We start from the raw sequence: 72,089 nt of genomic DNA, 5'->3' as shown, positions 1-72,089 counted from the left end.
GGTGAACCACTTGAACTGACGGTTCCTTCCTCTGGGCGACTTCCCTCTCCTGCCCTTCAGCTTGTGCGGGGCTTCCTGCCCTCCCTCTACACAAGCCAGGTGCCCCTTACCTAGGGTCTTGGACTTCTTTTGTCTGCTTCCCTTCAAACTGTTCTCTGCTCCAGCACCAATCCTTTCTGCTCCAACTCCTCCCCTGTCTGATTGAAGCAGGGGTTTTTATCAGGTGACTGATTGCAGGTGCTCGAATTCACTTCAGGTGCTCTAATTGGCTTCAAGTGCTCTAATTAATCTATAGCAAACTTTCTTCCCTCTACAGGGAATAAGGCTCCCTTCTAACCCTCTCCTGCTGCCCTCTGGCCATGCTGTGTCACACAGCCTAAGAGCTGCACAGTCCTTGGGAGTCTCTGAAGTTTATAGGATGCAGTGGTGGTCAGTACCTTCATTGCCTTCTGCTCAAGTTCTCCACCTCCTTCCTTGCGTGGCCCCAGCCCCCATAATACCCAAGTGTTTGACAATCCTTAACAGCTTAACATCCCCACAATGTAGGGAAACAGTATTGTTAATCTTATTTAAGAGAAGCAGAACTGAAGTAGGGATTTTCAAAAAACCCAAGGAAGTTAAGCATCCAACTCCCAGGAAAGAACAGCGAAGGGGGCACCTAACCTTCTTCGGCCTTGAAAATCCCAGACTGAGAGGAGGTATGAGTTATATGTAGTCCCAGAGGTTGTCTATGGCACAGTGCAAACTGGGCACAGCTACTGAGAGACTTAATTTATTTTTGAATGATCATTTGTATGAAAAACCAGACCTCAACATATCAGAGAGGGGATGGATACCCCACATGTACTGTGTATCCCATCGAAAGAGATCACATCCAGCACACTCATGAATCATTGTGTCCATAAATCAGTTACAGACCAAGAGCCAAAATCTCCATTAAAATCTGTGGAGCCAGCTGGTGTAAATCAGCATAGCCCCATTTAGAGTAAATGGATCATATCTTCAGCCAGTGTAAATCAATGTACACTGGCTGCATTCTAGCTAGTAGACCATATCCTCAGCTATAAACCTGCACAGATTGATTGAGGTCGATGGATCAGATCCCCAGCTGATACAATTCAGTGTGCTTTCTGAATATTTCCCAACAGCTGAGTATTTGACCCTAAGAATTTTTGGTAAAAAAATATTCCATGAGTATTTCAAACACTGAAAATAAAATCATAAAGATCACAGTCTTCTCAGGAGGATTAAAAAATCAAATACATTGAAAAAATTATGTAACAAAAATAATTCTTAACTGGCATGAGGATGTTATTATAGAATGTTCCATTAAATTAATAGGAATAATCTAATATTTTATGGGTTATCCTTTCTCTCTAATACAAATACACAGTTAATTTGTATTTCCCATATGACCAGTCAGCAGTATGATTTAAAAAGAAAAAATCATTTTTTATTTTCACCAAGAATTTGTGGTATTGGATTGTTTGTTGGTTTTAACACAAAGTTTCCATTTGTATTTCTATTTTTACAGTTTCAATTAAAGTTTATTTTGTCTAATGGAAACAGTTTTTGTTAAAAAGTGGGATTTTTTTAAATTGACAATTGGGAAATAAATTTTTTCATACATACTTTCCAGACCCCCTCTAGTTGTTTGTTCCCATCATATAATAAATGAATCTTAATGACCAGAGATGGGCCTTCAGTGGAACCTCAGATCTGAAGAACCCATTGTGGGGGGGGTTGTAATCTGATTCATACTGAGGCTCCAACCTGTAAAATAAAGTAGAGGAACAGGCTATCTGCCTACCTGAGAAAGAAAATGAATCAATCAGAGCAGCTTCTCTGCCTATGGAGAATCCTTCCCAGTGTTGACACCGTAATTAGGTGAGAGATTAAAATCTTTTTATTTAAAAAGCAAATTTTGCCCACTCTCTGCAATCTTCACTGGTAGTCAGATGATTCTGAACACTGGAGATTCCAGGCATGAACCAGTGGGGCTTCTTTGTGGAAATGTCCATGTGTTAGACGAGCATGAGATGCATCAAGCTGAATATTGATTCCTTTTGAAGTGTGTTTGAAATGCGCTGCTGTATGTATGTCCAGACGTGTATACGTGTGTGTGTGTGTGTGTGTGTGTGTGTGTGTGTGTGTGTGTGTGTGTGTGTGTGTGTGTGTGTGTGAAAGAGAGGTGAGTATATATTTAGAAGGAATGTGGAATAACACAATTTAATATATTTGTTTTCTCTCAAATACAACTCCAAAAGAGTGCTGACACTGATTGCTTTCTCAGGGCCACATCGGATTAATAACATGTCCTAGTGACCAATTCTGAATTAATTGACAAGATACATCTCCCTGGCCCTTGGGCAAAATCCAGAGGATTGCACTCCGGTTTTAGTCAAGGCTTACTCTTTTCAAATTGTTTTGGAATTTTGCCTGTGTGTGTGAAATCTGAATAAAGATGCCAGGTTTCCCTTTCCATGATCTTGAGGCTGCTAGTCAGATCTTACTTATTAATTTCAACTGAGCCAGGATTTCAGCCATAGAATTTCAGTCTAGAAAGAACCATTTGGATTCATTAGACTGACCTCCTGTATGACACAGGCCAGACAATTTCAGATAGCCATGCAGTCTCCTTTGCCCCGTGCATCCCTTAGTGTGTTTACAAAATAAAACCAACTCCATCTATTCCTACTTCTGGAAGAAAAAAAATTCTCTCCTCCTCTACATTTGCTGCTGCGTTTGCATAATTAAACAGTGGGAGACAAGCTTTTAAACTCCCTTTTCTAGCCTGTGGGGATCTCATGGCTAAAAGAGAGAAAGTGGCACTTCCCCTTAAGGGCGTTACCAGCAAAAGCAGTTTGTTATCTCTAAGTCTGTGCTGGAGAAGCAATATTTCCTTGAGAGCCCTGGGGACTGGAGACCTCTATCGGTTAAGCAGGTGCAGAATGGGCAGGAGCACCAACAGACTCTCTGAATGGAAAGCCCTCCAGAACTGAATGTGGAATTCAGTCTTCATGGCCACTCCAGTCTATCGGCTAGGCACAGAATTCTAAAAGCAGAGTCAGTAAATGCTAATTATAGCAGCATTGTCTAGTGGCATACCTGCTAGACATTAGTAACTGGCAAAACAACAACAACAAAAAAACAACCCTGATCAGGTTAGGCATCTAGCTCCCAAGGAAAGTCAATGGGAGTTAGCTGCCTAACTCACTCGTGTATGTCTACACTGCAAGCTACATTTTGGAAGGCATCGACCCGGTCATGTAAGATCAGGCTAAGGCACTAAAAAGAGCTGTGTAGCCAATGCCTTGACATTAGGCTTCAGAGCTCCAGCCCACACCACAATGTCAATACCCCAATTTTTAGCATGCAACCTGCTAGCCTGAGTCTGCGGCCCCAGGCTGGGACTCTTATCCCAGATGCAGTGTAGACATGCCCTTAGGTGCTTCTTGAAATCCCACTGGGATCTAGATCCACCAAAGCATTTAGGCACTTAACTGACCCTTTGGGTGCCTAACTCCAAAATTTTGTTCCCTGCTCAGTTGCTGCCTAACTGATCAGGTCCAAGTCCCTGCTCCAGTAAATAGTTAATTGTTCTTTACAACGTGGAACAACTCTGTCAGGTCAGACAGAGAGAGCCATTGCCCAGGGGTTAATGTATTCAACTAGACTGAGACACTGAGCTGCAGCTCCCATGAGATGCTGCAGGAGGACGTCTGACTCCCAATGTTTCAGTTTTGGAGTGTTTGGTTTATCAGTGCAAAAAAAAAATGGAAAGGTTCCATGAAAAGCAGCCGCCTTTCATATTTCTGTATGAAAAACAGTTTGGATGGGAAAATTGTTGGCCAGACGTATTTGCCGACAGTTATGTAGCTGGTATGCTGTGGCCACGCTTTCTGTACTGATCTGCATTGCCTCTGTTTCTTTTTGATCCTTCTGTCTGTTTGGTGTGTCCTCTTACTGTCTTATGTCTTGCACTTACACTGAAGGGTCTTTGGGGAAGGGACTGTCCCTTTGTTATGTGTTTGCACCTTGACTCCTCGAGTTATGATTGGACCTCTAGACTTAGCAGTGCTGTGCTGACCATGTCCACTCAGGCAGCTCTTTGCCTCTCCTAGTTGGTGTTAAGTCCCATAAATTTTCCCTTCTCTGAGTCATGCTTGACAGTGGGATTCTTTATACCACACCCTTGTGCGTGTCCCTCCTGCTACCCAACAACACGCCAACCCTGGCAGACACCCTGGCTTCATTCTGGATAGTCCCATCTGCTTTTCTGGCTAACTTCAGAGATAATGGGTTTGTTGATCTCGCTGATGAATCTTGGTATTGGTTACAAATGTGTTCTGTGTAACACCCAGTATTTTTCAAAGACATGTAGACAGCTGTCTGTGTCTTGGTGGAATCCCAAATGATATTAAAAAGAACCCAGCCCCCAAGATATTGCCGCTGTACACCAAAGTAAATGATAGAATATCAGGGTTGGCAGGGACCTCAGGGGGTCTTCTAGTCCAACCCCCTGCTCAAAGCAAGACCAATCCCCACACAGATTTTTGCCCGAGATCCTTAAATGCCCCCCCCATTATCAAATAATTACTAATAGCAAATTAATAAGCATTACCTAGAAGCTAGGTCAGTGGTGGGCAAGCTGCAGCCCACATGTGTGTGTGTGAGTAATCTGATTGCAGGCTGTGAGGCATTTTGATGATGTTGACCTTCTGCAGTGGCCAGGGTTCACCATTCCTGGCCTATGATTATGAGAATGGCATATCATAGAATATCAGGGTTGGAAGGGACCTCAGGAGGTCGTCTAGTCCAACTCCCTGCTCAAAGCAAGACCAATCTCCAACTTCCCCCCCAATCCATAAATGGTCCCCTCAAAGACTGAACTCACAATGCTGGGTTTAGCAGGCCAATGCTGAAACAACTGAGCTATCCCTCCTCCCCACCCCATAGATTTGATTTGAATCTATAAAGAATTAAACTATATTATTAGTAGTAGTTATTGTCCCATCACCGTGACATCTGTTCAACCATTCCTGGCTATGATGATGGGCACAGCATATGAATCTATATAGACTCAAACTATATTATTGTTAAGAGCAGCAAAGAGGCCTGTGGCACCTTATAGACTAACAGACGTATTGGAGCATGAGCTTTCGTGGGTGAATACCCACTTCGTCGGATGCGGATTATTATTATTAGTTATTGTCCCATCTCCATGACATCTGTTCAACAGGCGTTCAAGTTCTCTATAGATGTAATCAAACCTTCCGCTCTGTGCTTCACAGGCCAGCAAGAAAGGAAATGTAGACACACTAATCTGCACAAACTGTTGAGATGGTGCCAAATTATTATGAATTGCTGTGATTGATATGAATGAATGTGGGAAGCTTGGGCTTGGTACATCTGACTTTGCTAGAGGATTCTGGGAGCAGGATTCTCTTAGCATTAGATAAAGGATGTGAAAAATTACTGGAGGTGCTGAAACTGCATTTGAATGGTTAATAATGGCTTGATTTGCGTGCATGTTTCAACATCGAACTTTGGAATATCAGCCAGGGGTCCAGTTCACAAAGTAAAGAAGATGTAAAATCATGTGATCACTGGGCTTGGTACAGGGTGACCTGAGTCAAAATGACAACTCTGGATGGCATCATGCTAAGAGCATAAGTCAGGGGTTGGCAACCTTTCAGAAGTGGTGTGCCGAGTCTTCATTTATTCACTTTAATTTAAGGTTTCACGTGCCGGTAATACATTTTAATGTTTTTTAGAAGGTCTCTCTCTATAAGTCTATATATTATTTACTAAACTATTGTTGGATTGTAAAATAAACAAGGTTTGCAAAATGTTTAAGAAGCTTCATTTAAAATTAAATTAAAATGTTGATCTTATGCAACCAGCCTGCTCAGCCCGCTGCTGGTCTGAGATTCTGTTCACCTAGGCTGGCAGTGGGCTGAGTCGGGCTGGCGGCCGGGACCCCAGACCACCAGTGGGCTGAGCAGCTCAGCCCATTGCTGCTCAGTGTTTCCATCTGCCGGCTGCTGCCAGCTGGGATCCTGGCTGCCGGACCTGCTCAGCCCACTGCCGGTCTGGGGTCCCGGTCCTGCCCACATACAGTGGGTACCTACCTTCTCCCTGGTTGTGACCTATTGTCTTCCTCGCTCTGCACTGAGCTGAGGGCAGGAGTGCACAGAGCACAGGGCTAGGGGTGAAGGGTCTGGCCAGGAGCTAGAATGAAGGAGGGGGCTCAGGATTGGAGCACTTACCAGGGCAGCTCCCATTTGGTGTGAGGTGTGCAGGTGGGAATATGTGCGGGGTTTGCAGGAGCTTCCGTTTGGTGCTCAGGTTGGGGGTGGGGATGTGGAGAGTTCAAGAGTTAGGATGTGGGGGGTGCATGGGGGTGGGGGAACTGGGTATGTGGGGGGTGCAAGAGTCAGGACAGAGGGCTGGGGGCATGTGAGGGGGGTGCAGATGTCAGGGCGGGGGGGCTGGGTATGTGTGGGCGTGCCAGAGTCAGGGCTGGGGTCATGGGGGGAGTGAAGGAGTCAAGCAGAGGGCTGGTTGTGTATGAGGGGGATACAGGGCTCAGGGCTGGGGTTGTGGGGTGTGTGTGGGATCAGGGCTCAGGGCAGGGGCCTGGGGGGTGTGCAGGGCTGTGGGGCAGAGGGCAGAGGGCTGGGTGTGTGTGAGGGGGGGGTCAGGGCAGAGGGCTGGAGTATGTGTGTGGGGGGGTCAGGGCAGGGGGATGGAGGGGATATGACCCTATTCCACCCACCCCAAAGCTCTGCCCCCACTTCTTCTCTGCCTCTGTTGGGAGCAGCGACCATGCTGACTCTGCTCCTTCCCAACCGACTCCCTCGCAGGGGCCATCAGCTGATCGGCCAGCAGGGAGGGAGTGACAGAGAGGCGGAGGAGGGGCAGGAACCCAGCACACTACGGGAAGAGGCAGGGGAGCCAGCAGGACCAAGCTTCTGCCCCCTGCCCCTTGCCCCCTGCTCCCACAGGAGGGGCGGGGGGGAGCGGAGGGCGGAGAAGAGCTGGCCAGGCCAGGCTGGGCAGGATTTTTAATGGCACGCTGCTGCCTGCTGGCTCCGGCAGGCAGCAGCATGCCATTAAAAATCAGCTTGCGTGCCGTCTTTGGCACGCGTGCCATAGGTTGCCGACCCCTGTGTAAGTGAATGCTTGATGAGAGGGTAAACATTGATTGAGCTTTGGTCTGTGTTTGTTCTACAACCTCCACTTCCAAAATATGAGAAAAAAACTGTGATGAATGCCCACAGGGCATATTTCTGGAACATTTGACTCCTTTGAAAACAAAAGGTATAAATGGTAAGCAAAGTCAATTAGTTAAGGTAAGTTCCCCAGTTAACATCTGAAGGCGCTGTGAGATAGAGGGCCCGGGGTGAGCTAGACCCCACTTTGAGGGACCATTGTGGGATCCTAGAACCAGAAGGGCTCAGGGTAACCTAGATTCTCCTTCAGGGGACACTTGACAGACCAAGTACCTGAGAGGGAAAAGAAGAGACGAGAAAAGGTCTCCATCTAGAATTGGTAGATATACCTGCTTTGTTTGATAATCAGGATACTGTGTCAGGCCAACATAGTTACCGAGGGTTTATGCTTGGGGAATTGAGGCTTATAGTGAAAAATGTGTAAGCATATTGCTTTCTGAATTCTCATTGGTGCCAGTAACATCCACCTAGCTGTGGGTCATTAAAGATCCATTTCAACACAGGCTTGGGACACAGAGCCGCTAGTGAGAAACCCTTGCTCCGGCCCCCCATGGTCTCCTGTCCTTCAGTCCAATGCTCCAAATATTGTATTAATAATAACACTACTCAGCTCTTCTATAGCACTTTAATCAGTAGATCTCAAAGTGCTTTATAAAGAAGGTCTGTCATCACATCCATTTTAAAGCTGGGAAAACTGAGGGACAGAGAGAGAAAGTGGTTTGCCCATCGTTATACAGCAGGCCAGTGGCAGAGTTGAGAACAGGACTGAGATCTCTTGAATGCTAGACCAGTGCTCTAGTTACTAAGCCAAATTCCCTTCCGAAGCAACAATGGCATTATGAGGAAGTCTGGGATAAGAAGTGAGTCTTGTGGTGTGCCCTCGAGTTGATTAAACCTAGATACTAATGGACCAGGAGCACGAGGCTGCGGTAGGTTGACTGGCTCTGTAAGTCACTGGTGCACCTCCAAAGTTTCTACTTCTGCCTCTGGATTGACTCTAGCCCTAGTGTCAGAGCCAAAATGGAATGGGATGAGGTGGACGAGGCTTTCTTCCGGCAACTAGAAGAAGTTACTAGATCACAGGCTGTGCTTCTCATGGGAGACTTTAATCACCCTGATATCTTCTGGGAGAGCAATACAGCGGTGCACAGACAATCCAGGAAGTTTTTGAAAAGTGTAGGGGACAATTTCCTGGTGCAAGTGCTGGAGGAACCAACTAGGGGCAAAGCTCTTCTAGACCTGCTGCTCACAAACCGTGAAGAATTAGTAAGGGAAGCAAAAGTGGATGGGAACCTGGGAGGCAGTGACCATGAGATGGTCGAGTTCAGGATCCTGACGCAAGGAAGAAAGGAGAGCAGCAGAATATGGACCCTGGACTTCAGAAAAGTAGGCTTTTACTCCCTCAGGGAACTGATGGGCAGAATCCCCTGGGAAAATAACATGAGAGGGAAAGGAATCCAGGAGAGCTGTCTGTATTTTAAAGAATCCTTATTGAGCTTGCAGGAAAAAAACATCCCGATGCGTAGAAAGAATAGTAAATATGGCAGGTGACCAGCTTGGCTTAAAAGTGAAATCCTTGCTGATCTTAAACACAAAAAAGAAGCTTACAAGAAGTGGAAGATTGTACAAATGACCAGGGAGGAGTATAAATATATTGCTCAGGCATGCAGGAGTGAAATCAGGAAGGCCAAATCCCACTTGGAGTTGGAGCTAGCAAGAGATGTTAAGAGTAACAAGAAGGGTTTCTTCAGGTATGTTAGCAACCAGAAGAAAGTCAAGGAAAGTGTGTGCCCTTTACTGAATGAGGGACACAACCTAGAGTCAGAGGATGTGGAAAAAGCCAATGTACTCAATGACTTTTTTGCCTCTGTCGTCACAAACAAGGTCAGCTCCCAGACTGCTGCACTGGGCAGTACAGTATGGGGAGAAGGTGACCAGCCCTCTGTGGAGAAAGAAGTGGTTCGGGACTATTTAGAAAAACTGGACGAGCACAAGTCCATCGGGCCGGATACGCTGCATCTGAGGGTGCTGAAGGAGTTGGCAGATGTGATTGCAGAGCCATTGGCCATTATCTTTGAAAACTCATGGCGATCAGGGGAGGTCCTGGATGACTGGAAAAAGGCTAATGTAGTGCCCATCTTTAAAAAAGGGAAGAAGGAGGATCCAGAGAACTACAGGACAGTCAGCCTCACCTCAGTCCCTGGAAAAATCATGGAGCAGGTTCTCAAGGAATGAATTCTGAAGCACTTAGAGGAGAGGAAAGTGATAAGGAACAGTCAGCATGGATTCACCAAGGGCACGTCATGTCTGACTAACCTAATTGCCTTCTATGAGGAGATAACTGGGTCTGTGGATGAGGGGAAAGCAGTGGACATGTTATTCCTTGACTTTAGCAAAGCTTTTGATACGGTCTCCCACAGTATTCTTACCAGCAAGTTAAAGAAGTATGGGCTGGATGAATGGACGATAAGGTGGATAGAAAGCTGGCTAGATCGTCGGGCTCAGCAGGTAGCTATCAACGGCTCCATGTCTAGTTGGCAGCCGGTTTCAAGTGGAGTGCCCCAAGGGTCTGTACTGGGGCTGGTTTTCTTCAATATCTTCATTAATGATCTGGAGGATGATGTGGACTGCACTCTCAGCAAGTTTACAGATGACACTAAACATGGAGGAGTGGTAGAGACACTGGAGGGTAGGGATAGGATACAGAGGGACCTAGACAAATTAGAAGATTGGTCCAAAAGAAATCTGATGAGGTTCAACAAGGACAAGTGCAGAGTCCTGCATTTAGGACGGAAGAATCCCATTCACTCTTACAGACTAGGGACCGAATGGCTAGAAGGCAGTTCTGCAGAAAAGGACCTAGGGGTTACAGTGGGTGAGAAGCTGGATATGTGTCAACAGTGTGCCCTTGTTGCCAAGAAGGCTAACAGCATTTTAGGCTGTATAAGTAGGAGCATTGCCAGCAGATCGATGGACGTGATCATTCCTCTCTATTCAACATTGGTGAGGCCTCATCTGGAGGACTGTGTCCAGTTTTGGGCCCCACACTACAAGAAGTGTGTGGAGAAATTGGAAAGAGTCCAGTGGAGGGCAACAAAAATGATCAGGAGGCTGGAGCACATGACCTATGAGGAGAGGCTGAGAACTGGGATTGTTTAGTCTGCAGAAGAGAAGAATGAGGGGTGATTTGATAGCTGCTTTCAACAACCTGAAAGGAGTTTCCAAAGAGGATGGATCTAGACAGTGCTCAGTGGTACACGATGACAGAAAAAGGAGTAATGGTCTGAAGTTGCAGTTGGGAAGGTTTAGGTTGGATATTAGGAAAAACTTTTTCACTAGGAGAGTGGTGAAGCACTGGAATGGGTTACCTAGGAAGGTGGTGGAATCTCCTTCCTTAGAGGTTTTTATGTCAGGCTTGATGAAGCCCTGGCTGGGATGATTTAGTTGGGGATTGGTCCTGCTTTGAGCAGGGGGTTGGACTAGATGACCTCCTGAGGTCCCTTCCAACCCTGATATTCTATGATTCTATGAATTTAGTGGGGGCGGGGGAGGGGGCATTCTGTCTGGTACCTGGGGTGTTAGTTACATTTATGAGAGCTGTGCAGAAATCCAAGGGTTTTTTTACATGGGAAATTCTGCATTTTGCAAATGTTTCCATTCCAAAATGAAATAGAAAATAAAATTTGACATTTTCCAAGCAACAAAATTGTGAAAAATTATTAATTTTTGGTCAATCAAAATGTTTCATTTGGATGAAACTGAAATATTTCATTCAGATTTCAACTATATCCTATCAAGTTGTATCAGATACTAAAACTGAAATGAAAAGTCATTCTGCAAAGGAGAATTGAAACATTCTATTTTTCCCATATCACAATGCTCTGTTTTGATTAAGAAACAAAAACTAGAAATGTCATTGAAATTGATGCCTTTCATGTAATATTTCAGTTCAGATGAAACAGCATTTCCAATCAGGTCTAATGTTTGTTTATTTTATTCAATTTCAAATAGGGGAACAAACATAAATAAGATCTAAAGTCAAGTTTTTTAAAAGTTGTAGATACCTAAAAAGCTAATGAAATCAAGAGGAGTGAGGAAACTAGATGTTCTAGAAAATCCCACTCACCTTTTCCCCAGCTTCCTATCTCATAGATCCTCTTTGCAGCATGCCCTAAAATTCAGCGGGGCTGCTTTGAAGACTTCGCTACTAAATAGATCTTTTGTGGATGTTAAGACCAGAAGGGACCACTGTGACCACCCAGCCTGACCTCTGGCATAACACAGGCCAGATCATTGCATCCATGATAACATGAGGCTGAGCTACTATTATTATTTATTGTAGTGTGAAGTAGCCCAAGTCATGGAACAGGACCCCGCTGTGCGAGGTGTAGAAAATATCTTTTAGAAAGATGTCAGATCTTGATGTAAAGACTCCAAAAAAAGGAAGAATTTACTACACCCCTTGGTGAATTGCTCTAATATTTAATTACACACACTGTTTAAACTTGTGCCTTATTTCTACCCTGAATGTATCTAGCTTCAACTTATAGCCATTGGATCTTATTATTCCTTTGTCTGCTGAAGAGCCCTCTACTATCAGAAACTATCTTCCCAGCAGCCCAAGAACATGTCACCTCTTACCCTTCTCTAGGATAAGCTAAACAGGTTATGTTTCCTGGCTCTTCTCTGACCCCTCTTCATGTTTCACTGTCCTTTTTGAGGTATGAAGGCCACAAATGTATACAATATCCCAGTAAAATCTTTCCAATGACCTTTTTACATTGAACCCAGTAGCTTCATCATCATCAAAAGAAGAAAAGGAGAAGAAGGAAGATGATGAAATGGTAGCAGAGGGGAAAGAAGTATCATGTGTCCCTTGGATTGACATAACTCAGCTATGAGTGATTCCTGGCTGAAAATTGAAAATAAGCCAAATGCAAGCTTCAGGTCTAAGACTAGTTCCAGCACAAGGGACTGTGCCTGCTAGTCAAAAGGAGTGCCACGAATTCTGCCCTGCTTTTCACCCCATGCCATGCCAAAGAAGTTTCACTTTAAATGGAGTGAGAACCATCCTTTTCTACTCCTAGCTCTTCCTTAGTTCCATTTGTTTAGAAGGCAAGCCAGCTCAGATTCTGGGGCCTACCTCTGAGAAAGGGACCATTGCCCCAGTTGGCTAAGGTCTTCTTTGTGGCTCAAACTGGAGTTTTTCAGCTGTCTTCCCCCTGCCCAGGAAGACTCATCGGTGGAAGCCACAGTCCTCTGAGGACTAAGGTATTAGACCAGAGTGGCCCTTTTGGCAGGTGTCAAGCTCTAGGCAGAGCCCTGGCAGGGAGCATTCCTTGTGGTGCAGATAAACAAGGGCCATTATTCTTAGAGCTGGGTGGGAACTGGAATTTCCATCCCTTGGGAGAGGTATTTCCAAAAAATTCCATTGCAAAAGAACCAAAATAGATTTTCGTTAAAGTTTCAAACCACACTGTCCAAGGCTCCCTAGCTCCGAAGCAGCCCATCTCCAGGATACCAAGATGCTGGGAAACTTAGAAGTCCAGAAAGGACTTGGGAGCCTGGGCTCCTCTGAAGCCCACCAGGCTCCTGCCAAGGAGGCTGGAAGCCTAGGGAGGAGTGAGGGGACAAGCTGGCAGGAACCCAGGCTGGCCATCCAGACTTCCTGTTTTCCAGTGAAAACTACTGTGGAATCAACATGTTTCTGTGGAAGGTTTCGATTGCTGTCAAATCAGCGCTTTACAATTGAACACTCTTCTCTCAGAAAATCTGCAACCAGCTCTCATCCTTCTATCTTGGCTCTTCAGGGTGGGTGAGAAACAGAAGGGGGTGGGAGGTGTGAGACTCTCATTTTTGTCCTCTCAAAGTTGGGGGCCATTCCCCCTGCTTTGCCCTGAGGCCCACCCCCACTTGGCCTCCTTCCGCGGAGGCCCCATGCATGTGTGCTCTACAGGAGATCAGACTAGATGATCAGAATGGTCCCTTCTGGTCTTGGAATCTATGTATTATCTCTGGGAATGTGATATCTCTCTGAAAAGTATCCTCATGTTCAGCCAGGGCCGCCCAGAGAATTCCGGGGGCCCGGGGTCTTCGGCGGCGGGGGGCCCCGCTCAGGGGCGGCTCTAGACCCCAGCGCGCCGAAGACCTGGGGGGCGGCATTTGGCTCCGGTTGAGCTCCCGCAGGCATGCCTGCGGCAGGTCGACCGGAGCCCGGGACGAGTGACTGCGGCGGGTGCCGTGGTCCCGCGGCTCCGCTTGACCTGCCGCAGTCATGCCTGCGGGAGGTCCAGCCGAGCCGCGGGACGAGCGCCCCCTCCGCAGTCATGCCTGCGGCAGGTCCACTCGTCCCGGGCTCCGCTTGACCTGCCGCAGTCATGCCTGCGGGAGCTCAACCGGAACCGCAGGGGCCCCAGAAAACACTCGTGGGGGCCCCTCCAGGACGCGGGGCCTGGGGCAAATTGCCCCTCTTGCCCCCCCCTCTGGGCGGCCCTGTGTTCAGCAGAACTTGCTGGGTTATATTGAGGAATCACTAGCTGAGATTCTACAGATGGGATACCCTAAAGGTCCCCACTGGCCTTAAAATGTTTGATTCTGTGAAAAATTCACTCAATTCAATAGTCCAGATTCCCCTGTAACTTAAACCAATGTAAAACAAAAGTCATTCAGATGAGGTAAAGATTCAAGCCCATGTGAAACTCATCTAAGTTAGAAATGTATATCATGGGATTGCTTCAGATAAAAGAAAGACACATACATACAAATTAGATAATCAGAATCAGTAAGTAATAACCTTTCCAATGATATCTCACAAGACCCATATTGCATAAAACATGTCTTAGTTATGCCAAATTCATATTATAACAATATCTCCATGAAGAATACGGGGTGTAGTGTCAAACAGCCCATATGGCCCTGCATCAGGGGACAGCAGGAGGGTGCGGTTGGTGGTCAGGAGAGCAATGGGTACCTAACCAGTTACAAGGAGAACAGGGGAATGACAATATTTTTTGGTAAAAAAAAAAGGCCCAAAAATTAGGAGGAAGACCAAAAATACCAGGGAGACTCAGTAAGATTTGATTCTTTAATTCATTTTTGCGTCAAATTTTAGTGGTAAGTATTTTTATGTGTATAGTGTATTTCTGTCTGGGACGAGGGAGGCCCGTGTGACAATATCTAGGCTGAGATTTGCAAAGTTGCCTAGTGCTTTTCGGTGGTCATTTCCTATTCATATTAATTCATTCCTTTCTTTTTATTTGGGTGAGGGAGGAAAATCAGATCTTATGAGCTATGAAAATTTTGGTCATACATCTTATGTTTGCATTTCATATATCTGTATTGATATCTATATCATTATTGATATAAATATAGATATTTTAATGTTGCCTTGACCCTGCAAAGATGTATGAACAGGAAGGAAATTTCACATGGCAGGACACTGAGACTCCCATCCCTCCACAGACTTTCATTTTTTGTTTACCCAGTTACAGATCTGCAGAGAATCAAAGTTCTCTACTCACTGTGGCAGCAACATTTTTCACCTACTATTCGGAGGCATAAATGAAAATGAGGATCCTAAAAAAATGGAGAATGAATGTCATTGGCTTCAGTGGGAGTGGAAGAGACCCAGAACCACTCAAAAGATGGTAAGCGCCTTGCAGAATTTGGACATTAATGTTCATGTATGGATGAATGAACCAGAGTGATTTACTGAAATGTGAGTTTGGAAAAAAGCCCAATTTTCATCAAGAATGTTTCTTACAGTATGAAGTTTTGTATAAAAGAAAGGTGTATTAAATGTATGAAAGAAGAATGCTCAAAAGGTAGCAGAGTAACAGGAAGAGAAAGAGAGAGAGAGAAAGAAAGAAAGAAGTATGAAGTAAGGTTAAAAAGGGGTAACTCTGTTCTCAAGGACTTGGACTCAAATAAGAAACTATACCAGTTCATCTCTATTTTATTATATGCTAAAATTTATACTTTCACATTCTATGCCTGTTTCGTTTCTCTAAGCTACTAGTTTAAGAATAGTGTTTCTCTAAGCTACTAGTTTAAGAATAGATTTTCTTAGGGACTCATTGACCTCCTTGTTTCTCAGGCTGTAGATGACAGGGTTGATCATGGGAGTCAGGACTGTGTAGAAGACAGAGAATATTTTGTGTAGGACCTTGGGCACGTTGGCTGTTGGAATTACATAGACAGTTAATACGGTCACATACAAAACTGCAAGCACAATGAGGTGAGAGGAGCAGGTGGAAAAGGCCTTTTGCCTCCCGATGCTGGAAGGGATTCTCAGGATGGTGCTTATGATACAAATGTAGGATGTCAGAGTCAGAAGAAAGGGCACAAATGTCCCTATTACAGAGATAATAAATGTCAACAGTTCCAGAGTCTGGGTGTCGACACAGGACAGCTTTATCACGGGTGAAAAATCGCAAAAGAAGTGGTCAATTTCTTTGGAATCACAGAACGTTAATTGGAAAAAGAAAATATTTACTATGGTGCAGAGCAGAAAGCTACTTATCCAGGACCCTGCCACAAGCTGCCAACAAACCCTGCCATTCATCAGAGCAGCATACCGGAGTGGATTGCATATCGCTAAATACCGATCATAAGACATTGCCGTGAGCAGCAGATTTTCTGTATTTGACAGGATACCAAAGGAATATAATTGCACAATGCAGCCCTTAACAGAAATGGTTCTGTCCCCAGTCAGGAGACTGGCCAGCAGCCTGGGCAGGATGGCAGAAGTGTAGCAGATCTCCAGGCAGGACAAGTTCCCCAGTAAAAAGTACATGGGGATGTGAAGGTGCTGATTAGTCACAACTAGCACAACGAAGAGGATGTTTCCGGTGACAGTCACAATGTAGATCACTAGAAACAGCAGAAAGAGAAGGGGCTGCAGTTCAGGGTCATTCCCGAATCCTAAGAGGATGAATTCCACGATGGGCGTTTGGTTTCTTACTTCTGCTTTCTCCATAATATGTATCTAGAATCAGAAAACTATTAAATATTGATGGAGTACACACAGTCAGGTTGTGCTGTTGGTTATACTGGCAGAAACCTGGAGTAGGTAACCTCATACCACTGCATCTCTCCACTGGAAAAATGAAGTTGACAAAAAAACCAGAGGAAGACTCCTATCCTTAAGAGGTTGAGCTTCCAAAATAGGTGAAACAAGAGCATGGAACCCTATTGAATTACAGGAATCTCCCATCTAACTCCCTTAAGCTCTCTTCAACTTTAAATACTTTTAGGCTGGGATTTTGAAATATCTTTATCATATCAATGTCACATCAACAAATCTAGAAGACATAACAAAAATCAATAGACTAGAAATGAAAGATATTTAGATTTCTACCACTAGTATGTCTCCCCTGCAGCTGAGAGGTATAATTCCCAGCTTGGTAGACGTACATGCATTAGCTTTGATCAAGCTAGCAAGATAAAATAAGCAGTGAGAACACAGCAGCACATGCAGCCGTTTGGGATGGCCACCTGTGTACATACCTAGGATCTCAGATGGGATTAGGCTCTGGTACCTAGACTGTACTGCGGAGGCTACACTGATATTTTTAGCACAATAACTCAATCAAAGATTGTGTGTGGTGGGTTTACCAGAACAAGAAATTACACTGTCTAGATGCAGTATAGATATTCCCCATAAGACAGATACTGAAACACTAATGAGGCTGTGGTTTGTATGAAGGTCTATCCTGCTATCCTCTATCCTAGCAGATTCAAATTAAAATTTGCACTATTAGATAAAATGCAGCTGAGAAACAGACAATGACACAAACAAACCCTAAACACAGACCACCAATGTTTCTGGTTTCCTGCTCTCAGTTGCACCACGGTAAATTGCATCAGCTTCATGTGGATTTATGCAAGTGCAACTGAGATCAGAATCCAACACCATATAAAGAAATGAAAGTTAGATAAAAATGAAAACTCATTAAGAGAGAAATAAGAGAGTCATTTTTAGCCAGAAGGGAGAATGTACCTGGAGAAAAATGAAAAACTGGATGAAAAAGGAAGATATATATAGACAGAATGAGACCAAAATACACAGTGAGAGAGAAACAGAGAGAGACAGAGAGAGAGAAATTGTTTCTTTCTCCAAATTTTATGAACAATAGAACACAGATATGTTTAAAGAGAAGTAGTAGATCCTTCCTGTTAAGTTAAAGAAAAGGTATCAGAGCCAATAGGCCTGAAATCTTTTCTTTGCTTTTCCCCTACATACTTCTTGATATATTCTGCCATCTGATCTCTTCACCCACTGACTTATGATGCACCCACATGAACTATGTCTACACCAGGAGTGGCAATGGTACATTAACACTAGTGCAACATAAATGTATGACAAAAAAATGGAAATCCAGAAAAACAAACACAGAGAGAAGACAGACAATTTTTACGAGCACTAAAACTCAAATGGTAAAAAAAAAATGTACACACAAGGAGTCAATAAACTAGATACATTCATGGAGGATAGGTCCATCAATGGCTATTAGCCAGGATGGGCAGGGACGGGGTCCCTAGCCTCTGTTTGCCAGAAGCTGGGAATGGATGACAGGGAATGGGTGACTTGATGATTACATGTTCTGTTCATTACCTCTGAAGCACCTGGCATTTGGCCTCTGTTGGAAGATGGACCTTTGCTCTGACCTAGTATGGCCGTTCTGATGTTTTTACATTCTAAATCTGAGAGCCATTCATTGCTCTTTCCTGAGCATTTTTTGCTCTAACACTTCTACTTTCATTTACATTCCCCCCTGGATTGAACAAGCAATCATATTCTTTCTGATACACTAGATGCCCGAGCAGGTATTTTTCTTTTCTAAATCAGATTATTTCATTTTAACTGTGCAGCTTTACATTTCACACTGACAGTTTATTGCCAGCTGCCCCCTAACCATCACCCTTCCTTCAGATTTTCTGAGATAAGATTATAGTCTTCGCACTACATTTTCTAATCTCTTCTACTCTTGAAAATCTTCAATTATCTCAGTAATTACTGGATTTTACAGTGCTCCTTGGTGTATTTTGTTGTTATTCCCTTTCATAGAAATTAATGTCTCTCCTGGTTGGTAATTTCTCGTTCTTATGAGGTGATGTAATCTCTCTCGATATTTCTGCTAGTGGGAATTTGAAAGGATTGCATAGAGGAAAGATAAAGTGTTCCCTCTAAGCTGTGTGGCTGTGCAACCACGCAGGAGTGAATCAAGTGCCATGCACTGATTAGCAGAGCCTCCCAGGGTGGCATGTGTTCAGGTACCCTTCCCCTCACTGCTCTGCAGCTGCAGTGCTCCTGCTCTTTGCCTTGGAGCCCATTGCAAGCCGCTCCCAGGACCCTGCTGCTTCCTGTGCAGAGCAGGGAGGGCAGGGGGGATGCTGATGTCAGGATGTCCCTCTCCTCCACTCCCCGCTGCCCATGTACTCCATCTCCACAGAGCAGGAGAGCGGGGTCAGGGGTCAGGAGCAGAGAGCTTCTGGTAGCTGCTTCAGTCTCAGCTTTCTGGTGGGAGTGCCTTAAAAAGACAAAGCACGGTCTCTCATAGGCTTCCCCAGCAGCCAGCACACTCACACTCTGTGACTCTCGCTCACTCACACACACACGCACTGTCTCTGTGTCTCTGACACACACACACACATACATTCTGTCTCTGACACACACAGTCTCTCTTTCTCTCTCTCACACACTGTCTGTGTCTCACACATACACACTGTCTGACACACACACAGTCTGTTTCACACACACATGCACACACTGACACACACACACACAGTCTCTGTGTCTCTCTCACATACACATGGTGTCTCACACACACACACAGTCTCTTTTTCACACACACACACACACACACACACACACACACACACACACACACACACACACACACTGTTTCTTATACACTTACCTCCCAACACTTTTGTATTGTTGTGTTATTGCAGTTTTATGACTGGTCTACACCTTGCATAATTTTATTTCTCTCTTACACTTAAATTTAATTCTTTGAGTAGTTAGTATTAAAATGCTTAACCTGTCCTGGATGGAGTAATTATCCCTATGGTAACTTTTCAAAAATATATATCTACGTTTTTGTTTTAGTTTTTACTGGTGGCACACATCACCTCTATATTGGTGCACATAACAAAATTCACTCTGCACATGGATAGAAAAAATTAAAGGGAACATTGATGTGAGGGAATATTCTGTGCATGTGGGATGGGAAAGGTGGAGGTGGATTGTTCTACAGTAAAATGCGAATAGAGTCTGCAATAGTTTATTTTGAATGGGCAGGAGAGATAGGGATCCGAGCCCATATCAGATGTGAGGAAAATATCTCTTGCCTTTTCCCTGTAAGGGGCCTAACACAAAACCTCTTGGACTAAATGACTGAGAGTCTTTCCCTTAACTACAAAGAACTTCGGATCACGCTCATGATTATAATACAAGATGCAATATGTTGGAGCATGTGAGCCATAGTGAGATAAAGAATAGTTTGGCTCCTAATTTGTATCTACTAACAGGATGACAAATTATACAGTAGGGGGCTGGTTGGTGATGGGACGTTGACTCGTGGGGAAGTATTGATCTGATGACGTGAACAAACCAGTCCAACAGAGACCATTCTCTCTTTGTATTGGTTACAATATAGTTATTGTAGCTTAATGTTGCTGAAATGTATAGTAAATTGCTTCACTCACTGTGGTTCACTATAAAATATAGTCAAAAGACTAAATAACCAGTAATTATATGGTACAGGGAAAATGGAATTGGCAACAGGGGATGGATCACTTGCTGATTACCTCTTCCATTCATTCCCGCTGAAGCACCTTGCATTGACCACTGTCAAAAGACAGGCTAGTGGGCTAAATGGAGCTTTGGTCTGATGCAGTATGGCCATTCTCATGTTCTAAATCTGAGAGCTATTCACTGCTCTTTCTTAAGCTTGCTTTGCTATAACCCATTTTTGATGGCTTACCCTTGAGGTGCTACATGGAACTGTAGTTCCACTGAGCCCTCTGACCCACCAGTCTGGGCTCCCTCTGACACTGTGCTGCTGTGGCAATTTGCAGACCTACTCCTGGTCCTACACTTCCTCCAGCTTTTACTCAGGTAGGGACACACCCAGCTGCATTTGTATGCAGGCTCTCTGACCAGCCACTGCATGAACCAATAATACAGAAGCCACAAAATCCCCAGCCTAGGACCCCACAGCTGTACCACCCTGGCCTGGTCAAAACACTGACCAGTAGGAATTTGTTACCCGGTTTGCCCCACTCCCTCAATATGAAGAGTAATATGCACACTTATGCTAAATGAGCTGAGATTTTTCCCAAGACATTTCCCTTAAAGGCACACTGGTTTATGTTAAACTATAAACAAATTTAACTACAAAATAGATTTTAAGTGACTATAAGGGATAGGAAACAGATCAAAGCAGATTACCAGCAAATAAAACCCCCCACAAATTAAGAATAACACAGTGGTTAGATTGACTATGAATAAGCAGTTGCTAACCCTGACTGATGATACCAGCGGTCTTTCAGATTCTCAAGGCACAGGCTGCATTTGCTTTGCAGTTAAGATTTCTCAGGTCTCCATACACAGGCTAAAAACCCTCTAGCCTGGTTCAAGCACTTCCCCAACTTCAGTGTTTGTTCCTTAGGCGATTCCAGGAGTCCTCTTGTGTGATGAGTGAAGAACTGTCGATATCACTCCCTGCCTTTTATAACCTTAGCATAGGGCGGGAACCTTTTGTTTCCAAACTTGGTGCCTGGACCAATGCGTGGAAAAGTACAGACATCCCAAGATGGAGTTCAGAGTCATGTGGTCTGGTCACCTGCCCTTGTAGAGTCATAGCAACAATTACTTACAGGCTCTCTGGAGTGCTCTCAGGAAGACTTATCAGGTGGGAGATAAGCTTCTCCTAAGGCCTATTGTTTTCCCTAATGGCTCATTACCCTGAATAGGCCCTTCCCAACCAGGTATGTAGACTGAAAGCATCTTGCCTAGTGGAAAGTACCAAGGAGTAACTACATTTGACATACAGATACATAGTCTATATTCATATCTTCATATACAAAAATGACACATGCATAGAAATAGGATAATCATAATAAGCAAATCACAACTTTTCCAATGACACCTTACATGACCCTTCTTGCACAAAATATACCATAATTATGCTCTAATCATAACATAATAATCTCACTATGAAGGACATAGTGTGCAGTGTCACCCCATCAAACTTTATTTACTTCCCCCCTGGATTGAACATGCAGTTATACTGGTTCTGACATGGTGGATGTCTGAGTAGACATTTCTTTTTTTCTAAACAATATTATTCCATATTTTCTGTGTTGATTTACCTTTCATACTGATGATCTATTGCACCCTAACCCTTTCTTCAGATTTCCTGAGATAAGTTTACAGTTTTTGCACTACATTGTCCACTCGTCTGCTACTGATAGTCTTACATTATATCAGTAACCTGAACTTTGGGTTCCTATCTGAGTGTCAGGGTCCTACAGTGCTTCTTGGTGTATTTTGTTGATATTTCCTTTCACAGAAATTAGGGTCTCTCCTGGTCGGTAATTTCTCCTTCATATGAGATGATGTAATCTCCCTTGTCATTTCTGCTCGTGGGAATTTGAAATTATTGCACAGAGGAAAGGTTTATATATATATTTATTTTTAGAAAGGAAAAACAACGGTACAAGGAAGTCTTATTACTATATTCAAAAGGGAAGCTATGAAAAACAACTGATTCCAAAGGGAAAATAACAGAAAGCGGAACTATTGACCCAAAAGACAAAGCAATAAAAAAAAAAGAGAATGTCATTTCAAAGAAAATTAATGCAGAAGACCTTCTGATCTCATTTGGAAATCTCTGTTCACCTGATGTATTTGATGAGTAGGTCTGCTAGAATAATAGCAAAAAAGGAACCAATGTCAATTCTATTTCATAGTAATAAGAAAATTAAATGCTGCCAAATTAAAAAATTCCTGGCTAAAGCTCCCGGGTCAGTCTGATCTCTGGACCTAGAACTCCAAATGAAGGTCTAGTAGACCCTAAAGCTGCCACATGAAAAAAAAGTTCAAATCTCCTTGTTGACATGGCTGTGATTGTTTTAGAAATTTAAGGGAGTTAGGCACCCAACTACATTTGCATATCAAAGGGAGTTGGGCAGCTAACCTTTCTATGCTCCTTTGAAAATCTCTACTTAGATGCTTGATGACATAATTATCTCCCATCCTTCTGGTCTTTGCTGAAATAGCGAGGGGCTCCCTCTCCCACAGTGTGAGGAAATATTCTGTGTATGTGGGACGGGAAAGGTGGAGGGGGATTGCTGTATTGTAAAACATGAATGTAATCTGCGAGTGTTTGTTTTGAGAGTGGGCAGGGAAGACAAAGATCCTAGCCCATATCAAATGTGGAGAAAATATCTGTTGCCTCTGCCCCATATGCGTCCTTACACAAAACTCCTTCTAGTCAATGACAGAGGACTTGTCTACACTGGCACTTTACAGCGCTGCAACTTTCTCACTCAAGGTGTGAAAAAACATACCCCGGAGCACAGAAAGTTTCAGTTCTGTAACGTGGCAGTGTAGACAGTGCACCAGTGATGGAAGCCAGGCTCCCAGTGCTGGTAGCTATTCCCCTCGAGGCGGTGAGTTTTTTACAGCACTGAGATAGCTCTCTCCCAGTGCTGGTGCCGCGACTACATGGCCATGTTAAAGTGTTGTCGTGGCAGCGCTGCCACGGCAGCGCTTTAACGTTGCCAGTGTAGACATGTCCTTAGAGTCTTTTAGTTAACTACAAAGACTTTGGCTCTGGCTCATCATTATAAGATGCAAGATATTGGAGAGTAAGCGATGTGGGACTCACCCCTGCGGCGTCTCCTGCTAGTCTCTGTCGGGAATTAGCTCACCCAGCTTCCGGAGCGCCCTCTGCAGGCCAGTGATCCGCCTTACCGCTGGCCCCCATGTCCCTCTCAGGACCCTGGTGCCCCTTTCTCTGGGGTGCTGCGCCTCTGGCAGTAACCTCTCAGTTTCAGGGTCTCCACACCCAGGAGAACCCCCCACCCCCTATCCCCACTTTGAATCAGTGTAACGCCACTGCCAGTCACCAACTACCCCCCATTCCCTGGGGCAGACTGCAGTGTATGCCACTCATCACTGGCAAGGGGGGTTTGGGCCTGCTGTCTCTGTCCAGCCTTGGGCTGTCTCCTACAACCCCAGTACCTGTTTGGCCTTATACTAGGCCGCAGCTTGGGGGGGTTTGGGCTGGAGCTCCCTTGGCCGTTCCCCAGCCCTGCTCCACTCACAGTACCTTGTCTCTAGCTCCCTGCAGCCAGGCCCATCTCCCTCTACAGCTAGAGAGAGACTGTTTGGGCTCCTGGCTCGCAGCCTCTTATAGGGGCTAGGTGGGCTCTGTTTGGGGTGTGGCCACAGCTCTGCCTGCTTCCCCCAATCAGCCCAGTGGCAGCTTTCTCCTGCCACAGCGCTTTACTAGGGCTGTTTTAAGCCCCTCAGGGCAGGAGCGGGTGTCCACCCCCTACATGGAGCATAGGAGCCATAGTGAGATAAAGAATGGTTTGGCCCCTATTTTGTGTCTACTAACAGGGTGACAACTAATACAGTAGGGGGTGGGTGGTGATGGGAAGTTGACTCATGGGGAAGTATTGCTCTGATGACACCCACAAACCAGTCCAAGAGCTACCATTCTCTCTTTACTTATATTGCAACCAATACAATGTTACTTAGTGTTGATGAATTGTATAGCAAATCGCTTCACCCACTTTGATTCATTATCAAATATATTCAAAAGACCAAATAACCAATGCCAATCAAGTTTATTGCTTTAAACCAGTAATAATATAGAACAGAAAAAAGGTTCTGTATGATACCGATCTCCGGGAAGTGATCTCATACAGTCATGTTATATTCACCTTATGCAGAAGGTGTGCTCCCAAAGTTATACTCATAAAGCCATCGTTTTATACCAGCTCTGTTTACAAATAAAAGATGCTGCGTACATCATTTGAAACTAGTCAGCTTTATACCTTGTTTTTCTGGTAGCATGGTGTACCCTTATCTCCTAGGTCTGAACAGATCCATTTCAAAAGCCAAAGAGCATGAAACCACTAACATATAGATGGTGAGGATAATACAGATTATTACCTAAATCATCTAAGTGCCAATTGGGGTTGTATTCATAAATCTCATAAAACCTGTTCTTTAATGATATAAGATTAGAACTGAGTGAAAAAATTAATTTATTTGTTTGTTTTTTGGGTTTTTTTGTTCAGTGATTGAATCCAAAAATCCATGAAAAAATTTGGCTTTTTTCGAAGCAACACTTGGCATTCACCAGGCAGCTGTGTTGGGTCCTAATGTTATGCTTATACAAAGCACACAAAATCTTTTTATAGGGGAGAAGGCAACACGTCGCATTTATTGAGAATACAGCAGTTAGCATATGCTTTTCAGTCACACACACACAGACATACACAGTCCCCATCAGTTGATGTTTATAGTTACCAGTCCAGAGTCTGGATCAATCTAGTACCCAGCCAGATTGGTCGCAGAGGGGATCCGGGCTCTGTCTGTCGCGATCCAATGCTCCTGGAGTTGTGGCAAGACAAACCCAAAGTCCTATGGCAAAGCATCCTGTTCTTATAATCCTTTTTCTCTGTTGAAGTCTATGGATTTTGCTGTGTCAATTTGTGACTGGTTAGTCCTTAATCGGTGTTATTATCTGATGTTAACATTCCAAAGTGCCATTCTGTCCTTTTGATTTAATCAATTGTTTTGTCTTAAGGGTGCCAGCCTCCTCCTCAAGGTCATCAATCTGCCTTTCCTCAGTCATGGATGTGCATTGATGGTTCTCTGGCATCAATAAGGCTGTTCAATTTCTTCACTCCTCCTCCCCTGACCATGTGGCTCTGACAATGGCCTTCACACCTTATCTTTTCCTCATGCATGCACTCCTCATTCACACAAACAGTCTTTTACAGAGACCTTATACAAACAGCAGTGTTTCATGTTGAGCAAGAAAGGCAGTAGAAATTAAACCTCATTAAATCTTGTAATCAAAACAGTTCACACTGTGGCTCGGGCCTTCAGCATTCCTCTAATCTAATTAACATAGACACAATACATGATCCTGTCTTTTACTCACTAAACCTTAAAACAAAGAAATGATTAGAGGGAAGTTTATAATACATATAGGAAACAAGACCCCATCTTTTATAATACAATTTATCCTAAAACAAAGGGTCACCATAATCAGTCTGGTCTGTCCGTGCCTTAACATCAGCACAGACACTGGCAGTCTGTCAGATCCATTGCTACCAATTCCCCAGAGTGTCAGTCCTTTCTGCTATTCAAAAAGGGTGGCTGGCAGGATAAACTATGACCTTTAATACAAATATAAAATCCTACCCCTACACCACTACTGTAGACATGTGTGTATTAAGGTTTCATGGATCTCAGCAGGCTGCAGCACGGTTTCTTCTTTCTAACCCTTCATGGAAATGGAATGACATGGCCCAGTTGCCTTAGGCCCCAGGACCAGTGCTGATGCCCCAGATGTCCTAGTATGTCAATCACACCCCATCCCAGAGATGGACACATGTAGGTGCTCTGAGTTTATGGTTCACTTCTCCAGGGGCAGGTGAAGCAAACAGATTCACAGGCTTTACCAAGATCTCTAAACACGAGATCACATGAGAAATACACTGAGCTGGATAGGGCCATAGAAAACCTCCCTCAGTTCCCTCAAACATCTGGGATATTCTTAGAGCTTGGGCCATAGTGTGCCCAGGATTCCCATTCCTACAGCTCATGGCTCCTTCCCTGAATCATGGGATCTCTATCTCTGACCCCTGGAGTTAGTGTCTTTCTACTTTTTTTTTCAAATAACTTATGAGAGACTCTCTAACCTCCCATCCCCTCTGTCAGGTGATCCCTTCCAAAGTCAGACTGATCATGTGATAAAAGCCTTGCTCTACACTTAACCACACACCCAAGTAATATTGCTATGCCAACAAAACCTTTGGTAAGACATAGATATGTGGACAGATGAGAACTTCTGTCTGCATAACTAACATCGTTCAGGAGGTGTTCTTCCTACACCAACAGAAAAACTCCTTCTGTCAGCATACGCTGTATGTAGACATGGGAGTTCAGCCATAATGGCTATGGCATAGCTGTAGCACCATAATGTAGACACCTCCTTCATCGGCAGAAGGGGATTTTCCATCAGTGTAATTAATCCACCTCCCAGAGAGGCAGTCACAAGCTTAATGGAATAATTGTTCTGTTGATCTAGCTGCATCTACACTGGAGGGAGGGGTTATGTTAATCTAACTACGGCACTCAGGGCATGACATTTTTCACAGCCCTGAAAGACATAGCTAGGTCAATCTGTCTTCCAAGTGTAGACAGGCCTCTGTAGTGCAGACACAATCTATGCCCCCTACCAGATGATTCATTGTTAGACACCATCACACCTCTGGAGTTCAGACTTGCAGTGTGGGTTTGCCCCAGGTGGCAGGGCTGTTGTGCCAGGGGGATTATGGCAGGGTGTTTCACCAGCATGCATTCCCCCTTACAACTGTGAATGTTATTGAAGAGCCCTTTCCTCATTTGCCTCCACCAGGCACCATTCGGGCCTGTTAGAGATCAATTCATTCTGTGAATTGCCCACCAGCCAGGACCCTTTCTTCCCACCCTTCAAAGGGTGAAAAAACGAGTCCAGCAAAATGCAAAGAAACATAAATTCTTCTGTCCTCCCTGGACCCAATCCTTGGCAAAATCTTCATTGGCCCTCCCAGACTGTGGAATATTATTTGCTGATCTACTACAGAGCGCTTCCTCACAGGTCTATTTTTCTAGAGGTCCAGCTCCTACCAAGATGCTGACCCTCAGGGCTGTTTCTTAGAATCCTTCTCCCAGGCATGCTTCAGGAGTCTCTTCACCCATGCTGCCCTTCCACTATCAGGGCCAATACCAGGGTACAAACTTCGTCTGTAGAATTTACTGCTCCTGGCCTCTCTGACAGAGCCCCCTTTTCAGAAGTGAATGCAAAGCCCTAAACTCCCTCTCAGTCTCCTTACTTAGGAGAGACAATCAGGAATCCTAGACACTCATTCTCTTCCCTCTTACTCCCCGGAAGGGCTTCTTATATATTAGCCACCCCTCACTGGGTCTCATCTTTAATTAAGACTGCTAAACCCTTCTGGAACCACCAGGTGCATTAATTGCTCTCCAGCTCTCCTTAAGCTAGTGTGGAATTTATTCATCCCATCACAGCAAGTGCTCCATTGAATGCATGATCATCAAAGTTTAATGACCCTTTGTTGTGAGCCCTTCACTACCTCCAGTTTTGTATGAAAGAAATGTGTATTAAATGTATGAAAGATGAATGCTGAAAAGGTAGCAGAGTAACAGGAAGAGAAAGAAAGAAAGAAAGAAAGAAAGAAAGAAAGAAAGAAAGAAAGAAAGAAAGAAAGAAGTATGAAGTAAGGTTAAAAAGGGGTAACCCTGTTCTCAAGGACTAGGACTCAAATAAGAAACTATACCAGTTCATCTCTATTTTATTATATGCTAAAATTTATAATTTCACATTCTATGCCTGTTTCTCTAAGCTACTAGTTTAAGAACAGTGTTTCTCTAAGCTACTAGTTTAAGAATAGATTTTCTTAGGGACTCATTGACTTCCTTGTTTCTCAGGCTGTAGATGACAGGGTTGATCATGGGAGTCAGGACTGTGTAGAAGACAGCGAATATTTTGTGTAGGACCTTGGGCACGTTGGCTGTTGGAACTACATAGACAGTTAATGCGGTCACATGCAAAACTGCAAGCACAATGAGGTGAGAGGAGCAGGTGGAAAAGGCCTTTTGCCTCCCGATGCTGGAAGGGATTCTCAGGATGGTGGTTATGATACAAATGTAGGATGTCAGAGTCAGAAGAAAAGGCACAAATGTCCCTATTACAGAGATAATAAATGTCAACAGTTCCAGAGTCCGGGTGTCGACACAGGACAGCTTTATCATGGGTGAAAAATCGCAAAAGAAGTGGTCAATTTCTTTGGAATCACAGAACGTTAATTGGAAAACGAAAATATTTACTATGGTGGAGAGCACAAAGCTACTTATCCAGGACCCTGCCACAAGCTGCCAACAAACCGCGCCATTCATCAGAGCAGCATAACGGAGTGGATTGCATATCGCTAAATACCGATCATAAGACATTGCCGTGAGCAGCAGATATTCTGTATTTGTCAGTATACCAAAGGAATATAATTGCACAATGCAGCCCTTAACAGAAATGGTTCTGTCCCCAGTCAGGAGACTGGCCAGTAGCTGGGGCAGGATGGCAGAGGTGTAGCAGATCTCCAGGCAGGACAAGTTCCCCAGTAAATAATACATGGGGATGTGAAGGTGCTGATTAGTCACAACTAGCACAACGAAGAGGATGTTTCCGGCGACAGTCACAATGTAGATCACTAGAAACAGCAGGAAGAGAAGGGGCTGCAGTTCAGGGTCATTACCGAATCCTAAGAGGATGAATTCCAGGATGGGCGTTTGGTTTCTTACTTCTGCTTTCTCCATAGTATGTATCTATAATCAGAAAACTATTAAATATTGATTGAGTACACACAGTCAGGCTGAGCTGTTAGTTATACTGGCAGAAACATGGAGTAGGTAACCTCATACCACTGCATCTCTCCACTGAAAAAATGAAGTTGCCAAAAAAAACCAAAGGAAGACTCCTATCTTTGAGAAGTTGAGCTTCCAATATAGGTGAAACAAGAGCATGGAACCCTACTGAATTACAGAAATGTCCAATCTAACTCCCTTAAGCTCTCTGCAACTTTAAATACTTTTAGGATGGGATTTTGAAATGTCTTTATCATATCAGTGTCACATCAACAAATCTAGAAGACATAACATAAAATCAATAGACTAGAAATGAGAGATATTTAGAGTTCTATCACTAGTATGACTCCCCTGCAGCTGAGAGGTGTAATTCCCAGCTTGGGTAGACGTACATCCATTAGCTTTGATCAAGCTAGCAAGATAAAATAAGCAGTGAGAACACAGCAGCACATGCAGCCGTTTGGGATGGCCACCTGTGTATATACCTAGGATCTCAGATGGGATTAGGCTCTGGTAGCTAGTCTGTGCTGCCGAGGCTACACTGCTATTTTTAGCACAATAATTCAATCAAAGATTGTGTGTGGTGGGTTTACCAGAACAAGGAATTACACCGTCTAGATGTAGTATAGATATTCCCCATAAGACAGATACTGAAACTCTAATGAGGTTGTGCTTTGTATGAAGGTCTAGCCTGCTGTCTTCTATCCTAGCAGATTCAAATTAAAATTTGCACTATTAGATAAGATGCAGCTGAGAAACAGACAATGACACAAACAAACCCTAAACACAGACCACGGGCTGTTTCCTGATCTCAGTTACACCAGGGTAAATTGCATCAGATTCATGTGGATGTATGCAAGTGCAACTGAGATCGGAATTCAACACCATATAAAGAAATGAAAGTTAGATAAAAATGAAAACTCATTAAGAGAGAAATAAGAGAGTCATTTTTATCCAGAAGGGAGAATGTGCCTGGAGAAAAATGAAAAACTGGATTAAAAAAGGAAGCTATATATAGACAGAATGAGACAAAAATACAGAGAGAGAGAGAAACAGAGAGAGACAGAGAGAGAGAAATTGTTTCTTTCTCCACATTTTATGAATAATAAAATACAGATATGTTTAAAGAGAAGTAGCAGATCCTTGCTGTTAAGTTAAAGAAAAGGTATCAGAGCCAATAGGCCTGAAATCTTTTCTTTGCTTTTCCCCTACATACTTCTTGATATATTCTGCCATCTGATCTCTTCACTTACTGACTTATGATGTACCCACATGAACTATGTCTACACCAGGAGTGGCAATGGTACATTAACACTAGTGCAACATAAATGTATGACAGAAAAATGGAAATCCAGAAAAACACACACAGAGAGAAGACAGACAATTTTTACGAGCACTAACTCACATGGTAAAAATAAAATGTACACACAAGGAGTCAATAAACTAGATACATTCATGGAGGTTAGGTCCATCAATGGCTATTAGCCAGGATGGGCAGGGACAGGGTCCCTAGCCTCTGTTTGCCAGAAGCTGGGAATGGATGACAGGGAATGGGTGACTTGATGATTACATGTTCTGTTCATTACCTCTGAAGCACCTGGCATTTGGCCACTGTTGGAAGATGGACCTTTGCTCTGACCTAGTATGGCTGTTCTTATGTTTTTACATTCTAAATCTGAGAGCCATTCTTTGCTCTTTCCTGAGCATTTTTTGCTCTAACACTTCTACTTTTATTTACATTCCCCCTGGATTGAACAAGCAATCATATTCTTTCTGATACACTAGATGCCTGAGCAGGTATTTTTCTTTTCTAAATCGGATTATTTCATTTTAACTGTGCTGCTTTACGTCTCACACTGACAGTCTATTGCCAGCTGCCCCCTAACCATAACCCTTCCTTCAGATTTTCTGAGATAAGATCATAGTCTTCGCACTACATTTTCTAATCTCTTCTACTCTTGATAATCTTCAATTATCTCAGTAATTACTGGATTTTACAGTGCTCCTTGGTGTACTTTGTTGTTATTCCCTTTCATAGAAATTAATGTCTCTCCTGGTTGGTAATTTCTCGTTCTCCCTCGATACTTCTGCTAGTGGGAATTTGCAAGGATTGCATAGAGGGAAGATAAAGTGTTCCCTCTAAGATGTGTGGCTGTACAACTGCGCAGGAGTGAATCAAGTGCCATGCACTGATTAGCAGAGCCTCCCAGGGTGGCATGTGTTCAGGTACCCTTCCCCGCACTGCTCTGCAGCCACAGTGCTCCTGCTCTTTGCCTTGGAGCCCCTTGCAAGCGGCTCCCGGGACTCTGCTGCTTCCTGTACAGAGCAGGGAGGGCAGGGGGGACGTTGATATCAGGATGTCCCTCTCCTCCACTCCCCGCTGCCCATGTACTCCATCTCCACAGAGCAGGAAAGCGGGGACAGGGGTCAGGAGCAGAGAACTTCTGGTAGCTGCTTCAGTCTCAGCTTTCTGGTGGGAGTGCCTTAAATAGACAAAGCACGGTATTTCATAGGCTTCTCCAGCAGCCAGCACACTCACACTCTGTCTCTGTGTCTCTCGCTAGCTCACTCACACATGCACTGTCTCTGTGTCTCTGACAGACACACACACATACTTTCTGTCTCTGACACACACACACACTCTCTCTCTCTCGCTCACACACACTGTCTGTGTCTCTCACACATACACACTATGTCTCTCTCACACAGTCTGTTTCACACACACATACACACACTCTGACACCCCCCCCCACAGTCTCTGTGTCTCTCACACATACACATTGTGCTCTCACACACACACAGTCTGTTTCACACACACACACACACACACACAGAGTCTCTTTCACACTTACCTCCCAACACATATTTGTATTGTTGTTGTGTTATTGAAGTTTTATGACTGGTCTATGCATTGCATAATTTTATTTCTCTCTTACATTTAAATTTAATTCTTTGAGTAGTTAGTATTAAAATGCCTAACCTGTCCTGGATGGCGTAATTATCCCTATGGTAACTTTTCAAAAATATATATTATATCTACGTTTTTTTTTTTTAGTTTTTACTGGTGGCACACATCACCTCTATATTGGTGCACATAACAAAATTCACTCTGCACATGGATAGAAAAAATTAAAGGGAACATTGATGTGAGGGAATATTCTGTGCATGTGGGATGGGAAAGGTGGAGGTGGATTGTTCTACTGTAAAATGCGAATATAGTCTGCAATAGTTTATTTTGAATGGAATGGGGAGACAGGGATCCTAGCCCATATCAGACGTGAGGAAAATATCTCTTGCCTTTTCACTGTAAGGGGCCTGACACAAAACCTCTTGGACTCAATGACTGAGAGTCTTTCCCTTAACTACAAAGAACTTTGGATCTTGCTCATGATTATAATACAAGATGTTGGAGCATGTGAGCCATAGTGAGATAAAGAATGGTTTGGCTCCTTGTTTGTATCTACTAACAGGATGACAACTTATACAGTAGGGGGCTGGTGGGTGATGGGAAGTTGACTCATGGGGAAGTATTGACCTGATGCCGTGAACAAACCAGTCCAACAGAGGCCATTCTCTCTTTGTATTGGTTGCAATATAGTTATTTTAGCTTAATTTTGCAGAATAGTATAGTAAATTGCTTCACTCACTGTGGTTCACTATAAAATATAGTCAAAAGACTAAATAACCAGTAATTATAATGGTACTGGAAAAAGAGAATGGGCAACAGGGGATGGATCACTTGCTGATTACCTCTTCCATTCATTCCTTCTGAAGCACCTTGCATTGGCTGTCAAAAGACAGGCTAGTGGGCTAAATGGAGCTTTGGTCTGATGCAGTATGGCCATTCTCATGTTCTAAATCTGAGAGCTATTCACTGCTCTTTCTTAAGCTTGCTTTGCTATAACCCATTTTTGATGGCTTACCCCAGGGGTGCTACATGGAACTGCAGTTCCACTGAGCCCTCTGACCCACCAGTCTGGGCTCCGTCTGACACTGTGCTGCTGTGGCAATTTGCAGACCTACTCCTGGTCCTACACTTCCTCCAGCTTTTTCACAGGTAGGGACACACCCAGCTGCTTTTGTATGACCAGCCACTGCATGAACCAACAGTACAGAAGCCACAAAATCCCCAGCCTAGGACACCACAGCTGTACCACCCTGGCCTGGTCAAAACACTCACCAGTAGGAATTTGTTACCCGGTTTGCCCCTCTCCCTCAATATGAAGAGGAATATGCACACTTATGCTAAACGAGCTGAGATTTTTCCCAAGATATTTCCCTTAAAGGCACCCTGGTTTATGTTAAACTATAAATCAGTTTAACTACAAAACACAGGTTTTAAGTGACTATAAGGGATAGGAAACAGATCAAAGCAGATTACCAGCAAGTAAACAAAAACACAAATTAAGAATAACACAGTGGTTAGATTGACCATGAATGAGCAGTTGCTAACCCTGACTGATGATACCAGCGGTCTTGCAGATTCTCAAGGCACAGGCTGCATTTGCTTTGCAGTTAAGATTTCTAAGGTCTCCATATACAGGCTAAAATCCCTCTAGCCTGGTTCAAGCACTTCCCCCACTTCAGTGTTTGTTCCTTAGGTCTTTGCAGGAGTCCTCCTGTGTGATGAGTGAAGAACTGTTGATATCACTCCCTGCCTTTTATAGCCTTAACATAGGGTGGGAACCTTTTGTTTCCAAACTTGGTGCCTGTATCAATGCGTGGAAAAGTACAGACATCCCAAGATGGAGTTCAGAGTCATGTGGTCTGGTCACCTGCCCTTGTAGAGTCATAGCAACAATTACTTTACAGGCTCTCTGGAGTGCTCTCAGGAAGGCTTATCAGCTGGGGGATAAGCTTCTCCTAAGGCCTATTGTTTTCCCTAATGGCTCATTACCCTGAATAGGCCCTTCCCAACCAGGTATGTAGACTGAAAGCATCTTGCCTAGTGGAAAGTACCAAGGTGTAACTACATTTGACATACAGATACATAGTCCATATTCATAACTTCAGATACAAAAATGACACATGCATAGAAATAGGATAATCATATTAAACAAATCACAACTTTTCCAATGACACCTCACATGACCCGTCTTGCACAAAATACACCACAATTATGCTCTAATCATAACATAATAATCTCACTATGAAGGATATAGTGTGCAGTGTCACCCCATCAAACTTTATTTACTCCCCCCCCCCTTGGATTGAACATGCAGTTATACTGTTTCTGACATGGTGGATGCCTGAGTAGGCATTTCCTTTTTTCTAAACCAAATTATTCCATTTTTTCTGTGTTGATTTACCTTTCATACTGATAATCTATTGCACCCTAACCCTTTCTTCAGATTTCCTGAGATAAGTTTACAGTTTTTGCACTACATTATCCACTCATCTGCTATTGATAGTCTTACATTATCTCAGTAACCTGAACTTTGTGTTCCTATCTGAATGTCAGGGTCCTACAGCCCTTCTTGGTGTATTTTGTTGATATTTCCTTTCACAGAAATTATGGTCTCTCCTGGTCAGTAATTTCTCCTTCATATGAGATGATGTAATCTCCTTTGATATTTCTGCTGGTGAGAATTTGAAATTATTGCACAGAGGAAAGTTAATATTTATTTTTAGAAAGGAAAAACAATGGTACAAGGAAGTCTTATTACTAAATTCAAGGGGGAAGCTATGGAAAACAACTGATTCCAAAGGGAAAATAACAGACAGCAGAACTGTTGACCCAAAAGACAAAGCAATAAAAAAAAAGGGAATGTCATTTCAAAGAAAATTAATGCAGAAGGACTTCTGATCTCAATGGAAATCTCTGTTCACCTGATGTATTTGATGAGTAGGTCTGCTAGAATAATAGCAAAAAAGGAACCAATGTCAATTCTATTTCATAGTAATAAGAAAATTAAATGCTCCCAAGTTAAAAAATTCTTGGCTAAAGCTCCCGGGTCAGTCTGATCTCTGGACCTGGAACTCCAAATGCAGGCCTAGTAGACCCTAAAGCTGCCACATGAAAAAAAGTTCAAATCTCCTTGTTGACATGGCTGTGATTTTTTTAGAAATCTAAGGGAGTTAGGCACCCAACTCTTTTGAATATCAAAGGGAGTTTGGCAGCTAACCTTTCTATGCTCCTTTGAAAATCTCTAATTAAATGCTTGATGACATAATTATCTCCCATCCTTCTGGTCTTTGCTGAAACAGCGAGGGGCTCCCTCTCCCACAGTGTGACGGAATATTCTGTGTATGTGGGATGGGAAAGGTGGAGGTGGGTTGCTGTCTTGTAAAACGTGAATTTAATCTGCGAGTGTTTGTTTCAAGAGTGGGCAGGGAAGACAAAGATCCTAGCCCATATCAAATGTGGAAAAAATATCTGTTGCCTCTGCCCCATATGCTTCCTTACACAGAACTCCTTCTAGTCAATGACAGAGGACTTGTCTACACTGGCACTTTACAGAGATGCAACTTTCTCGCTTGGGATGTGAAAAAACATACCCCTGAGCACAGAAAGTTTCAGTGCTGTAACGTGGCAGTGTAGACAGTGCAGCAGTGCTGGAAACCGGGCTCCCAGTGCTGGTAGCTATTCCCCTCGTGGAGGTGAGTTTTTTACAGCACTGAGATAGCTCTCTCCTAGTGCTGGTGCCGCGACTACATGGCCACGTTAAAGTGTTGTCGTGGCAGCGCTGCCATGGCAGCGCTTTAACGTTGCCAGTATAGACATGTCCTGAGAGTCTTTTAGTTAACTACAAAGACTTTGGCTCTGGCTCATCATTATAAGATGCAAGATATTGGAGAGTAAGCGATGTGGGACTCACCCCTGCGGCGCCTCCTGCTAGACTCTGTCGGGAATTAGCTCACCCAGCTTCCGGAGTGCCCACTGCAGGACAGTGATCCGCCTTACCGCTGGCCCCCATGTCCCTCCCAGGACCCTGGTGCCCCTTTCTCTGGGGTGCTGCCCCTCTGGCAGTAACCCCTCAGTCTCAGGGTCTCCCCACCCAGGAGAACCCCCCACTCCTTATCCCCACCTTGACTCAGTGTAAGGCTACTGCCAGTCACCAACTACCCCCCATTCCCTGGGGCAGACTGCAGTGTCTGCCACTCATCACTAGCAAGGGGGGGTTGGGCCTGCTGCCTCTGTCTAGCCTTGGGCTGTCTCCTACAACCCCAGTACCTGTTTGGCCTTATACTAGGCCGCAGCTTGGGGAGTTTCCAGGCTGGAGCTCCCTTGGCCGTTCCCCAGTCCTGCTCCACTCCCGGTATCTTGTCTCTAGCTCCCTGCAGCCAGGCCCATCTCCCTCTACAGCTAGAGAGAGACTGTTTGGGCTCCTGGCTCGCAGCCTCTTATAGGGGCTAGGTGGGCTCTGTTTGGGGTGTGGCCGCAGCTCTGCCTGCTTCCCCCAATCAGCCCAGTGGCAGCTTTCTCCTGCCACAGCCCTTTCCTAGGGCCATTTTAAGCCCCTCAGGGCAGAAGCGGGTGTCCACCCGCTACATGGAGCATAGGAGCCATAGTGAGATAAAGAATGGTTTGGCCCCTATTTTGTGTCTACTAACAGGGTGACAACTAATACAGTAGGGGGTGGGTGGTGATGGGAAGTTGACTCATGGGGAAGTATTGCTCTGATGACATCCACAAACCAGTCCAAGAGCTACCATTCTCTCTTTACTTATATTGCAACCAATACAATGTTACTTAGTGTTGATGAATTGTATAGTAAATCGCTTCACCCACTTTGATTCATTATCAAATATATTCAAAAGACCAAATAACCAATGCCAGTCAAGTTTATTGCTTTAAACCAGTAATAATATAGAACAGAAAAAAGGTACTGTATGATACCGATCTCCGAGAAGTGATCTCATACAGTCATGTTATATTCACCTTACGCAGAGGGTGTGCTCCCAAAGTTATACTCCTAAAGCCATTGTTTTATACCTGCTCCGTTTACAAATAAAAGATGCTGCGTACATCATTTGAAACTAGTCAGCTTTATACCTTGTTTTTCTGGTAGCATGGTGTACCCCTTATCTCCTAGGTCTGAACGGATGTATTTCACGTACCAAAGAGCATGAAAGCACCTACTAGGCCTGTAATAGAGCAGAACAAACATGAATCTTGTCCTCTCAAAGTCATTCCAGTACAGGGCTATGAAAATCACTCCCTAGCTGTTGCTGTGGTAAAATTATCATCTATCTTGATCTGGACAACTGCCTAATCTTCTTCAGACAAAGCTGATTTCAGTTAATGCAAGGCATTATGGGATACTTAGCATAAGAGAATAGAGGTATAGTTAAGGTGTAGGCCAATTTAGGCTATGGAATGGCTACACTATTTGTGTTTAATATTATTTATGCTTAATGTCCACTAACATATAGATGGTGAGGATAATACAGATTATTACCTAAATCATCTAAGTGCCAATTGGGGTTGTATTCATAAATCTCATAAAACCTGTTCTTTAATGGCATAAGATTAGAACTGAGTGAAAAAATTGATTTTTTTGTTTGTTTTTTGGGTTTTTTTGTTCAGTGATTTAATCCAAAAAGCCATGAAAAAAATTGGCTCTTTTGGAACCACCACTTGGCATTCACCAGGCAGATTTGTTGGGTCCTAATATTGTGCTTATTCAAAGCACAAACAATCTTTTTATAGGGGAGAAGGCAACATGTCGCATTTATTGAGAATACAGCAGTTAGCATATGCTTTTCAGTCACACACACACAGACATACACAGTCCCCGTCAGTTGATGTTTATAGTTACCAGTCCAGAGTCTGGATCAATCTAGTACCCAGCCAGATTGGTCGCAGAGGGGATCCGGGCTCTGTCTGTCGCGATCCAATGCTCCTGGAGTTGTGGCAAGACAAACCCAAAGTCCTATGGCAAAGCATCCTGTTCTTATAATCCTTTTTCTCTGTTGAAGTCTATGGATTTTGCTGTGTCAATTTGTGACTGGTTAGTCCTTAATCGGTGTTATTATCTGATGTTAACATTCCAAAGTGCCATTCTGTCCTTTTGATTTAATCAATTGTCTTGTCTTTAGGGGTGCCAGCCTCCTCCTCAGGGTCGTCAATCTGCCTTTCCTCAGTCATGGATGTGCATTGATGGTTCTCTGGCATCAATAAGGCTTTCAATTTCTTCACTCCTCCTCCCCTGACCATGTGGCTCTGACAATGGCCTTCACACCTTATCTTTTCCTCATGCATGCACTCCTCATTCACACAAACAGTCTTTTACAGAGACCTTATACAAACAGCAGTGTTTCATGTTGAGCAAGAAAGGCAGTAGAAATTAAACCTCATTAAATCTTGTAATCAAAACAGTTCACACTGTGGCTCGGGCCTTCAGCATTCCTCTAATCTAATTAACATAGACACAATACATGATCCTGTCTTTTACTCACTAAACCTTAAAACAATTAAAACAATGATTAGAGGGAAGTTTATAATACATATAGGAAACAAGAGCCCATCTTTTATAATACAACTTATCCTAAAACAAAGGGTGACCATAATCAATCTGGTTTGTCCCTGCCTTAACATCAGTACAGACACTCATCAGATCCATTGCTACCAATTCCCCAGAGGGTCAGTCCTTTCTGCTATTTAAAAAGGGTGGCTGGCAGGAGAAACTATGACCTTTAATACATATATATAATCCTACCCCTACACCACTACTGTAGACATGTGTGTATTAAGCTTTCATGGATCTCAGCAGGCTGCAGCACGGTTTCTTCTTTCTAACCCTTCATGGAAATGGAATGACATGGCCCAGTTGCCATAGGCCCCAGGACCAGTGCTGATGCCCCAGATGCCCTAGTATGTCAAGCACACCCCATCCCAGAGATGGACACATGTAGGTGCTCTGAGTTTATGCTTCACTTCTCCAGGGGCAGGTGAAGCAAACAGATTCACAGGCTTTACCAAGATCTCTAAACACGAGATCACATGAGAAATACACTGAGCTGGATAGGGCCATAGAAAACCTCCCTCAGTTCCCTCTACCATCTGGGATATTGTTAGAGCTTGGGCCATAGTCTGCCCAGGATTCCCATTCCTACAGCTCATGGCTCCTTCCATGAATCATGGGATCTCTATCCCTGACCCCTGGAGTTAGTGTCTTTCTACTCTTTTTTTCAAATAACTGGTGAGAGACTCTCTAACCGCCCATCCCCTTTGTCAGGTGACCCCTTCCAAGGTCAGACTGATCATGTGATCAAAGCCTTGCTCTACACTTAACCACACACCCAAGTAATATTGCTATGCCAACAAAACCTTTGGTAAGACATAGCTATGTGGACAGATGAGAATTTCTGTCTGCATAACTAACATCGTTCAGGAGGTGTTCTTCCTACACCAGCAGAAAAACTCCTTCTGTCAGCATATGCTGTATATAGACATGGGAGCTCACCCACAATGGCTATGGCATAGCTGTAGCACCATAATGTAGACACCTCCTTCATCGGCAGAAGGGGATTTTCCATCAGTGTAATTAATCCACCTCCCAGAGAGGCAGTCGCAAGCTTAATGGAATAATTCTTCTGTTGGTCTAGCTGCATCTACACTGGGGGGGGGGAGGGGTTATGTTAATCTAAATACGGCACTCAGGGCATGACATTTTTCACAGCTCTGAAATACATAGCTAGGTCAATCTAACTTCCAAGCGTAGACAGGCCTCTGTAGTGCAGACACAATCTATGCCCCCTACCAGATGATTCATTGTTAGACACCATCACACCTCTGGAGTTCAGACTTGCAGTGTGGGTTTGCCCCAGGTGGCAGGGCTGTTGTGCCAGAGGGATTATGGCAGGGTGTCTCACCCGCATGCATTCCCCCTTACAGCTGTGAATGTTATTGCAGAGCCCTTTCCTCATTTGCCTCCACCAGGCACCATTCGGGCCTGTTTGTGATCAATTCATTCTGTGAATTGCCCACCAGCCAGGACACTTTCTTCCCACCCCTCAAAGGGTGAAACAAAGAGTCCAGAAAAATACAAAGAAATATAAATTCTTCCGTCCTCCCTGGACCCAATCCTTGGCAAAATCTTCATTGGCCCTCCCAGACTGTGGAAAATTATTTGCTAATCTACTACAGAGCGCTTCCTCACAGGTCTTTTTTTCTAGAGGTCCAGCTCCTACCAAGTTGTGACCCTCAGGGCTGTTTCCTACAATCCTTCTCCAAGGCATGCTTCAGGAGCCTCTTCACCCATGCTGCCCTTCCACCTTCAGGGCCAATACCAGGGTACAAACTTCGTCTGTAGAATTTACTGCTCCTGGCCTCTCTGACAGAGCCCCCATTTCAGAAGAGAATGCAAAGCCCTAAACTACCTCTCAGTCTCCTTACTTAGGAGAGACAATCAGGAATCCTAGACACTCATTCTCTTCCCTCTTACTCCCCGGAAGGGCTTCCTATATATTAGCCACCCCTCACTGGGTCTCATCTTTAATTAAGCCTGCTAAACCCTTCTGGAACCACCAGGTGCATTAATTGCTCTCCAGCTCTCTTTAAGCTAGTGTGGAATTGATTCATCCCATCACAGCAAGTGCTCCATTGAATGCATGTTCATCAAAGTTTAATGACCCTTTGTTGTGAGCCCTTCACTACCTCCAGTTTTGTATAAAAGAAATGTGTATTAAATGTATGAAAGATGAATGCTCAAAAGGTAGCAGAGTAACAGGAAGAGAAAGAAAGAAAGAAAGAAAGAAAGAGGTATGAAGTAAGGTTAAAAAGAGGTAACCCTGTTCTCAAGGACTTGGACTCAAATAAGAAACTATATCAGTACATGTCTATTTTATTATATGCTAAAATATATACTTTCACATTCTATGCCTGTTTCCCTAAGCTACTAGTTTAAGAATAGTGTTTCTCTAAGCTACTAGTTTAAGAATAGATTTTCTTAGGGACTCATTGACCTCCTTGTTTCTCAGGCTGTAGATGACAGGGTTGATCATGGGAGTCAGGACTGTGTAGAAGACAGAGAATATTTTGTGTAGGACCTTGGGGACGTTGGCTGTTGGAACTACATAGACAATTAATACGGTCACATGCAAAACTGCAAGCACAATGAGGTGAGAGGAGCAGGTGGAAAAGGCCTTTTGCCTCCCAATGCTGGAAGGGATTCTCAGGATGGTGCTTATGATACAAATGTAGGATGTCAGAGTCAGAAGAAAGGGCACAAATGTCCCTATTACAGAGATAATAAATGTCAACAGTTCCAGAGTCTGGGTGTCGACACAGGACAGCTTTATCATGGGTGAAAAATCGCAAAAGAAGTGGTCAATTTCTTTGGAATCACAGAACGTTAATTGGAAAACGAAAATATTTACTATGGTGCATATCAGAAAGCTACTTATCCAGGACCCTGCCACAAGCTGCCAACAAACCGCGCCATTCATCAGAGCATCATAACGGAGTGGATTGCATATCGCTAAATACCGATCATAAGACATTGCTGTGAGCAGCAGATATTCTGTATGTGACAGGATACCAAAGGAATATAATTGCACAATGCAGCCCTTAACAGAAATGGTTCTGTCCCCAGTCAGGAGACTGGCCAGCAGCCGGGGCAGAATGGCAGAGCTGTAGCAGATCTCCAGGCAGGACAAGTTCCCCAGTAAAAAGTACATGGGGATGTGAAGGTGCTGATTAGTCACAACTAGCACAACGAAGAGGATGTTTCCGGCGACAGTCACAATGTAGATCACTAGAAACAGCAGAAAGAGAAGGGGCTGCAGTTCAGGGTCATTCCCAAATCCTAAGAGGATGAATTCCACGATGGGCGTTTGGTTTCTTACTTCTGCTTTCTCCATAGTATGTATCTAGAATCAGAAAACTATTAAATATTGATGGAGTACACACAGTCAGGCTGAGCTGTTGGTTATACTGGCAGAAACCTGGAGTAGGTAACCTCATACCACTGCATCTCTCCACTGGAAAAATGAAGTTGCCAAAAAAACCAGAGGAAGACTCCTATCCTTAAGAGGTTGAGCTTCCAATATAGATGAAACAAGAGCATGGAACCCTATTGAATTACAGAAATGTCCCATCTAACTCCCTGTAGCAGGGTGGATTCCCTGCTCCGGGTTTTTAAGGGGTTTGAAAGTGGCTTGGCAGGACTTGAGAGCTGCTACTCTCAAGCTGGGCTGATTGGGAGAGTAGCTGCAGCTGGGCCACACCCCAATCAGGCCACAGCTGGCCCCTATAAAAGGCTATGAGCCAGGAGCCCAGGCAGTCTCTCTCTGCCTTCAGAGGGAGATGGGCCTGGCTGCTGGAAACTAGAGAGAAGGTACCTGAGTGAAGCAGGGCTGGGGGAAAGGCTGAGGAGCTGGGGAGCTCCAGCCTGGAAAGCCCCAGGCTGCAGCCTAGCTATAGGCCAAAGGTACTGTGGGTTGCAGAGGGCAGCCCAGGGGTAGGACAAAGCAGCAGGTCCAAACCCTCCTTGCCAGGGATGAGTTGGCTGAGACTGCAGTCTGCCCCAGAGTGTGGGGCTAGACAATGACCGGCAGTAGCCATACACTGAGGCAAGGTGGGGATAGAAGGTGGGGGTTCCCTGGGGAGGGGGAAACCCAGTTATAGGTTAAAGAGGCACCGGGGTCCTGGGAAGGACTCGGGCCAGTAGCAAACAGGTGGATCACCGGCCTGCAGAGGGCGCTCCGGGCTGGAACAGAGCTAATTCCCCAGAGCAACCAGCAGGAGGTGCCGTGGGCGTGAGTCAACCTGTTACACTCCCTTAAGCTCTCTTCAACTTTAAATACTTTTAGGCTGGGATTTTGAAATATCTTTATCATATCAGTGTCACATCAACAAATCTAGAAGACAGAAAAAAAAATCAATAGACTAGAAATGAAAGATATTTAGAGTTCTACCACTAGTATGACTCCCCTGCAGCTGAGAGGTGTAATTCCCAGCTTGGGTAGACATACATGCATTAGCTTTGATCAAGCTAGCAAGATAAAATAAGCAGTGAGAACACAGCAGCACATGCAGCCGTTTGGGATGGCCACCTGTGTACATACCTAGGATCTCAGATGGGCTTAGGCTCTGGCACCTAGTCTTTACTGCGGAGGCTACACTGCTATTTTTAGCACAATAACTCAATCAAAGATTGTGTGGTGGGTTTACCAGAACAAGGAATTACACTGTCTAGATGTAGTATAGATATTCCCCCTAAGACAGATAATGAAACACTAATGAGGCTGTGGTTTGTATGAAGGTCTATTCTGCTGTCCTCTATCCTAGCAGATTCAAATTAAAATTTGCACTATTAGATAAGATGCAGCTGAGAAACAGACAATGACACAAACAAACCCCAAACACAGACCACGGGCTGTTTCCTGATCTCAGTTACACCAGGGTAAATTGCATCAGCTTCATGTGGATTTATGCAAGTGCAACTGAGAGCGGAATCCAACACCATATAAAGAAATGAAAGTTAGATAAAAATGAAAACTCATTAAAAGAGAAATAAGAGAGTCATTTTTATCCAGAAGGGAGAATGTGCCTGGAGAAAAATGAAAAACTGGATAAAAAAAGGAAGATATAGGTAGACAGAATGAGACAAAAATACACAGAGAGAGAGAGAAACAGAGAGAGACAGAGAGAGAAATTGTTTCTTTCTCCAAATTTTATGAACAATAGAATACAGATATGTTTAAAGAGAAGTAGCAGATAATTGCCGTTAAAGAAAAGGTATCAGAGCCAATAGGTCTGAAATCTTTTCTTTGCTTTTCCCCCACATACTTCTTGATATATTGATGGGCCACACCCCAGTCAGGCCACAGTTGGCCCCTATACAAGGCTATGAGCCAGGAGCCCAGGCAGTCTCTCTCTGCCTTCAGAGGGAGATGGGCCTGGCTGCTGGAAACTAGAGAGAAGGTACCTGAGTGAAGCAGGGCTGGGGAAAGGCTGAGGAGCTCCAGCCTGGAAAGCCCCAGGCTGCAGCCTAGCTATAGGCCAAAGGTACTGTGGGTTGCAGAGGGCAGCCCAGGGGTAGGACAAAGCAGCAGGTCCAAACCCTCCTTGCCAGGGATGAGTTGGCTGAGACTGCAGTCTGCCCCAGAGTGTGGGGCTAGACAATGACTGGCAGTAGCCATACACTGAGGCAAGGTGGGGATAGAAGGTGGGGGTTCCCTGGGGAGGGGGAAACCCAGTTATAGGTTAAAGAGGCACCGGGGTCCTGGGAAGGACTCGGGCCAGTAGCAAACAGGTGGATCACCGGCCTGCAGAGGGCGCTCCGGGCTGGAACAGAGCTAATTCCCCAGAGCAACCAGCAGGAGGTGCCGTGGGCGTGAGTCAACCTGTTACACTCCCTTAAGCTCTCTTCAACTTTAAATACTTTTAGGCTGGGATTTTGAAATATCTTTATCATATCAGTGTCACATCAACAAATCTAGAAGACAGAAAAAAAAATCAATAGACTAGAAATGAAAGATATTTAGAGTTCTACCACTAGTATGACTCCCCTGCAGCTGAGAGGTGTAATTCCCAGCTTGGGTAGACATACATGCATTAGCTTTGATCAAGCTAGCAAGATAAAATAAGCAGTGAGAACACAGCAGCACATGCAGCCGTTTGGGATGGCCACCTGTGTACATACCTAGGATCTCAGATGGGCTTAGGCTCTGGCACCTAGTCTTTACTGCGGAGGCTACACTGCTATTTTTAGCACAATAACTCAATCAAAGATTGTGTGTGGTGGGTTTACCAGAACAAGGAATTACACTGTCTAGATGTAGTATAGATATTCCCCCTAAGACAGATAATGAAACACTAATGAGGCTGTGGTTTGTATGAAGGTCTATTCTGCTGTCCTCTATCCTAGCAGATTCAAATTAAAATTTGCACTATTAGATAAGATGCAGCTGAGAAACAGACAATGACACAAACAAACCCCAAACACAGACCACGGGCTGTTTCCTGATCTCAGTTACACCAGGGTAAATTGCATCAGCTTCATGTGGATTTATGCAAGTGCAACTGAGAGCGGAATCCAACACCATATAAAGAAATGAAAGTTAGATAAAAATGAAAACTCATTAAAAGAGAAATAAGAGAGTCATTTTTATCCAGAAGGGAGAATGTGCCTGGAGAAAAATGAAAAACTGGATAAAAAAAGGAAGATATAGGTAGACAGAATGAGACAAAAATACACAGAGAGAGAGAAACAGAGAGAGACAGAGAGAGAGAAATTGTTTCTTTCTCCAAATTTTATGAACAATAGAATACAGATATGTTTAAAGAGAAGTAGCAGATAATTGCCGTTAAAGAAAAGGTATCAGAGCCAATAGGTCTGAAATCTTTTCTTTGCTTTTCCCCCACATACTTCTTGATATATTTTGCCATCTGATCTCTTCACCCACTGACTTATGAGGCACCCACATGAACTATGTCTACACCAGGAGTGCCAATGGTACATTGATACTAGTGCAACATAAATGTATGACAGAGAAATGGAAATCCAGCAAAACACACACACACACACAGAGAAGAAAGACAATTTTTACGAGCACTAAAACTCACATGATAAAAATAAAATGTACACACAAGGAGTCAATAAACTAGATACATTCATGGAGGATAGGTCCATCAATGGCTATTAGCCAGGATGGGCAGGGACAGGGTCCCTAGCCTCTGTTTGCCAGAAGCTGGGAATGGATGACAGGGAATGGGTGACTTGATAATTACATGTTCTGTTCATTACCTCTGAAGCACCTGGCATTTGGCCACTGTTGGAAGATGGACCTTTGCTCTGACCTAGTATGGCTGTTCTGATGTTTTTACATTCTAAATCTGAGAGCCATTCATTGCTCTTTCCTGAGCATTTTTTGCTACAACACTTCTACTTTTATTTACATTCCCCCAGGATTGAAGAAGCAATCATATTCTTTCTGACACACTAGATGCCTGAGCAGGTATTTTTCTTTTCTAAATCAGATTATTTCATTTTAACTGTGCAGCTTTACATTTCACACTGACAGTTTATTGCCAGCTGCGCCCTAACCATCACCCTTCCTTCAGATTTTCTGAGATAAGATTATAGTCTTCGCACTACATTTTCTAATCTCTTCTACTCTTGATAATCTTCAATTATCTCAGTAATTACTGGATTTTACAGTGCTCCTTGGTGTATTTTGTTGTTATTCCCTTTCATAGAAATTAATGTCTCTCCTGGTTGGTAATTTCTCGTTCTTATGAGGTGATGTAATCTCTCTCGATAGTTCTGCTAGTGGGAATTTGCAAGGATTGCATAGAGGAAAGATAAAGTGTTCCCTCTAAGCTGTGTGGCTGTGAAACCGCGCAGGAGTGAATCAAGTGCCATGCACTGATTAGCAGAGCCTCCCAGGGTGGCATGTGTTCAGGTACCCTTCCCCCCACTGCTCTGCAGCCTCAGTGCTCCTGCTCTTTGCCTATTAGCCCCTTGCAAGTGGCTCCCAGGACCCTGCTGCTTCCTGTGCAGAGCAGGGAGGGCAGGGGGGACTTTGATATCAGGATGTCCCTCTCCTCCACTCCCCCCTGCCCATGTACTCCATCTCCACAGAGCAGGAGAGCAGGGACAGGGGTCAGGAGCAGAGAGCTTCTGGTAGCTGCTTCAGTCTCAGCTTTCTGGTGGGAGTGCCTTAAAAAGACAAAGCATGGTCTCTCAGAGGCTTCCCCAGCAGCCAGCACACTCACACTCTGTCTCTGTGTCTCTCGCTAGCTCACTCACACACACACTGTCTCTGTGTCCCTGACACACACAAACCCATACATTCTGTCTCTGACACACACACAGTCTCTCTCTCTTTCTCTCTCTCTCTCACACACACTGTCTGTGTCTCTCACACATACACAATGTGTCTCTCTCATACAGTCTGTTTCACACACACATACACACACTCTGACACACCCCTCCCCACAGTCTCTGTGTCTCTCACACACACACACAGTCTCTGTTTCTCTCTCTCACACACACACACACACACACACAGAGTCTCTTTCACACTTACCTCCAGAAACATATTTGTATTGTTGTTGTGTTATTGCAGTTTTTTGACTGGTCTATGCATTGCATAATTTTAATTCTCTCTTACATTTAAATTTAATTCTTTGAGTAGTTAGTATTAAAATGCCTAACCTGTCCTGGATGGAGTAATTATTCCTATGGTAATTTTTCAAATATATATATTGTACCTACTTTTTTGTTTTAGTTTTTACTGGTGGCACACATCACCTCTATATTGGTGCACATAAAAAAATTCACTGTGAACATGGATAGAAAAAAATTAAAGGGAACATTGATGTGAGGGAATATTCTGTGCATGTGGGATGGGAAAGGTGGAGGTGGATTGTCCTACTGTAAAATGCGAATAGAGTCTGCAACAGTTTATTCTGAGTGGTCAGGGGAGACAGGGATCCGAGCCCATATCAGACGTGAGGAAAATATCACTTGCCTTTTCCCTGTAAGGGGCCTGACACAAAACCTCTTGGACTCAATGACTGAGAGTCATTCCCTTAAAGAACTTTGGATCTCGCTCATGATTATAATACAAGATGCAAGATGTTGGAGCATGGTGGCCATAGTGAGATAAAGAATGATTTGGCCCCTAGTTTGTATCTACTAACAGGGTGACAACTTATACAGTAGGGGGCTGGTAGGTGATGGGAAGTTGACTCATGGGGACGTATTGATCTGATGACGTGAACAAACCAGTCCAACAGAGACCATTCTCTCTTTGTATTGGTTGCAATATAGTTATTGTAGCTTATTGTTGCTGAATTGTATAGTAAATTACTTCACTCACTGTGGTTCACTATAAAATATAGTCAAAAACTAAATAACCAGTAATTATATAGTACAGGAAAAAGGGGATGGATCACTTGCTGATTACCTCTTCCATTCATTCCCTCTGAAGCAGCTTGCATTGGCCACTGTCAAAAGACAGGCTAGTGGGCTAAATGGAGCTTTGGTCTGACGCAGTATGGCCATTCTCATGTTCTAAATCTGAGAGCTATTCACTGCTCTTTCTTAAGCTTGCTTTGCTATAACCCATTTTTGATGGCTTACCCCTGGGGTGCTACATGGAACTGTAGTTCCACTGAGCCCTCTGACCCACCAGTCTGGGTTCCCTCTGACACTGTGCTGCTGTGGCAATTTGCAGACCTACTCCTGGTCCTACACTTCCTCCAGCTTTTTCACAGGTAGGGACACACCCAGCTGCTTTTGTATGACCAGCCACTGCATGAACCAACAGTACAGAAGCCACAAAATCCCCAGCCTAGGACCCCACAGCTGTACCACCCTGGCCTGGTCAAAGCACTGACCAGTAGGAATTTGTTACCCGGTTTGCCCCTCTCCCTCAATATGAAGAGGAATATGCACACCTATGCTAAACGAGCTGAGATTTTTCCCAAGATATTTCCCTTAAAGGCACACTGGTTTATGTTAAACTATAAACCAGTTTAACTACAAAACACAGGTTTTAAGTGACTATAAGGGATAGGAAACAGATCAAAGCAGATTACCAGCAAATAAACAAAAACACAAATTAAGAATAACACAGTGGTTAGATTGACCATGAATGAGCAGTTGCTAACCCTGACTGATGATACCAGCGGACTTGCAGATTCTCAAGGCACAGGCTGCATTTGCTTTGCAGTCAAAATCCCTCTAGCCTTGTTCAAGCACTTCCCCCACTTCAGTGTTTGTTCCTTAGGTCTTTGCAGGAGTCCTCCTGTGTGATGAGTGAAGAACTGTTGATATCACTCCCTGCCTTTTATAGCCTTAACAAAGGGCGGGAACCTTTTGTTTCAAAACTTGGTGCCGAGACCAATGCGTGGAAAAGTACAGACATCCCAAGATGGAGTTCAGAGTCATGTCGTCTGGTCACCTGCCCTTGTAGAGTCATAGAAACATTTACTTACAGGCTCTCTGGAGTGCTCTCAGGAAGGCTTATCAGCTGGGGGATAAGCTTCTCCTAAGGCCTATTGTTTTCCCTAATGGCTCATTACCCTGAATAGGCCCTTCCCAACGAGGTGTGTAGACTGAAAGCATCTTGCCTAGTGGATATTATCAAGGTGTAACTACATTTGACATACAGATACATAGTCCATATTCATAACTTCAGATACAAAAATGACACATGCAAAGAAATAGGATAATCATATTAAGCAAATCACAACTTTTCCAATGACACCTTACATGACCCGTCTTGCACAAAATACACCATATTTATGCTCTAATCATAACCTAATAATCTCACTATGAAGGATATAGTGTGCAGTGTCACCCCATCAAACTTTATTTACTCCCCCCCACTTGGATTGAACATGCCGTTATACTGGTTCTGACATGGTGGATGCCTGAGTAGGCATTTCCTTTTTTCTAAACCAAATTATTCCATTTTTTCTGTGTTGATTTACCTTTCATACTGATGATCTATTGCACCCTAACCCTTTCTTCAGATTTCCTGAGATAAGTTTACAGTTTTTGCACTACTATCCACTTGTCTGCTATTGATAGTCTTACATTATCTCAATAACCTGAACTTTGTGTTCCTATCTGAATGTCAGGGTCCTATAGCGCTTCTTGGTGTATTTTGTTGATATTTCTTTTCACAGAAATTATAGTCTCTCCTGGGTGGTAATTTCTCCTTCATATGAGATGATGTAATCTCCCTTGATATTTCTGCTGGTGGGAATTTGAAATTATTGCACAGAGGAAAGTTAATATTTATTTTTAGAAAGGAAAAACAATGGTACAAGGAAGTCTTATTACTAAATTCAAAGGGGAAGCTATGGAAAACAACTGATTCCAAAGGGAAAATAACAGACAGCAGAACTGTTGACCCAAAAGACAAAGCAATAAAAAAAGGAATGTCATTTCAAAGACAATTAATGCAGAAGAACTTCTGATCTCAATGGAAATCTCTGTTCACCTGATGTATTTGATGAGTAGGTCTGCTAGAATAATAGCAAAAAAGGAACCAATGCCAATTCTATTTCATAGTAATAAGAAAATTAAATGCTCCCAAGTTAAAAAAGTCTTGGCTAAAGATCCCGGGTCAGTCTGATCTCTGGACCTGGAACTCCATATGCAGGCCTAGTAGACCCTAAAGCTGCCACATGAAAAAAAGTTCAAATCTCCCTGTTGACATGGCTGTGATTTTTTTTAAAAATCTAAGGGAGTTAGGCACCCAGCTGCATTTGAATATCAAAGGGAGTTTGGCAGCTAACCTTTCTATGCTCCTTTGAAAATCTCTACTTAGATGCTTGATGACATAATTATCTCCCATCCTTCTGGTCTTTGCTGAAATAGCGAGGGAGCCTCTCCCACAGTGTGAGGGAATATTCTGTGTATGTGGGATGGGAAAGGTTGAGGGGGATTGCTGTGTGGTAAAACGTGAATGTAATCTGCGAGTGTTTGTTTCGAGAGTGGGCAGGGAAGACAAAGATCTTAGCCCATATCAAATGTGTAAAAAATATCTGTTGCCTCTGCCCCATATGCGTCCTTACACAAAACTCCTTCTAGTCAATGACAGAGGACTTGTCTACACTGGCACTTTACCGCGCTGCTGTCATAAACATTTTGTTAAGGGTTAAGGTCTCTTTTACCTGTAAAGGGTTAACAAGCAGTACCTGGGGAATACCTGACCAGAGGACCAATCAGGGACAAGATAATTTCAAATCTCTGTAGAGGGAAGGTGTTTTTTTTCTGTGTTCTTTGTTTTGAGTTGAGTCTCTCTTGGGAGTTAAGGGAGTCCAGACATCTTAATCAAGTCCTCCCAGGTTTCTGCAGTACTTTTCATCTATTCAGTCTAGTGAGTATTAGAAAGGCATACTAGTATTATAAGTTTATTTCTACATTTGCAATTGTGTGTTTTGCTGAGGGAATCTCTTTATTTCTATTGCTGTTACTTTGCTTTTACTGAGACAGAAAGGGGGAGGGAGAATTCTCTCCAGGTTTATAGGTTAGACTCTGTGTATTGTTCCATCCTGGTATTACAGACATAGTGTACTTTCTTTTTGTTCTTTTAATAAATTCTTTTCTTTTCTTTGGACTTGGTTAATTCCTTCTCGTGTGGAAATTCAGGGGAAGGGGAGGGGGGAAGAGTGAGTTCCTCCTGGGTTTGATTCACAGAGTTGAATCGGTGTGTATCTCTCCGGAGTAGGCTAGGAGAGAGAGGGAGGGGGGAAGTGGGCTGCTTCCCTTTGTGTTGAGATTCAGGGAGATTGAATCTGTGTTCTCCAGGGAGAGTTTTGGGGGGAACAGGCAGTGTGTTATCCACTTTAAATGTAACTGGTGGCAGCAGGACCAGATCTATACTAGGATTAGTTTAGAGGAGCTCATGCAGGTCCCCATCTTGGAACCCAAAAGCTCCGAGTGGGGGAGAAAACCTATGACAGCTGCAATTTTATCGCTCGGGGTGTGAAAAAACATACCCCTGAGCACAGAAAGTTTCAGTGCTGTAACATGGCAGTGTAGACAGTGCAGCAGTGCTGGAAGCCAGGCTCCCAGTGCTGGTAGCTATTCCCCTCATGGCGGTGAGTTTTTTACAGCACTGAGATAGCTCTCTCCCAGTGCTAGTGCCGCGACTACATGGCCACCACGTTAAAGTGTTGTCATGGCAGCGCTGCTATGGCAGTGCTTTAACGTTGCCAGTGTAGACATGTCCTGAGAGTCTTTTTGTTAACTACAAAGACTTTGGCTCTTGCTCATCATTAGAAGATGCAAGATATTGGAGTGTAAATGATGTGGGATTCACCTCTGTGGCGCCTCCTGCTAGTCTCTGTCGGGAATTAGCTCACCCAGCTTCCGAAGCGCCCTCTGCAGGCCGGTGATCCGCCTCACCGCTGGCCCCCATGTCCCTCCCAGGACCCTGGTGCCCCTTGCTCTGGGGTGCTGCCCCTCTGGCAGTAACCCCTCAGTCTCAGGGTCTCCACACCCAGGAGAACCCCCCACCCCCTATCCCCACCTTGACTTAGTGTAAGGCTACTGTCAGTCACCAACTACCCCCCATTCCCTGGGGCAGACTGCAGTGTATGCCACTCATCACTAGCAAGGGGGGTTTGGGCCTGCTGCCTCTGTCTGGCCTCTGTCTCCTACAACCCCAGTACCTGTTTGGCCTTATACTAGGCCGCAGCTTGGGGGGTTTCCAGGCTGGAGCTTCCTTGGCCGTTCACCAGCCCTGCTCCACTCCCGGTACCTTGTCTCTAGCTCCCTGCAGCCAGGCCCATCTCCCTCTACAGCTAGAGAGAGACTGTTTGGGCTCCTGGCTCGCAGCCTCTTATAGGGGCTAGCTGGGCTCTGTTTGGGGTGTGGCCGCAGCTCTGCCTACTTCCCCCAATCAGCCCAGTGGCAGCTTTCTCCTGCCACAGCGCTTTCCTAGGGCCGTTTTAAGCCCCTCAGGGCAGGAGCGGGTGTCCACCCGCTACATGGAGCATAGGAGCCATAGTGAGATAAAGAATGGTTTGGCCCCTATTTTGTGTCTACTAACAGGGTGACAACTAATACAGTAGGGGGTGGGTGGTGATGGGAAGTTGACTCATGGGGAAGTATTGCTCTGATGACATCCACAAACCAGTCCAAGAGCTACCATTCTCTCTTTACTTATATTGCAACCAATACAGTGTTACTTAGTGTTGATGAATTGTATAGTAAATCGCTTCACCCACTTTGATTCATTATAAAATATATTCAAAAGACCAAATAACCAGTGCCAGTCAAGTTTATTGCTTTAAACCAGTAATAATATAGAACAGAAAAAAGGTTCTGTATGATACCGATCTCCGGGAAGTGATCTCATACAGTCATGTTATATTCACCTTACGCAGAAGGTGTGCTCCCAAAGTTATACTCATAAAGCCATTGTTTTATACCTGCTCCATTTACAAATAAAAGATGCTGCGTACATCATTTGAAACTAGTCAGCTTTATACCTTGTTTTTCTGGTAGCATGGTGTACCCCTTATCTCCTAGGTCTGAACAGATCCATTTCACGTACCAAAGAGCATGAAAGCACCTGCTAGGCCTGTAATAGGGCAGAACAAACATGAGTCTTTTCCTCTCAAAGTCATTCCAGTACTGGGCTATGAAAATCACTCCTTAGCTGTTGCTGTGGTAAAATTATCGTCTATCTTGATCTGGAAAACTGCCTAATCTACTTCAGACAAAGCTGATTTCAAATAATGCAAGGCATTATGGGATACTTAGCATAAGAGAATAGACGTATAGTTAAGGTGTAGGCCAATTTAGTCTATGTAATGGTTACACTATTTGTGTTTAATATTATTTATGCTTAATGTCCACTAACATATAGATGGTGTGGATAATACAGATTATTACTTAAATCATCTAAGTGCCAATTGGGGTTGTATTCATAAATCTCATAGGACCTGTTCTTTAATGATATAAGATTAGAACTGAGTGAAAAAATTTATTTTTTTGTTCATTTTTTGGGTTTTTTCTTCAGTGATTGAATTGGCTCTTTTGGAACTGTTGGTGTCACTAGGCATAACTCTAGGTAACTCGGGGGGGTGGAAGACCACGAGTGTCGATGAAGCCCCCCTGCTCTAGGCCTAAGTGAACCAAAGCTCCTCCATGATGTACTTTAACCAACCTAAAATGCCAGTAGCTACAAAACAAAATGTGTAACTGTGACGTTATGACTGTGATATAATATCTCATCAAAAGATGACAGGAACAGAAAAAGTTAATTAACTCATAGACTGACCTGACCCATGGGTGAACCTTAAGGACAGGTTAGGAAGATATGTAAATAACTAGAGCTTTGAAATGCAAGTCTGCAAGATGTTTGCTCAGGTCTTGTGATGGCAGCAAACAAGTCTTGTCTATTGCTATAGTTTTAATTCAAAGATCAAAAAAAAGGAATATTAACATTTATAATGATACTTGAGTAAAATAGTATTATTGTCTCTGTGTCTCTTTGAAGGTTGTGCTAACCTGTATCTGAACTGTTTAATGGGTAAATTACTCTGTGCTAATTGCCAGGATGTTTGGGAGAAGGAGTTGAGCCTATTGTTTTCTCAGGCCGAAAGGCTGCTGGAAATGTATAAGAAGCCTGGGACACGGTCCTTCTTCATCTCAGATCTGCTTTGGGTTTCAGAGGAAACCTTAAGCCAAGGATTTGAGATCCCCAGTCATTGACTGAGCCACCCTGAATATGGACATTGGACTATAACCTATGGACTATTTCTAAAAGGACTTTTGGCAACTACAAGCTCATCTCTGCTGTGTATCTGAACCTCAAGAATTGAATTCAAGTCTGTCTGTAGATTAATCTTTTAACCAACACTCTCTATCTTTTCTTTTTTAATAAATTTTAGCTTAGTTAATAAGAATTGGCTATAGCGTGTATTTTGGGTAAGATCTAAGTTATAATTGGACCTGGGTATGTGGCTGATCCTTTGGGATTGGAAGAACCTTTTCTTTTATATGATGAAGTAAGATTCTTAGGAATCATCATCATATCTGACAGGTGTGTCTGGACGGAGGCCTGAGGCTGGGCACTTTAAGGGAACTGCGTGGTTTGGACTTCTAAGTGACCAGTAAGGTACTGTAGAAGCTGTTTTGTGCTGGTTGGTAAATCTAAGTATTGGAATAACCACCAGCATTTGGGGTTTGTCTGCCCCGTTTGGTTTGCAGTTCACCCTGATTGAGTGACCTCAGCTGGCTCCCACGGGCAGCACCGTCACAGTAACAGTCAGCTAACAGCTCAAGGCAGTCTAAAGCGGTAGTGATAAGGGAAGCCTACATGCCTCTGTGAAGGACCAGATAACAGGTCTGGGAAAATTTGCTAACAAGCTACCCTTGCAGTGGCCAAGGTTGTTTACTGTAGCTGCTACAGGGGGAGGGAGGAAGTGCGGGGAAGAAAGGGGGAGGGAAACTAAGCTGAAGTGAACAACTTGGGTATAAGAAGGGAAAGCTGCTTGTATCTGCGCGCTTGATTTGAGACGTGCCAGTCTCCTTGCACCTCTTTGAGATCTCAAAAAAACTTTGTCTGCTGCTCCATCCTGGTGTGTTCATTGGCGCGAAGCACACCGGGCAACGAACCCGGCTGTTGCCCCCTCGGGCCCTCTGTGCCGACAACAGTTCTTGGCGTCCGTGGGTGGGCTCAAGGCTGAAATTTAGCCTTGCCCTGACCGCTCTTGGCGTCCGATGGATTTCGGCGACGACCGACGCCCAGCGTGCACCAGTGATATCTTTGGGGGCCTTGGCGGAGACGCGGTTTGATCGACTCCGGAGGGCACAACGGTGCAACGCGCTCGGATAGTGGAGAAGCAGTTGCAGGCGACGGTGTGGAACCAGTACCTTGGATAAGGTAGGAACAGTCCAGTGGTCTGGACTTTTGCCTGTTAGTCCTGGGGACACCCAATGTCACCCTAGGATATGGGGCAGGGACAGAGTACGGCAGGCAGGGCACGTTGTACACCCTTAGAATACATTCTAGCAAATTGGAAAGTGTTTGGATCAGATCTGATGACTAAGAGTAAACTAAAAAGGTTCTGTACAGTAAACTGGCCTCAATATCAGCTAGAGAGCCAGGAAAGGTGGCCACCGGAAGGATCACTTAATTATAACACGATCCTTCAATTACTCCTGTTTTGTCAGTGAACGGGTAAATGGAATGAACATCTGTATGCACAATTGTTTATGGCTTTACAAAATAGAGCAGATATTTTCAAAAGTGTAATTTGACTCCGACAGGTTTGGTAGTCCCCAGAACCCCCCCCCCCCACAGTTGTAATGGCAGATCCGGTGTCCCCTTCGGCTTTCACATTCCCACCATATCAGGACAGGGTGCCCCAGGTTCCTGAGATTGCCCCCGTTAATTACCGAGACCGTAATAGCCCATCAGGGAACAGAAGCCCGAAAGGCAACTACTATGCAAGTGTACACCCATGTGCCTTTTAACCCAGTGGTCCTTGCAGACTTTAAGGTACAGGCAGAGGAATTCTCCACGAACCCCAGCAAGTTTATTTCAGTCTTTGAGGGATGCCTGGCTAGCCACAAGCCTGATTGGGACGACTGTAATATCCTTATGAGGACCCTGTTGTCTGAGGGGGAGTGGAATCAGGTTATGTCCAAGGCAAAGGAGGAGGCACAGCGGAGACACGAAAGGGATCAGGACAACGTCCCTGTGGCCGCCAACATGGTCCCCCTAGCAGATCCTAGGTGGAATCCTAATGATCACAGGGACCAGACCCATCTCACCACCTACAAGGAGCTGCTTTTACACGGTCTCTGACATTCGTCTGTCCGACATAACAATTGGGCAAAGCTGTATGAGCTAATGCAGGAGCCAAAGGAAAGTCCGGTTGCTTTTCTGCAGCGCATTCGGGACGCCATCCGGCAAAATACTAACGCAGACCCTGATAAGGAAGCAACTGAGGCAATTATAAAGGATATTTTTACCAGACGTGCCGCCCCGATATTAAAAGGAAATTGAAGAAAAAGGAGGATTTGATGGGCATGTCCATGGCACAGATTTTGGAAACTGCAAATAGGGCTTATACCCTTAGAGAGGGAGAAAAGGAAAAAAGGCAAGTTAAAATGATGGTAGCGGCAGTACAGGCCGGCTCTAAGGAAAGGCCACGGGAAGGTGGAAGGGGCTGGGGAGTAAGAGGCCGTGGATGCGGGCGCCCTGGCCCGCAGGAAAGGCGCCTGGGTCGCAATCAGTGTGCTATATGCCAGCAGGAGGGACACTGGAAAAATGAATGCCCCGAAAGGGAGAGTGCTCCTATGATGGCGGCGGAGGATCACAAATAGGGGTGTCAGGGGAAACGGACCATCCTGCCCCCAGAACCCCGAGTAAAAATGCAGGTGGGAAATGCGGAAATAGACTTTTTAGTAGACTCTGGGGCGGCACGAACCGTCGTAAACCAACCCCTTCAGCTGCCCGTAGCGGAGTCCCTCACCGTGGTGGGTGCCACAGGGAAAGGAACCAAGTTTCCAGCGTATACCCCAGCGGAATGCGCTTTGGGAAACAGAACTCTATCTCACAAGCTGGTCTACCTCCCTGATTGTCCAATGCCTCTACTGGGACAGGACCTGCTTTGTCGCTTGGGTGCCACCCTGCATTTTACTCAAGATGAAATAACCCTTACCTTACCCCCTGAGAGTGCCTGGATAATGACCCTTGCAATTGAGCCCTCAGCCATGCAAGCCCCAGGGGGAGCGAGTGGGAGGACGGGGAATATCCTCTAGTATGGGCAGCAGGGGTCCCAGGAAAGGCAGCCCATCAAACCCCTGTTGATGTTCAGCTCTTGCCAGGAAAAGGCCCGGTGCGAATCCGGCAGTATCCGATCAAGAGGGAAGCCAGAGAGGGATTGCAAGAGACTACAGACCAGTTCCTAAAGTATGGTGTACTTCGAGAATGCCAGTCAGCTTGGAACACTCCCATCTTGCCCGTACGAAAGCCTGATGGCACGTATCGGCTGGTACAGGACCTGAGGGCGGTCAATGAATGGGTTAAGACTCTGCACCCCCTTGTCCCGAACCCATATACCTTGTTGGCCTCTATAGGGGGGCAGTATACTCATTTTTCGGTCCTAGATTTAAAAGACGCCTTCTTCACGATTCCGGTCGACACCCAATCTCAGGAGATTTTCTCCTTTGAGTGGGAGGACAAGAGAAGGGTTAAAAAGCAACTTTGCTGGACAGTGTTGGCCCAGGGATTTAAAAATTCCCCCACCCTTTTTGGCCAGGTCCTAGCCAGAGACTTGGAGGAGTGGGACAATGAGGACAAGGTCCTCCTCCTGCAATATGTAGATGACTTGTTAATTGCCGCTGTGGGTTTAATCCCTTGTCTGAAAGCCACTGTGAGCCTCCTAAACTTTGTTGGACTCCAAGGATATCGAGTAGCATGGAGTAAGGCTCAGATTGCCCTCCCAGAAGTACAGTACTTAGGGTTTCACATAAGGCAGGGGGAGCGTCAGCTTTCAAAGGAGAGGAAGGAAGCTATCTGCCAAGTTCCTATCGCAAGCAGTCGTAAACATCTCAGGGCGTTTCTGGGTAAGGCAAGCTTCTGCAGAATATGGATCCCAGAATTTGGACTGTGGGCTAAACCCTTGTACGAATGCGTTATGGGAATGGATCACGACCCCTTTCACGGGTCCTCAGAAGCCAACAAAGCATTTAAAGTGTTAAAAAGGTAGTTGATGGAAGCCCCAGCCCTGGGTTTGCCGGACCTCTCTAAGCCATTTCAACTGTATGTGCATGAAAGGGCAGGGTGTGTGCCCTTATTGGAAATGAATGTTGTACATATGTCCCAGAGAATGCGGAGGACATTAATAAGCACATTTTATCTGCTGAGCAGGCCTTCAAGCAGTGGAAGGCACAGGAAAGGGAGACCACTATTTTCGATTCCCTCTGGGGCTGGTTACCTAGCCTAGGGGAACTGGGGGGAGGCATTGTTCGCCTCCTACTCACAGGTATTGTGTTATGTTTTGTCACTCTCCTTTTCCTTGCCTGCTGTAAAGCGCTCCTACATAAGATGTGTACCTCTCGTTCCCCACAAATCCCATTGTACCCTCTCCTTGAGGACCCCAGCTCCTCATCGCTTAATCATATTTTGTCCTCAGAATATGAGAAAATGCAGCCAAAAGGTTGTTGAGTGTTCTCAAAGGAGGGAGTTGTTGGTGTCACTAGGCATAACTCTAGGTAACTCGGGGGGTAGGGGTGGAAGACCATGAGTGTCGATGAAGCCCCCCTGCTCTAGGCCTAAGTGAACCAAAGCTCCTCCATGATGAACTTTAACCAACCTAAAATGCCAGTAGCTGCAAAACAAAATGTGTAACAGTCAGCTAACAGCTCAAGGCAGTCTAAAGCGGTAGTGATAAGGGAAGCCTACATGCCTCTGTGAAGGACAAGATAACAGGTCTGGGAAAATTTGCTAACAAGCTACCCTTGCAGCGGCCAAGGTTGTTTACTGTAGCTGCTACAGGGGGAGGGAGGAAGTGCGGGGAAGAAAGGGGGAGGGAAACTAAGCTGAAGTGAACAACTTGGGTATAAGAAGGGAAAGCTGCTTGTAGCTGCGCGCTTGATTTGAGACGTGCCAGTCTCCTTGCACCGCTTTGAGATCTCAAATAAACTTTGTCTGCTTCTCCACCCTGGTGTGTCCATTGGCGCGAAACACACCGGGCAACGAACTCCGCTGTTGCCCCCTCGGGCCCTCTGTGTCGGCAACAGAACCAACACCTGGCATTCACCAGGCAGCTCTGTTGGGTCCTAATGTTATGCTTATACAAAGCACACAAAATCTTTTTATAGGGGAGAAGGCAACACTTCACATTTATTGAGAATACAGCAGTTAGCATATGCTTTTCAGTCACACACACACAGAAATACACAGTCCCCGCCAGCTGATGTTTATAGTTACCAGTCCAGAGTATAGATCAATCTAGTGGCCAGCCAGATTGGTCGCAGAGGGGAGCTGGGTTCTGTCTGTTGCGATCCAATGCTCCTGGAGTTGTGACAAGACAAACCCAAAGTCCCATGGCAAAGCACCCTGTTCTTATAATCCTTTTTCTCCGTTGAAGTCTATGGATTTTGCTGTGTCAATTTGTGACCGGTTAGTCCTTAATCGGTGTTATTTTCTGATGTTAACATTCCAAAGTGTCATTCTGTCCTTTTGATTTAATCAATTGTCTTGTCTTTAGGGGTGCCTGCCTCCTCCTCAGGGTCGTCAATCTGGCTTTCCTCAGTCATGGATGTGCATTGATGGTTCTCTGGCATCAATAAGTCTGTTCAATTTCTTCACTCCTCCTCCCCTGACCATCTGGCTCTGACAATGGCCTTCAAACCTTATCTTTTCCTCATGAATGCACTCCTCATTCACGCAAACAGTCTTTTACAGAGACCTTATACAAACAGCAGTGTTTCATGTTGAGCAAGAAAGGCAGTAGAAATTAAACCTCATTAAATCTTGTAATCAAAACAGTTCACACTGTGGCTCGGGCCTTCAGCATTCCTCTAATCTAATTAACATAGACACAATACATGATCCTGTCATTTACTCACTAAACCTTAAAACAATTAAAACAATGATTAGAGGGAAGTTTATAATACATATAGGAAACAAGAGCCCATCTTTTATAATACAATTTATCCTAAAACAAAGTATCAGAGGGGTAGCGGTGTTAGTCTGGTTCTGTAGAAGCAGCAGAGAATCCTGTGGCACCTTATAGACTAACAGACTGTTAGTCTATAAGGTGCCACAGAATTCTTTGCTGCTCCTAAAACAAAGGGTGACGATAATCAATCTGGTCTGTCCCTGCTTTAACATCAGTACAGACACTGGCAGTCTGTCAGATCCGTTGCTACCAGTTCCCCAGAGGGTCAGTCCTTTCTGCTATTCAAAAAGGGTGGCTGGCAGGATAAACTATGGTCTTTAATACAAATATAAAATCCTACCCCTACACTACTACTTTAGACATGTGTGTACTAAGTTTTCATGGATCTCAGCAGGCTGCAGCACGGTTTCTTCTTTCTAACCCTTCATGGAAATGGAATGACATGGCCCAGTTGCCGTAGGCCCCAGGACCAGTGCTGATGCCCCAGATGCCCTAGTATGTCAATCACACCCCATCCCAGAGATGGACACATGTAGGTGCTCTGAGGTTATGGTTCACTTCTCCAGGGGCAGGTGAAGCAAACAGATTCACAGGCTTTACCAAGATCTCTAAACACAAGATCACATCAGAAATACAGTGAGCTGGATAGGGCAAGAGAAAACCTCCCTCAGTTCCCTCAGCCATCTGGGATATTGTTAGAGCTTGGGCCATAGTCTGCCCAGGATTCCCATTCCTACAGCTCATGGCTCCTTCCCTGAATCATGGGATCTCTATCCCTGACCCCTGGAGTTAGTGTCTTTCTACTTTTTTTTTTCAAATAACTGGTGAGAGACTCTCTAACCGCCCATCCCCTTTGTCAGGTGACTCCTTCCAAAGTCAGACTGATCATGTGATCAAAGCCTTGCTCTACACTTAACCACACACCCAAGTAATATTGTTATGCCAACAAAACCTTTGGTAAGACATAGCTATGTGGACAGATGAGAACTTCTGTCTGCATCGTTCAGGAGGTGCTCTTCCTACACCAACAGAGAAACTCCTTCTGTCAGCATACGTTGTATGTAGACACGGGAGCTCACCCACGATGGCTATGGCATAGCTGTAGCACCATAATGTAGACACTTCCTTCATCGGCAGAAGGGGATTTTCCATCAGTGTAGTTAATCCACCTTCAAGAGAGGCAGTCGTAAGCTTAATGGAATAATTCTTCTGTTGATCTAGCTGCATCTACACTGGAGGGGAGGGGTTATGTTAATCTAACTATGGCACTCAGGGCATGACATTTTTAAGAGCCCTGAAATACATAGCTAAGTCAATCTAACGTCCAAGTGTAGACAGGCCTCTGTAGTGTAGACACAATCTATGCCCCCTACCAGATGATTCATTGTTAGACACCATCACACCTCTGGTGTTCAGACTTGCAATGTGGGTTTGCCCCAGGTGGCAGGGCTGTTGTGCCAGGGGGATTATGGCAGGGTGTCTCAGCAGCATGCATTCCCACTTACAGCTGTGACTGTTATTGCAGAGCCCTTTCCTCATTTGCCTCCACCAGGAACCATTCTGTCCTGTTTGTGATCAATTCATTCTGTGAATTGCCCACCAGCCAGGACACTTTCTTCCCACCCCTCAAAGGGCGAAACAAAGAGTCCAGAAAAATACAAAGAAACAAAGTATTTCGTCCTCCCTGGACCCAATCCTTCGCAAAATCTTCATTGGCCCTCCCACACTGTGGAAAATTACACTGGTCTACAATTTTTGAGAAGTCATCTGCTTCAGAGATAAAATGTGCTCTTTATTATGTATTTTGATGTGCTGAATTAAAATATGACAATTAAAACAACTGATTGGCTACTGTTTCTAAGATATTTAAGTTTTTACATTTGATGTCTATGTATATTGTGTAGATAGTAGAGTTTTAATCATAAATTGTAAACCTAGGTCTTTTCATGTGTTTATGGTTGCTTTACATGATAATATTTCACCTGTCCTGTTTATGTAACACTTTAAAAATCAGCAAAAGGGTTATATAAATAAAATGTATTATGAAACAAAAGGCAAAAAACTATTATGTACATAGTTTAGTCCTATTCAGTGTCTACTCGGCGCTTCTTGGCTTGTCTCTTGTATTCATTAAATGGAGCATCTCTTGTCACTATCCAGAATTAGTCTGCAAGCATTGATGGGCTCCATTTGCCCTGATAGCGTTTCTCCATTGTTGCAATGTCCTGGTGAAATCGCTCGCCGTGCTCGTCGCTCACTGCTCCGCAGTTCGGTGGAAAAAAATCTAGATGAGAGTGCAAAAAATGTATCTTTAGTGACATGTTTCAACCAAGGCTTTTGTATGCCTTGAGGAGGTTTTCCACCAACAACCTGTAGTTGTCTGCCTTGTTGTTTCCGAGAAAATTTATTGCCACTAACTGGAAGGCTTTCCATGCCGTCTTTTCCTTGCCACGCAGTGCATGGTCAAATGCATCATCTCGAAGAAGTTCACGAATCTGAGGACCAACAAAGACACCTTCCTTTATCTTAGCTTCACTTAACCTTGGAAATTTTCCACGGAGGTACTTGAAAGCTGCTTGTGTTTTGTCAATGGCCTTGACAAAGTTCTTCATCAGACCCAGCTTGATGTGTAAGGGTGGTAACAAAATCTTCCTTGATTCAACAAGTGGTGGATGCTGAACACTTTTCCTCCCAGGCTCCAATGACTATCGGAGTTGCCAATCTTTCTTGATGTAGTGGGAATCTCTTGCATGACTATCCCATTCGCAGAGAAAACAGCAGTACTTTGTGTATCCAGTCTGCAGACCAAGCAAGAGAGCACCAACCTTCAAATCGCCACAAAGCTGCCACTGATGTTGGTCCTAGTTTATGCACCTCAAAAGTTGTTTCATGTTGTCATAGGTTTCCTTCATATGGACTGCATGACCAACTGGAATTGATGGCAAAACATTGCCATTATGCAGTAAAACAGCTTTAAGACTTGTCTTCGATGAATCAATGAACAGTCTCCACTCATCTGGATTGTGAACGATGTTGAGGGCTGCCATCACACCATCGATGTTGTTGCAGGCTACAAGATCACCTTCCATGAAGAAGAATGGGACAAGATCCTTTTGACGGTCACGGAACATGGAAACCCTAACATCACCTGCCAGGAGATTCCACTGCTGTAGTCTGGAGCCCAACAGCTCTGCCTTACTCTTGGGTAGTAAGTAAATCCCTGACAAGGTCATTCAGTTCACCTTGTGTTATGAGGCGTGGTTCAGAGGAGGAGGATGGGAGAAAATGTGGGTCCTGTGACATTGATGGTTCTGGACCAGAAGTTTCATCCTCTTCCTCGTCTGACTCAAGTGAGAATGATTGTGGTGCATCAGGAACCGGCAGTCCTTCTCCGTGGGGTATTGGGCGTATAGCTGATGGAATGTTTGGATAATGCACAGTCCACTTTTTCTTCTTTGACACACCTTTCCCAACTGGAGGCACCATGCAGAAGTAACAATTGCTGGTATGATCTGTTGGCTCTCTCCAAATCATTGGCACTGCAAAAGGCATAGATTTCCTTTTCCTGTTCAAACACTGGTGAAGATTTGTTGCACAAGTGTTGCAGCATATATGTGGGGCCCACCTCTTGTCCTGATATCCAATTTTGCAGCCAAAATAAAGGTGATAGGCTTTCTTAACCATAGTGGTTATACTGCGCTTTTGTGATGCAAAAGTCACTTCACCACAAACATAGCAGAAGTTATCTGCACTGTTCACACAAGTACGAGGCATCTCTGCTCACTTTGGCTAAACAGAAATGTGTCCCTTTGCAAAATCAAACACTGACAAATAAGAGAGCACGACACTGTATGATTTATAGAGCTGATATAGGGCAATTTGTTCAGCAGAGTGATGTAAGCTTCGTTATGATTGCATCATCCATGACTTCTAGGAATAACATGATGCAATTCATATCATGTATGATGCAATACCAGCTTCACATTGCATCATTCATTGTTTTGCCTAAAAAGCAAGTACTGTCCAAACCCATTCATAGATTTATTCATAGATCCAGTCAAAGATGTATTTTAGTCATTTCTGGTTTAAATTGAGATCCCTTCCCCTTATAACTCACTTATCCTCCGCTATTCCCAAGTCAAGGGTCGTATATACTGACCCAATAGCATATCTTGAAAACTAGAGCCAATCAACAATTTTAAGCATCATTTTCGTTCTCAGTGACCCAGAATTAGTAAAGTTTGACTACATTTGTTTAAGAAACATTTTGGCTGTAGAGCAGTGTTATTTGCTGATCTACTACAGAGTGCTTCCTCACAGGTCTTTTTTTCTAGAGGTCCAGCTCCTACCAAGTTGCTGACCCTGAGGGCTATTTCCTAGAATCCTTCTCCCAGGCATCCTTCAGGAGTCTCTTCACCCATGCTGCCCTTCAACCTTCAGGGCCAATACCAGGGTACAAACTTTGTCTGTAGAATTTACTGCTCTCGGCCTCTCTGACAGAGCCCCCATTTCAGAAGAGAATGCAAAGCCCTAAACTCCCTCTCAGTCTCCTTACTTAGGAGAGACAATCAGGAATCCTAGACACTCATTCTCTTCCCTCTTACTCCCCGGAAGGGCTTCCTATATATTAGCCACCCCTCACTGGGCCGCATCTTTAATTAAGACTGCTAAACCCTTCTGGAACCACCAGGTGCATTAATTGCTCTCTCCAGCTCTCCTTAAGCTAGTGGAGAATTGATTCATCCCATCACAGCAAGTGCTCCATTGAATGCATGATCATCAAAGTTTAATGACCCTTTGTTGTGAGCCCTTTACTACCTCCAGTTTTGTATAAAAGAAATGTGTATTAAATGTATGAAAGATGAATGCTCAAAAGGTAGCAGAGTAACAGGAAGAGAAAGAGAGAGAGAAAGAAAGAAAGAAGTATGAAGTAAGGTTAGAAAGGGGTAACCCTGTTCTCAAGGACTAGGACTCAAATAAGAAACTATATCAGTTCATCTCTATTTTATTATATGCTAAAATTTATAATTTCACATTCTATGCCTGTTTCTCTAAACTACTAGTTTAAGAATAGTGTTTCTCTAAGCTACTAGTTTAAGAATAGATTTTCTTAGGGACTCATTGACCTCCTTGTTTCTCAGGCTGTAGATGACAGGGTTGATCATGGGAGTCAGGACTGTGTAGAAGACAGAGAATATTTTGTGTAGGACCTTGGGCACATTGGCTGTTGGAACTACATAGACAGTTAATACGGTCAAATACAAAACTGACAGCACAATGAGGTGAGAGGAGCAGGTGGAAAAGGCCTTTTGCCTCCCGATGCTGGAAGGGATTCTCAGGATGGTGGTTATGATACAAATGTAGGATGTCAGAGTCAGAAGAAAAGGCACAAATGTCCCTATTACAGAGATAATAAATGTCAACAGTTCCAGAGTCTGGGTGTCGACACAGGACAGCTTTATCACGGGTGAAAAATCGCAAAAGAAGTGGTCAATTTCTTTGGAATCACAGAACGTTAATTGGAAAACGAAAATATTTACTATGGTGGAGAGCAGAAAGCTACTTATCCAGGACCCTGCCACAAGCTGCCAACAAACCCTGCCATTCATCAGAGCAGCATAACGGAGTGGATTGCATATCGCTAAATACCGATCATAAGACATTGCCGTGAGCAGCAGATTTTCTGTATTTGTCAGGATACCAAAGGAATATAATTGCACAATGCAGCCCTTAACAGAAATGGTTCTGTCCCCAGTCAGGAGACTGGCCAGCAGCCGCGGCAGGATGGCGGAGGTGTAGCAGATCTCCAGGCAGGACAAGTGCCCCAGTAAAAAGTACATGGGGATGTGAAGGTGCTGTTTAGTCACAACTAGCACAACGAAGAGGATGTTTCCGGCGACAGTCACAATGTAGATCACTAGAAACAGCAGAAAGAGAAGGGGCTGCAGTTCAGGGTCATTCCCAAATCCTAAGAGGATGAATTCCATGATGGGCGTTTGGTTTCTTACTTCTGCTTTCTCCATAATACGTATCTAGAATCAGAAAACTATTAAATATTGATGGAGTACACACAGTCAGGCTGTGCTGTTGGTTATACTGGCAGAAACCTGGAGTAGGTAACCTCATACCACTTCATCTCTCCACTGAAAAAATGAAGTTGACAAAAAAACCAGAGGAAGACCCCTATCCTTAAGAGGTTGAGCTTCCAATATAGGTGAAACAAGAGCATGGAACCCTATTGAATTACAGAAATGTCCCATCTAACTCCCTTAAGCTCTCTTCAACTTTAAATACTTTTAGGCTGGGATTTTGAAATATATTTATCATATCAGTGTCACATCAACCAATCTAGAAGACATAACAAAAAATCAGTAGACTATAAATGAAAGATATTTAGAGTTCTACCACTAGTATGTTTCCCCTGCAGCTGAGAGGTGTAATTCCCAGCTTGGGTAGACGTACATGCACTAGCTTTGATCAAGCTAGTAAGTTAAAATAAGTAGTGAGAACACAGCAGCACATTCAGCCGTTTGGGATGGCCACCTGTGTACATACCTAGGATCTCAGATGGGATTAGGCTCTGGCACCTAGTCTGTGCTGCCGAGGCTACACTGCTATTTTTAGCATAATAACTCAATCAAAGATTGTGTGTGGTGGGTTTACCAGAACAAGGAATTACACTGTCTAGATGTAGTATAGATATTCCCCATAAGACAGATCAGTAAACACTAATGAGGCTGTGGTTTGTATGAAGGTCTAGCCTGCTGTCCTCTATCCTAGCAGATACAAATTAAAATTTGCACTATTAGATAAGATGCAGCTGAGAAACAGACAATGACACAAACAAACCCTAAACACAGACCACGGGCTGTTTCCTGATCTCAGTTACACCAGGGTAAATTGCATCAGCTTCATGTGGATTTATGCAAGTGCAACTGAGATCGAAATCCAACACCATATAAAGAAATGAAAGTTAGATAAAAATGAAAACCCATTAAAAGAGAAATAAGAGAGTCATTTTTATCCAGAAGGGAGAATGTGCCTGGAGAAAAATGAAAAACTGGATAAAAAAAGGAAGATATAGGTAGACAGAATGAGACAAAAATACACACAGAGAGAGAAACAGAGACAGAGAGAGAGAAATTGTTTCTTTCTCCAAATTTTATGAACAATAGAATACAGATATGGTTAAAGAAAAGTAGCAGATCCTTGCTGTTAAAGAAAAGATATCAGAGCCAATAGGTCTGAAATCTTTTCTTTGCTTTTCCCCTACATACTTCTTGATATATTCTGCCATCTGATCTCTTCACCCACTGACCTATGACGCACCCACATGAACTATGTCTACACCAGGAGTGGCAATGGTACATTGACACTAGTGCAACATAAATGTATGACAGAAAAATGGAAATCCAGCAAAACACAGAGAGAGAGAGAGAAGACAGACAATTTTTACGATCACTAAAACTCACATGATAAAAATAAAATGTACACACAAGGAGTCAATAAACTAGATATATTCATGGAGGATAGGTCCATCAATGGCTATAAGCCAGGATGGGCAGGGACGGGGTCCCTAGCCTCTGTTTGCCAGAAGCTGGGAATGGATGACAGGGAATGGATGATTACATGTTCTGTTCATTACCTCTGAAGCACCTGGCATTTGGCCACTGTTGGAAGATGGACCTTTGCTCTGACCTAGTATGGCCATTCTGATGTTTTTACATTCTAAATCTGAGAGCCATTTATTGCTCTTTCCTGAGCATTTTTTGCTCTAACACTTCTACTTTTATTTACATTCCCCGTGGATTGAACAAGCAATCATATTCTTTCTGACACACTAGATGCCTGAGCAGGTATTTTTCTTTTCTAAAACAGATTATTTCATTTTAACTGTGCTGCTTTACGTCTCACACTGACAGTCTATTGCCAGCTGCCCCCTAACCATAACCCTTCCTTCAGATTTTCTGAGATAAGATTATAGTCTTCACACTACATTTTCTAATCTCCTCTAGACTTGATAATCTTCAATTATCTCAGTAATTACTGGATCCTACAGTGCTCCTTGGTGAACGTTGTTGTTATTCCCTTTCATAGAAATTAATGGTTGGTAATTTCTCCCTCGATAGTTCTGCTAGTGGGAATTTGCAAGGATTGCATAGAGGAAAGATAAAGTGATCGCTCTAAGATGTGTGGCTGTACAACCGCGCAGGATGGAATCAAGTGCCATGCACTGATTAGCAGAGCCTCCCAGGGTGGCATGTGTTCAGGTACCCTTCCCCACACTGCTCTGCAGCCACAGTGCTCCTGCTCTTTGCCTTGGAGCCCCTTGCAAGCGGCTCCCGGGACCCTGCTGCTTCCTGTACAGAGCAGGGAGGGCAGGGGGACGTTGATGTCAGGATGTTCCTCTCCTCCACTCCCCCCTGCCGATGTACTCCATCTCCACAGAGGAGGAGAGCGGGGACAGGGGTCAGGAGCAGAGAGCTTCTGGTAGCTGCTTCAGTCTCAGCTTTCTGGTGGGAGTGCCTTAAAAAGACAAAGCATGGTCTCTCATAGGCTTCCCCAGCAGCCAGCACACTCACACTCTGTCTCTGTGTCTCTCGCTAGCTCACTCACACACGCTGTCTCTGTGTCCCTGACACACAGAAAACCATACATCCTGTCTCTGAGACACACACAGTATCTCTCTCTTTCTCTGTCTCAAACACACACTGTCTGTTTCTCACACATACACACTGTCTGTTTCACACACACATGCACACACATAAACACACACACACACTGTCTCTTATACACTTACCTCCCAAGACATATTTGTATTGTGGTGTTATCGCAGTTTTATGACTGGTCTACACATTTCATAATTTTCTTTCTCTCTTACACTTAAATTTAATTCTTTGAGTAGTTAGTATTAAAATGCCTAACCTGTCCTGGATGGAGTAATTATCCCTATGGTAACTTTTCAAAAATATATATTATATCTACTTTTTTTGTTTTAGTTTTTACTGGTGGCACACATCACCTCTATATTGGTGCACATAACAAAATTCACTCTGCACATGGATAGAAAAAATTAAAGGGAACATTGATGTGAGGGAATATTCTGTGCATGTGGGATGGGAAAGGTGGAGGTGGTTTGTTCTACTGTAAAATGCGAATATAGTCTGCAACAGTTTATTCTGAGTGGTCAGGGGAGACAGGGATCCGAGCCCATATCAGACGTGAGGAAAATATCTCTTGCCTTTTCCCTGTAAGGGGCCTGACACAAAACCTCTTGGACTCAATGACTGAGAGTCTTTCCCTTAACTACAAAGAACTTTGGATCTCGCTCATGATTATAATACAAGATGCAAGATGTTGGAGCATGTGAGCCATAGTGAGATAAAGAATGGTTTGGCTCCTATTTTGTGTCTACTAACAGGGTGACAACTTATACAGTAGGGGGCTGGTGGGTGATGGGAATTTGACTCATGGGGAAGTATTGATCAGATGACGTGAACAAACCAGTCCAAGAGCTACCATTCTCTCTTTGTATTGGTTGCCATATAGTTATTGTAGCTTAGTGTCGCTGAATTGTATAGTAATTTGCTTCACTCACTGTGGTTCACTATAAAATATAGTCAAAAGACTAAATAACCAGTAATTGTATGGTACAGGGAAAAGGGAATGGGCAACAGGGGATGGATCACTTGCTGATTACCTCTTCCATTCATTCCCTCTGAAGCACCTTGCATTGGCCACTGTCAAAAGACAGGCTAATGGGCTAAATGGAGCTTTGGTCTGACGCAGTATGGTCATTCTCATGTTCTAAATCTGAGAGCTATTCACTGCTTTTTCTTAAGCTTGCTTTGCTATAACCCATTTTTGATGGCTTACCTTTGGGGTGCTACATGGAACTGTAGTTCCACTGAGCCCTCTGACCCACCAGTCTGGGGTCCCTCTGACACTGTGCTGCTGTGGCAATTTGCAGACCTACTCATAGTCCTACACTTCCTCTAGCTTTTACACAGGTAGGGACACACTCAGCTGCATTTGTATGCAGGCTCTCTGACCAGCCACTGCATGAACCAACAGTACAGAAGCCACAAAATCCCCAGCCTAGGACCCACAGTTGTACCACCCTGGCCCGGTCAAAACACTCACCAGTAGGAATTTGTTACCCGAATTGCCCCTCTCCCTCAATATGAAGAGGAATATTATGCTAAACTTAAGCTAAGCGATCTGAGATTTTTCCCAAGATATTTCCCTTAAAGGCACACTGGTTTATGTTAAACTATAAACCAGTTTAACTACAAAACACAGGTTTTAAGTGACTATAAGGGATAGGAAACAGATCAAAGCAGATTACCAGCAAATAAACAAAAACACAAATTAAGAATAACACAGTGGTTAGATTGAGTATGAATGAGCAGTTGCTAACCCTGACTGATGATACCAGCGGTCTTGCAGATTCTCAAGGCACAGGCTGCATTTGCTTTGCAGTTAAGATTTCTCAGGTCTCCATATACAGGCTAAAATCCCTCTAGCCTGGTTCAAGCACTTCCCCCACTTCAGTGTTTGTTCCTTAGGCGATTCCAGGAGTCCTCTTGTGTGATGAGTGAAGAAGTGTCAATATCACTCCCTGTCTTTTATAGCCCTAGCATAGGGCGGGAACCTTTTGTTTCAAAACTTGGTGCCTGGATCAATGCGTGGAAAAGTACAGACATCCCAAGATGGAGTTCAGAGTCATGTGGTCTGGTCACCTGCCCTTGTAGAGTCATAGCAACAATTACTTACAGGCTCTCTGGAGTGCTCTCAGGAAGGCTTATCAGCTGGGGGATAAGCTTCTCCTAAGGCCTATTGTTTTCCCTAATGGCTCATTACCCTGAATAGGCCCTTCCCAACCAGGTATGTAGACTGAAAGCATCTTGCCTAGTGGAAAGTACCAAGGTGTAACTACATTTGACATACAGATACATAGTCCATATTCATAACTTCAGATACAAAAATGACACATGCATAGAAATAGGATAATCATATTAAACAAATCACAACTTTTCCAATGACACCTCACATGACCCGTCTTGCACAAAATACACCATAATTATGCTCTAATCATAACATAATAATCTCACTATGAAGGATATAGTGTGCAGTGTCACCCCATCAAACTTTATTTACTCCCCCCCCCCTTGGATTGAACATGCAGTTATACATGTTTCTGACATGGTGGATGCCTGAGTAGGTATTTCTTTTTTTCTAAACCACATTATTCCATTTTTTCTGTGTTGATTTACCTTTCATACTGATGATCTATTGCACCCTAACCTTTTCTTCAGATTTCCTGAGATAAGTTTACAGTTTTTGCACTATATTATCCACTCGTCTGCTATTGATAGTCTTACATTATCTCAGTAACCTGAATTTGGGTTCCTATCTGAATGTCAGTGTCCTACAGCGCTTCTTGGTGTATTTTGTTGATATTTCCTTTCACAGAAATTATGGTATCTCCTGGGCGGTAATTTCTCCTTCATATGAGATGATGTAATCTCCTTTGACATTTCTGCTAGCGGGAATTTGAAATTATTGCACAGAGGAAAGTTAATATTTATTTTTAGAAAGGAAAAACAATGTTACAAGGAAGTCTTATACTAAATTCAAGGGGGAAGCTATGGAAAACAACTGATTCCAAAGGGAAAATAACAGACAGCAGAACTGTTGACCCAAAAGACAAAGCAATAAAAAAAAGGGAATGTCATTTCAAAGAAAATTAATGCAGAAGAACTTCTGATCTCAATGGAAATCTCTGTTTACCTGATGTATTTGATGAGTAGGTCTGCTAGAATAATAGCAAAAAAGGAACCAATGTCAATTCTATTTCATAGTAATAAGAAAATTAAATGCTCCCAAGTTAAAAAATTCTTGGCTAAAGCTCCCAGGTCAGTCTGAGCTCTGGACCTGGATCTCCAAATGCAGACCTAGTAGACCCTAAAGCTGCCACATGAAAAAAAGTTCAAATCTCCTTGTTGACATGGCTGTGTTTTTTTTAGAAATCTAAGGTAGTTAGGCACCCAACTATATTTGAATATCAAAGGGAGTTTGGCAGCTAGCCTTTCTATGCTCCTTT

General features: G+C 44.0%; 4 protein-coding genes across 4 annotated transcripts; all 4 read right to left on the bottom strand.

Moving 5' to 3' along the window:
- Positions 1-15,273: 15,273 nt before the first annotated feature.
- LOC120380021 (olfactory receptor 5V1-like) lies at positions 15,274-16,215 on the bottom strand. Its single transcript, XM_039497526.1, has one exon. It carries the CDS (start codon positions 16,213-16,215, stop codon positions 15,274-15,276), a length of 942 nt encoding a protein of 313 aa, XP_039353460.1.
- Positions 16,216-27,927: 11,712 nt separating this feature from the next.
- On the bottom strand, positions 27,928-28,869 carry LOC120380019 (olfactory receptor 5V1-like). The gene has a single exon (XM_039497525.1). The coding sequence runs from the start codon at positions 28,867-28,869 to the stop codon at positions 27,928-27,930; it is 942 nt and encodes a 313-aa protein (XP_039353459.1).
- Positions 28,870-40,748: 11,879 nt separating this feature from the next.
- Positions 40,749-41,950, bottom strand: LOC120381336 (olfactory receptor 5V1-like). Its single transcript, XM_039499548.1, has 2 exons — positions 41,830-41,950; positions 40,749-41,747 (listed from the first exon to the last, which is right to left on the bottom strand). Exon 2 carries the CDS (start codon positions 41,722-41,724, stop codon positions 40,783-40,785), a length of 942 nt encoding a protein of 313 aa, XP_039355482.1. The 5' UTR covers positions 41,725-41,747; positions 41,830-41,950; the 3' UTR covers positions 40,749-40,782.
- A 23,114-nt stretch (positions 41,951-65,064) lies between these two features.
- Positions 65,065-66,006, bottom strand: LOC120380018 (olfactory receptor 5V1-like). The gene has a single exon (XM_039497524.1). It carries the CDS (start codon positions 66,004-66,006, stop codon positions 65,065-65,067), a length of 942 nt encoding a protein of 313 aa, XP_039353458.1.
- Between the last annotated feature and the right edge of the window lie 6,083 nt (positions 66,007-72,089).

The sequence above is a fragment of the Mauremys reevesii genome, linkage group 13, assembly GCF_016161935.1.
Source record: "Mauremys reevesii isolate NIE-2019 linkage group 13, ASM1616193v1, whole genome shotgun sequence".
NCBI lineage: Eukaryota > Metazoa > Chordata > Testudines > Geoemydidae > Mauremys > Mauremys reevesii.
Note: the sequence above shows the minus strand (reverse complement) of the source record. Positions and strands in the feature narration are given on the sequence as shown.

What these genes read in the sequence shown, in the direction of transcription:
- LOC120380021 (XM_039497526.1), bottom strand. Translation starts at nt 16,215, where the DNA reads ATGGAGAAAGCAGAAGTAAGAAACCAAACGCCCATCGTGGAATTCATC.
- LOC120380019 (XM_039497525.1), bottom strand. Translation starts at nt 28,869, where the DNA reads ATGGAGAAAGCAGAAGTAAGAAACCAAACGCCCATCCTGGAATTCATC.
- LOC120381336 (XM_039499548.1), bottom strand. Translation starts at nt 41,724, where the DNA reads ATGGAGAAAGCAGAAGTAAGAAACCAAACGCCCATCGTGGAATTCATC.
- LOC120380018 (XM_039497524.1), bottom strand. Translation starts at nt 66,006, where the DNA reads ATGGAGAAAGCAGAAGTAAGAAACCAAACGCCCATCATGGAATTCATC.